This window comes from Anoplolepis gracilipes, chromosome 10 (genome assembly GCF_047496725.1).
Source record: "Anoplolepis gracilipes chromosome 10, ASM4749672v1, whole genome shotgun sequence".
NCBI classification, from domain to species: domain Eukaryota; kingdom Metazoa; phylum Arthropoda; class Insecta; order Hymenoptera; family Formicidae; genus Anoplolepis; species Anoplolepis gracilipes.
Genome location: NC_132979.1, coordinates 11,965,598 through 12,026,545, shown reverse-complemented (window position 1 = coordinate 12,026,545; position 60,948 = coordinate 11,965,598). Strand labels below are relative to the sequence as shown.

The following is a 60,948-nucleotide window of genomic DNA, read 5'->3' as shown; positions in this document are numbered from 1 at the left end:
ATGATAAAGTTAAATTAAGTATATTACTGTTATTACATTACATATACTATATTATTTACTTTTTAAATATAAAGTTTTTTGCTATTAATAATATTTTTTACGGTCTTTATTAATTCTTTTTTTATTAATTATTTCCTTGTATTGTATTAAATAATTTTTACATCCTTGTTATATATTTAAAGCTGTAAGAAAACGCATTGTTAAAAAGTACTTAACGAGTAACTGTGTTAAATGCTTTTTAATAATACATTTTCTTACAGCTCTAAATGTATAACAAAAAAATGTAAAAATTATTTAATATAATACAAGAAAATAATTAATAAATACTGTAAAAACTATTATTAATAATAAGAAAACTTTATATTTAAAAAATAAATAATATAGTATATATAATATAGTATATATAATAAAACAGTAATATATTTAATCGAGATATTGAGAAGCGAAAGCGTCGCGCGTCGCCCGTCGCTTTCGTGTCAGCTTGATAAGAAGGAGATAGAAAACGATATATCTGTCTTCTTCTACGATACGAAGCTAGCCGAAGCGCCGAGCTCACACGTACGCTGTTTTTGCTTGTGTTGTGCGTTGTTCTCGTCGGACTTCTGGCATCACTGATCTGATGGTGAGAGAGAGGAATGTCAACTGTTATAGGTAAAATATTCCGCCCCCCCCCCCCACCCTGTTTATCCATAATGTATAATTGCAATAAATAATTAGATTAATAATAATAAATATATATAAATTTTTTATACTAACCCCCTTGTAACGACGCGATAGGCGTTCGCAACGTGGTATAGAGAGAGACGGTGCTACAGACGTTTGCAGCGCGGTAGAGAGAGACGGTGTTATAGGCGTTTGCAACGCGATAGAGAAAGACGATGCTATAGGCGTTTGCAACGCGGTAGAGAGAGACGGTGAGATGTGGTGTAAGAAGGAAGAAGCTGTATGTGTAGTACAAGGAGTGCATGATGATAGGAAAAGGAGAGCATGATGGTAGGAAAAGGAGATATAGGTGCGAGAGAAAGATAGAGAGGAAGGAGGATAACGAGAAAAAAAGCGCGTATGGTGAGAAAAGGACACCGCTGTAGGCGTAGGACAAGGAGAGTATGATGAGTAAGGAAAGGAGAGAGCAAAGGAGGAGGCTGCAGTAAAAGAAATATAAATGTAACTTATTATATAATATATGGGACGAAAGATAGGATTTGTTAAAGAAGATGCAAAGCAATATATATATGTTTAATATATATAATTTTTATTCAACGTGTCTGCATACGTATAATGTTTGTGTCTGTTTGTGTATGTGTTAAAATTATTATAATATAAAAATATAAAAAAGAATTAAAATTATAATAGAAAATTAAAAAAAATTAAAATAATGATCTAATGTAGGGTAGCAGCTCTGAAACAGAAAAAACATAATTTTATTAACATCTTAAAAAATATTTTCTAAAATTATAAATACTCACAATCTATTCGGAGTCTCTCTCATCTGACAGCCTGGAGTCCTCCTGCGGAGTTTCGGGGAGCCACGGTTCCTCTGTTTCCCACATCTCATACGGTAGCTCACCAAAGAGTTTTCGCAAACAAAGACGATCCTCGTTAAACTGAGGAGTCACCTCCTCGCACCTCCGGTTCTCGGGAGTGTCACCCATGCGTAACAATAATAGTTTGTTTGGTTTTTACACATAAGTCCTCGGTGTATGTGCGACACTTACACAATAATAATAATAGTTTTTTTTTGTAGTATTCACACAAGTCTTAAGTCATGCAAATCGGACACATATTGCAAAGTAATATTTGAAATAATGGAGTTCGACACTCGCTACAAAATAATCCGAGTATTAATGCGTAAATATTAATCGAATGTTCCCGCACAGCACAAATCTCATCAAAAAGGTACGCCATTCTTATAAAACACGATTTGCAGAAGTATGTGCCATCTGCAGTTGCATAACAAAAATATATGCAGCACATTCTTGTTAGTTCATTATACGAATTAATATCCGCTAAGTCCAAATCACGATTGATTCTGTCTTCGAAAACACTTTCATCACTTTCATAGTCACTGTCAGCTAAGCGTTGTACTTCAACGTCCAAATCACCCTCTTCGTCAGAATTGTTCATATTAATATCACCATTATTTTCGATAACATCGAAACCGATATTTCCAATATTGGCGTTATTGTCATCATCATCACTAGATAGTTCTAAAAGCGGCACTTCAATGTCCGAGTCTTCTTCATCGGAAATTATCATAAAATAATCATCACCATTATTTTCATCCATATTCGGAAGACACACGCGCAACGCATAGATTTACTCACGACACGAGCACAATTCATAGATTTCCTCGCGACACGAGCACGTAATAAGCTTCTTCTTAGAGCGTATAGGAAAAAACTAACCACGCGCCACGCGCATTTATCTCAAATATATACACGAGATCCCATATCTCATCTCTCTCTAAATAGAGTATCTCTTTCTAAACAGACTATGCATATGATCCTATGAGAGGTAAACGTCTTTGTTTGACTGAGACTAAGAGAGCGCCAGGTGGAGGAGGAGGAGGAAGAGTCGTAGAATAAAATAGTGTGAAGAGAAACATTAATGTTAATAATAATTTTTTTTATTTTTTTTTTGTTACAAGTATCATAAAGTATATCATTTATAGCACACGCCAACAATTCGCAATCTACGAGTGATCCGCTATCGAACGCGTCACTCTCGCGAATCGCTTTCACAGCATCATTTACATCAGTAATATTGTTACGTTGCAAGACGTTACAAAATTGTTTAAATTTTTCATTCATGAAATGTGTATTTTGACACAACCATGAATGCATATGATCGATACAATCCTCAAAATCGAATAAATGTAATAATGTTTGAGGTTGCATATACAAAGACTTATTAGATAATGTTAATTTAATAATTCTCGATCCGTTTAATGCGATCATTTGGATAGATAGATCACAGATCCATAATGGTTGACTTTCAGTCGATTGTACATGTCGTTCAATGTCTGTACGTTTCTGCATCAATGAGTGCCAGAGTACGATAGGCAATACTAATCGATTACCTCGGTTGTCACCAAGTATCAATTTAACATACGACATAGCTCCAACGCTTATTCCAATCTCCAGATATTTGTAAGATGTCGGGGTTAAGATATACCTTCTTCCAAGTATGCAAACCGCACGACGAGATGAAACGCTATATAAAATATTAAAATATATTAAAAAATAATATTTAGAAAATAATTGAAACTTACATTTTCTTTGATTGAATTTCACCGTTTTCAATTGGAATGTAAAAATTCATCTTGTTGGTTTCTTTAGTGGAGTACATTTTTTGCACAACCTTATGTACGGACAACTGATGCGATACTAAACTATTCAAAGTACTGCGAGCAATTTGTAATATCGCAAAACGTAATGAGGAGGGGAGTATTTCTGACGTAATTTCGCAAGCGCCAATGTAAGGCTGCTAAAAATCATTAAAAATTGTCCCCACGTGCTTTCTCGAGCGCCGTGTGTGGCTGCTGTATGATGAAATCGATTCAAATATTCGGTTACAAATGTATACGACAAAGCGTGAGATATAAATTTTTGCTAAATGAAAACATATACAGAACGCCGACAGTACAGATGTTTGCGTGAAAGAATAACGTTTCGCATAGTAGGTGGGCATTATCATGTATATTTAATTTGACTATAAATATAAATAAATATAATCCTATGCGTACAGGATGTCATATTATATTACATTTGCTCTGCATCCAAGATGTGCAAGATATTGGACATTTCGCGTGGATCAAGAATTTATCCCGGTTCGTGAATTCGCAACTCAATAAACACAATGGGCAAAAATATATCTGCGATCGGTATGTATATTTAATATTATTGATTTTCCTTCAAAATAAACTTATAATTATTATTTCTATTTTATAGATGTTAAACTATATATATAATTATTATTATTTCTATTTTATAGATGTCTACATTATTTTTATTCGAATGAGAAACTACAGTCACATACTGTAGACTGCGAGAAGATGAATGACTGTGCTATCCGATTACCGAGCGATAAGGATAAGTGGCTCGTTTTTAACAACTATAACAGGAAGGAGCAGGTTCCTTTCGTCGTGTATGTCGACCTGAAATGTGTTTTGACAAAGACGGACAAAGAAGAAGCAGAAAAAAATCTATACCAGTGTTACGTCCAGGCCCGTAAAAAGGATGGGTCAGAGGAAGGGCGTAACAGGAACTGTTCCGATGTCAAAAATCTTATCGACGAGTGACTCGGTCGAGCGAGCTCCAGGTTGGCAAACAGGTAAACGACGGGTGTCGTTATTACTCTGTTATGCGAACGCTCTCTCGTTGGTTCCTTTTTGGTAAGAGAATCGAATCTCTTTTACGCGGGACGGGACCAAGTGTGATCTTTCGCGTGGAGAGAGTGAGGGAGTTAAATAAATTACCGATCATTTAAAATTTAAATTGACATTTATTCAATTAATTCCTTACGATACATATAATCTTATTGATATCGGCCTTAAAATTATTTGTATGAATGTGTGTGTGTGTGTGTGTGTGTGGATCGCGGGTGTTACATAAGTAAGGAGGTCATCAACCAGAAAGGAAGAGGAACGAGTGCGATTCTAAAGATTTTATTCTGGTTGGTATTCGTTACAATAGTTTATATAAAAAAAAAAAAAAAAAAAAAAATAATAAAGATTTGCGAAAAGTGTAATGTGTGTTACGGCGCGATGTCGACGTTTTCGAAGACGCTATCTATAAGGTTGAGGAGAGCGGAATCGGACATGGATGCAAGCTTCGATTCTAAAGAGGGGAGCGCGAAGGTGTCAGGATCTGCTGGAGAGTACTCCAAAGAGAAGTCGGGTAATTCTATCGTGTGGTTCGACGAATTATCCGAGAGGATTACGGACGAGGAATCGGAAAAGGTTGGGGGAGACGACGGCGGTGAATCATCGGCTATATCGATGACCGAAGGTGAAAGGGTTACGGGGGAATATGATGGGGAAGGAAAATCTATTTCAGGGTAACTATGGGTAGATGGGAAAAGCGTCTTCAATGGGGTGGAACAGCGCGAGTACTGCAGGGAAGAAAGGGAAGAATTAAAACTGTTGGTTTTGCTCACGATCGTGTCGTCCGATCTATGGTCTCGGTTAGCTCGCGAGAATCGGCGGGTCGGCGCGATTTTAGGCACTTTAATAAAAGAACAGGGTTGAATAAAAGGAAAAAAAAAACGACGGTAAAAGAGAGAAGGAAAATAGACTTACTACTTAGGCAGATTTGTTGCGTTTTTAGCTGCTGGTCAGGTTGTGGCCCAGTTGTGGCTCTTGCTCGGCGGGTGGTCGTTGTTGGGCACTGACTCTAATAGTTTTCAAGACTTAATCAGAACTCCCGATATGTGAAACGAATTCCTTGGGTCAGCGAACGACCGAAATAACTGTGCCGAATGAATCTAATGCTGTACTATCGACTGATTTGAATTTTTGTGTGTCTGTAATGCGCGAGTCTTCCCTTTTTATATTAAATCTTGAGGGCATGTTAACAATTTTGGGCGGCAGTATTTTTGAGATTTTGACGTGTAAAAAGCTGTCGTTCGGTGAGATCCTTCTCCTCCTTATTTTTGATTGTTGCTGATTGGTGGGCTCTGTACGGCCTCTTAGGAAATTTGGAGATTCTTCATTTGGTTATCTCCTGGGATTATGCAGCTGTTTTTATCCATTTATTTGTTTAGGGGATCTCGCTATCGATCCTTTTCGGTCGTTTCTTTTGACATCGTTTTCAATGTTTAAAATATTTTTTGTCGCGCGATCCTTTTTATGATTAGTCGGGTGATTATTGCTTCATCTTTATAGGAGGTGAAGACGTGGAGCCGACAGTGCGTAGCGGCATTATTTATTTCTTTCTTAAGATTATGCAGCTGTTTGTCTGTTTCGTTGTTTTAGAGGATTTCGTTATTGATCCCTTTCGGTATTTGTTTAGATATCGTTTTTAGTAGATCTAAACATTATTTGATAATAACGGTTCTTTTCTATTGCGCGACCCGTTTTTTTGTGACCGATCGGACGATTATTGTTTCATTTCGTAGGAGGAAAAACGTGGGCCCACAGGACGTAACACCAGCATCATCAAGTATTTAGTATCGCTTATTATGCACATTGTTCGTACGACAAATCGTTATCCGCATATCATTCATGTCGAGATAATAATTGTGTTGCATGGTTTGCTGAAGGATTGAAAAATTTAGCAACGCGCGTGAAAACATTTTTATCTACAAATCTTCCCATGGTAAATTTGACGCGTGAAGAATTGGAAAAGTTTTAGCGCTACTCAATGTCATATATGTGAGAAATCATTCGTGGAAGACGATACGCGCGTACACGATCATTGCCACCTCACTGGGTACAGAGGTCCCGCACATTCAGATTGCAATATAAATTATAAGGAATCTTTTTATATTCCAATTATTTTCCACAATTTGTCCGGTTACGATTCACATTTTATAATCGAGAAAATAGTCACAGCGTTTGAAGGAAGAATCAATCTACTTCTGATAACTAAAAAACCATATGTTTCATTTACGAAAAATGTTAAACTTACGGAAGACAAATCACGAAATCACATTAAATTACGTTTCATCGATTCTTTTAAATTTCTCACAACAAGTCTCAACAATTTAGCATCTTTTCTTAGTAAAGATAAATTAAAAATTTTACAATCTGAATATCAAAATTTACGTGTAGAAGACTTTGATTTGTTAACGCGAAAAGGTGTCTTTCCGTACGAATATATCGATTGTGTAGATAAATTGTACGATACATGTTTACCTCCGCGCGAATTTTTTTACAATTCCTTGACCGATGACACAGTATCCGAGAGCGATTACGCGCACGCCGAGACTGTTTGGAAGCGATTCTCCATTAGAACGCTAGGCGAATATAGCAATCTATATGTAAAAATTGATGTCTTGTTAGTAGCCGATATTTTTGAAAATTTTCGTGACAATTGTATCAAGAGTTACGGGCTCGACCCTGCGCATTACTATACTCTTCCCGGATACACGTGGGATGCCATGTTGAAGCATACAAACATTAAGTTTGAATTGCTGACATCGATATGGTAATGTTTATAGAACGAGGTATACTCGGTGGTTTGAGTCAATGTTCCAACAGATACGCGCATGCTAATAACAAGTGCATGCAGTCATACGACGCATTGAAACCTTCATCGTATTTAATGTATTTCGATGTAAATAATTTATACGGATGGGCAATGTGTCAACCTTTGCCTTACGCTAGTTTTCAATGGGTCGACAATATATCCAATTTTGATTTATCATCGATCCGATTCGTCTACAGGCTATATCCTCGAAGTCGATCTCGAGTACCTGCAACATCTTCACGACGCACATACTGACTTACCGTTTTGTCCGACACGTGACAAGCCACCCGGCAAGAGAGAGAACAAGTTGCTCGCAACCTTATACGATAAGAAACGATGCGTAATACACTACCGCAATCTGCAGCAATGTACGCGACACGGTCTTCGCGTTACAAAAATTCATCGCATATTACAATTTGCGCAATCTCCATGGTTACGTACATATATTGAACTAAACACACAATTTAGAACAATGGCGAAAAATGATTTTGAAAAGAATTTATACAAATTAATGAATAATGCAGTTTTCGGCAAAACGATGGAAAATGTGCGCAATCGCGTAGATGTTAAACTTAGAACAAAATGGGACGAGAGGTACGGCGCAGAGGCAATGATCGCGAAACCAAATTTTCATAGCAGGAGCATTTTTTCGGAAAATTTAATCACTGTGGAATTGCGTAACCTCTCATAGGATCATATGCGATAGTCTATTTAGAAAGAGATACTCTATTTAGAAAGAGATGAGATATGGGATCTTGTGTTATATATTTGAGATAAATGCGCGTGGCGCTAGTTTTTTCTCTACGCTCTAAGAAAAAGCTTATTACGTGCTCCTGTCGCGAGTAAGTCTATACATTGTGCTCGTGTCGCGAGTAAATCTGTACATTGTGCTTGTGTCTTCCAAATATGGATGAAAATAACGGAGGTGATTATTTAATGATCATTTCTGACGAAGAAGAATCGGACAATGAAGTACCACTCTTAGAAGACAGTGAAGATGAAAATGATGACAATATTGTGAATAACGGTTTAGGTGATATTGAAAATAATGGTGATGATAATATGAACGATTCTGACGAAGAGGGATCGGACATTGAAGTACCACCCTTAGAAGACGGTGATTATAATAGTAATGAAAGTGATTTTTCGGAAAGAATCGATCGTGATAGACTTAGCGGAAATTAATTCGTACAATGAACTAAAAAGAATGTGTTGTATATATTTTTATTATGCAACTGCAGATGGTACTCGATTCTGCGCATCATGTTTTATGAGAGTGGTGGAACTATTTGAAGAGATTCGTGCTGTGCGAGTACACGCAATTAATATTTATTCATTAATTCTCGGACTATTTTGTAGTGAGTGTCGAAATCCGTTATATCAAATATTACCTTGTAATATGTGTCCGGTTTGTATAACATAAGACTTATGTGTGAAAACAACAAAAACTATTATTGTGTAAGTGTAGCGTGGATGAATTGTACATGCACATACATCGAGGACTTATGTGTGAAAACAACAAAAACTATTATTGTGTAAGTGTAGCGTGGATGAATTGTACACGCACATACACCGAGATGTTTTTGAAAAGGATGTACCGGCGTCACGAGAGAGATTTATACGCATGGGTGCGTGATGATCTTTGGGGCGATACTCCCGAGAATTGGAGGTGCGAGGAGGTGACTCCTCAATTTAACGAGGATCGTCTTTGTTTGCGGAAACTCTTTGGTGAGCTACTGTATGAGATGTGGGAAACATAGGAACCGTGGCTCCCCGAAACTCCGCAGGAGGACTCCAGGCCGTCAGATGAGAGAGACTCCGAATAGATTGTGAGTATTTATAATTTTTATCATTTTAGAAAATATTTTTTAAGATGTTAATAAAATTATGTTTTTTCTGTTTCAGAGCTGCTACCCTACACTAGATCATTATTTTGAGGTAAGCGGTTCCCCCGCTTACCTCACCCCCCTCAGATCCCTGAGTTAGATCTCTCTTTATTTTCTTACTTACTGACTACGATTAATGCTACTTGGCCCGTTGCCTCAGCGAGAATGAATCGTCCGCCCTGCTTTGTTCGTTCATCGCAAGAATTCTCTTATCGCTTTGCTTTGTCTGTCGATTGAAAGAATTTCCTTATCGCTATAGTGTGTCACTCGCTGTGAACCACCTTATGCCTATACGACACCTCCCTGCGTTTTTAAGAATCGTTTATAGTTTTCTTATTTTGTCAAAACGATTTTTGTCCATGATTGGGATGGCTGATGCACAAGCTACACTTTGTGCTTTATCGCCTATATGATTAGCATTTTCTCCGAAACTGCAATTATTATAACAATTTCCGCACATCATTCTAATAGTTTGAATTAATAGTTTAAAGAATCCTACCTTTGCTAAAAATACAAAAGTAAGTTCTCCTATTGCTACATATAGCCTATATAGTTTAGGTATTGCATTAATTTTTCCTTTCATATTTTTTGTCTTTGTTGCATTATCTTATCTGCTATATTTTCTATTTCATCTAATGATTTTCCTATTCCTTATAAGTTATTATTTAATTTTACACTTAATAGATTTTTTGGAATATCAGATTCAGTCAACGTTATGTTTGGCAGATGATTTTCGTATCAAATATGTCAACTGTTTTCTTTGATTAGATTATTAGGTCTTAGTGTCGCTGAGTTGGATATTCCAATACAATCTGGCGTTAAATCAATTATTACATTTCCTTTTAATTTCGGACGCCTTGTTTTATTATCTGTACATAATATGTTAATTTGTTCTTCTTTAGGAATAATGCCTATCCACTTGTTTCTCGTGTCAGATTGTATCCAATACGATTCTTTAATAATAGCATATTTACTTTTACATTCTTCACTTGAACGCTTGGTAAGTATATTTAGTAGACAATCATTATCTTGTCTTATTGAATAATCTGGTTTATTTCTTTTTATTAATTTTATGTCTCTTAATTTTCTTTCTTTTCCTAGCTCTAGTTCTGTTACGGGAATAAAGTACATTTGCATCTCATCTAACAATATAAATCTATTCTTGGTATCAATTATTGATTGAAATAGCCATGAACAGGTAAAGTTATTATTCGTTTTACGTTTAATTTTGCTTCTTCTAACAATGGAATTTTCATTTCTATTATTATTCTTTTTCCATTTAGGATTGCATTTATTTTGCAAATATCAATTAATGTTAAATAATTTTTTTCTTCTAGTTTTACCGGAAAATTCTTTACATGTTCATGTGTTCTGAGTATTTCAAACAATCTTTTAGGCGTTAAAATATAAGATTTAATCATGCCATGTTTGGCATGTTAAGCAATTTTTCTTTTTGTTTTGGGAATGCTTGACGTGTTTGTTTGTCTCTCGAGTCTTTTGAAGGTATTGATTCCACTTGTTCTTTTAGATAGGTAGTAAACTCGTCTTGTATGTCGTCTTCCGAAACATCCCCATAAAATTTCAAGTACTCATCTAATTCTCTGTAAAAGTCTTCAATAGCGTTAACATTCATTCTGGAAAGAGCATCAGCGTTAGTGTTGATTTTTCCTGGTTTGTAGATAATTTCATAGTCATACTCTAAAAGTTTCAGTCTCCATCGCATTAGTCGAGAGTTCGGATCTTTTACATTCATTAGCGATATTAATGGTCGATGATCTGTCACGATTGTAAATTTTCGTCCAAAAATATATATATATATGCATGTTCATTTTGGTTTTTTAAACGGTTTACAACGTTCAATGGAAATTTTGATGAATCTTTAGATACATCTACTTTCTATTAAATTATTAATTAATTGTGATGACATGTCATTAACAAAAAGTTTTGGTAGCCAGTTTTGGCCTATTTTAGCATCAATATATACGGATATTCGTATAGAACCTTTTCTCATTGGTGTATATTATCGTTTGTCGAAGCCGAAAAATACGAATAATTATTATATATATATATATATATATATATATATATGTATATATATATATGTATATGTGTATATATATATATATATATACGAATAATTATTATATATATATATATATACATATATATATATATATATATGTACATATACATATGTTTACATATTTACATATATACAAATTTACTTCCACATTTTTATAGAATTATTATAAAATAGAGAAATTTTATTAATTTAGGATTATATTATATAAACTTTTTATCATTGTTATTCTCTTAAAAATAAAATTTGTTTGATTAGTTCATGGTGTTTTCGAACAGGGTTTTAAAATTTCTTCTTGATAAAACTTTGAATAAGAATATGTATGATATAGTATAGTCGTAGAAAATTTAAATAAATAATTTAAATTTCCTACGACTATATCTATTGTTGGGTATCGCGAGAAAACGTACATAGAGCGCGGAGTGATGTCATGCGTGGCATGATGTCGTGCATTAGTAATACACGGACAATGCAAGGAGAGCACCGTGACCGTGACGTGGCGCGAGAGATCAGTACTTTGCTAAGCCCTGTGCAAGACGGTCGAGTAAGAATTACCCTGCGAGTTATCAGTGGACATCGTTCGCATATAATATATCGACCAGACGAACTAAGATAAAGACCCAACACCTATCTTACTGGATCAATGGATAGCAACAGTTAATAAAAAAATTAGACATCAACTTTATCAAGTTGCATTTGTCAATTTCATTTTAATAATACAGATTTTTCTAACTCTTCAAAAATAAAAGGATTAAAAACAGATATTATACCTACTGAAAATTTACATAATTAAAGTTTTGATAAATAAAAAATAAATAACTAGTATCAAGGCTCTCTGTGTAAATAAGAATAAATTGAATAACAATAAAGGCAGTAGAAAGCAAATTATATATCGTATAAACGGAGTTAGGTAGCAATTGAGAATATTAGAACTGTAAATATAAAAGAATATTTAATGTAGTGACAAATTTAATATATTAACAATGAACGAAATCTACGCATGTATAGTGAATTAGTATGGTTTCAAATTTATAAAATCGCAAAAACATATAACATATAAGTATATAAAATCGAACAACGTTTCGAGCTCGTTTTGAGTCTTCCTCAGCGTACATTAATAAATATAACTAATAATTAAAAAATCGATCGCAATATAAAATTTGTTAAGACTATAATTGAACCTTAAATAAGTGGAACAATAGCAGCATTTGACCGTCTTCAGAGAAGGTTTGCAAGATATATTTACAGTTCTAATATTCTCAATTACTACCTAACTCCGTTTATACGATATATAATTTGCTCTCTATTGCCTTTATTGTTATTCAATTTATTCTGATAAATAAAAAGTTTTAAATACATGAATAAAGATACATGTAAATACATGAATTATAAATAAATATATATATATTGTATATATATATATATGTATTGTATATATATATATATATATATATATATATATACACACCTTTGCATTATATGAAAATCCCTATGAAAGTCACTAATGCTGATGCACCATACAATACAACTAGATAAAAAAATAATAAAAAATACATTATATAAAATTCAGAGGATTGTTTAATAATTATGTATTTTATTCATATAGATATAATGTATGAATGTAATATATGAATGTAATATTATTGTTAAGAAATCAACTTTGGTCAAAGAAAAGTAGTATTATGTCTTTTTTTATTTTAGACCTAACAGAATCTTTTATAATAATGTAAATCTATAGATACATTATAAAAAACAAACATAAAGTATCGTAAATTGGAAGAAGAAAATGCAAAATTGAAAGAAATAGTCAGTACTTTAACACAAAGTTATGAAAAACAATTAAACAATCAAGCAGATATGTTCAAAACTTTAATAAAAAAAAAAAAAGATATTTGGAAAAAAAAGCTTATGTTGAAAGAAAAAAAAATTATTAAATTATTAAGTAGACAAACAAACCAAAAGCAAATAAAAATTGATAATCTTATATGTTAATTAAAAAATTCGAAAATAATAAGTACTGAAACATATGAGATGTTAAATTCAGATTTAGGTAATGTATCTTCTCAAATATTATTTGTTAAATTATGCTGTGAATTATTGGCAACAAAACAGAAGAAATATCGTTATAAGGATAAACAATACATTTGCTAAAAAAATTATTAATTGGCCAAACTTTTAATGTAGATAAGTTTTTGGTGATAAAAATTTTTAATTCGGATGATTTATATGGATAGGAGTACAAGTCTAAATATTCAAGAAATTGCTTTCCAATAATATAAATTTGACCTGTTGTTGTAACAACTATATTATGTATTTGAATGACTACATCTCCATTTGCAAAGCTACAATAACAATCTGCATTATTATACGAGTAAATTCTTAATGTTATATTATTAAAGTAAATTTTTTTTTCGATCGGGACATTGGAGCTAAATGATCGATATGCAATTTAGCGAATGGCACGTCGCCTTTTGATATGTTCCTTCGCGCATTGTTACGTGCTGAACGCGACGTAATGAATAAAGAGATACAGTTATCTGGTTACAAGATTTTATTTAGCGCAATATTACAAGTCGAAGATGTTTTCTCTAAGACTGCCGACTTAGAACTACTCAATAATTGTAAAACTACCTATAAGATACAAGAAAGGCCTTTTGTGGGAGTTGAACAAAATTTCGGAACCCGTAGAAATAACGACTAATGATAAAATATGTTTTAATCTTGAAATTGATGATTGGAGCGTGTTTCGGGGGGTAAGAAAAAAAAAAAAAAGGTAAAAAGTAAATATATATATTATCTCATGAATCTTCAGTAGATATATATAGAGAGTTCTAATCCAGGGATATGAGGGGGGTGAGGTAAGCGGGGGGGACGAGGCGAGGTACCTCGTCACCCCCCGCACTGACGGGGGAGGGGGAGGGGGGTAGTCCCCCTCAATCGCGGGGGAAGGGGCAAATGTCCCCCTAGACTGAGGGGGAAGGGGGAGGTACCAAATGCCCCACCCCCCAGATTAAGGGGGGAGGGTGGTACCAAACATCCCCTGATTGAGAGGGGGATGGGGGAGGGGGAGGGGGGGCATACATATGGTTCCGCACGTGGAGGGAGTGTCCTCTCCGAAAGACTGCGGAGGTCTGACGGTGAGAGAGAGGAATGTCAACTGTTATAGATAAAATAATCACCCCACTCTGTTTATTCATAATGTATATTTGCAATAATAGACGTTCGCAAGGCGGTAGAGGGAGACGGTGCGATAGCGTTCGCAAGGCGGTAGAGGGAGACGGTGCGATAGAGAGGGAGACGGTGCGATAGACGTTCGCAACGTGGTAGAGGGAGACGATGCGATAGACGTTCGCAACGTGGTAGAGGGAGACGGTGCGATAGACGTTCGCAACGTGGTAGAGGGAGACGATGCGATAGACGTTCGCAACGTGGTAGAGGGAGACGATGCGATAGACGTTCGCAACGTGGTAGAGGGAGACGATGCGATAGACGTTCTATATAGCGTAGGACAAGGAGAGTATGACGTGGTGTGAGAAGGAAAGCGCTGTATGTGTATGACAAGGGAGTGCATGATGATAGGAAAAGGAGGGCATGATGGTAAGAAAAGGAGAGCATGATGGTAGGAAAAGGAGATATAGGTGCGAGAGAAAAGAATAGAGATGAAGAAGGATAGCGAGAAGGAGAGCGTGTTATGGGGTGCGAGAGAAAGAATAGAGAGGAAGGAGGATAGCGGAGGCGCGATAAGACGGAGGCTAAGGCGTACGCGAGAAAAAGATATTTTTTGTATGTTACGTTTTTTTTTTCTAATATTAAATGTTATCTTATTATCTAATTATATCTAATACATAGGAAGAAGGATGGGATAGATGATGAAGGTGGAAATAAGTAATATATATATATATATAAGTTTAACATAAATTTTTATTTAAAAAGTGTGTATGTGTATACATATAAAGTGTGTGTGTGTGTGTGTGTGCGTTTGTGCATGTATTAAAATTATTATAATATAAAAAGAATTAAAATTGTAATAGAAAATTGAAAAAAATTAAAATATAAAAAGAATTAAAATTATAGTATAAAATTTTAAAAAATTAAAATAATGATCTAGGGTAGCAGCTCTGAAACAGAAAAAACATTTTTTATTAGTACTTTAAAAATATTTTCTAAAATGATAAAAATTATAAATACTTACAATCTATTCGGAGTCTCTCTCTCTCTCTCTCTCATCTGACGACCTGGAGTCCTCCTGCAGAGTTTCGGGGAGCCACGGTTCCTCTGTCTCCCACACCTCATACGGAAGCTCACCAAAGAGTTTCCGCAAACAAAGACGATCCTCGTTAAACTGAGGAGTCACCTCCTCGCGCCTCCGGTTCTCGGGAGTGTCACCCATGCGTAACAATAATAGTTTGTTTTGATTTTTTACACATAAGTCCTCGGTGTATGTGCTACACTTACACAATAATAATAAAAGTTTTTAGAAGTATTTACACAAGTCTTAATTCATGCAAATTGGACACATATTGCATGGTAAAATTTGAAATAATGGAGTTCGACACTCACTACAAAATAAACCGAGTATTAATGCGTACATATTAATCGAGTGTTCACGCACAGCACAAATCTCGTCAAAAAGATACGCCATTCTTATAAAACACGATGTGCAGAAGTATGTGCCATCTGCAGCTGCATAACAAAAATATATGCAGCACATTCGTGTTAGTTCATTATAAGAATTAATATCTGCTAAGTTCAATGCACGATCGATTCTATCTTCGAAAACACTTTCAGCACTTTCATAGTCACTGTCAGCTAAGTGCTGCACTTCATCGTCTAAATCACCCTCTTCGTCAGAAATGTTCATATCAATATCACCATTATTTTCAATAATATCCAAACCAATATTTCCAATATTGGCGTTATTGTCATCATCGTCATCACTAAAAAGTTCTAAAAGCGGCACTTCAATGTCTGAGTCTTCTTCATCGGAATTTATTATAAAATAATTATCACCATTATCTTCTTCCATATTCGGAAGACACGAGCACAATTCATATATTTCCTCGCGACACGAGCACAATTCATATATTTCCTCGCGACACGAGAGTATAGGAAAAACTAACCACGCGTCACGCACATTTATCTCAAATATATACACGAGATCCCATATCTCATCTCTCTCTAAATAGAGTATCTCTTTTTAAATAGACTATGCATATGATCCTATGAGAGGTAAACGTCTTTGTTTGACTGAGACTAAGAGAGCGCGAGGAGGAGGAGGAGGAGGCGTAGAATAAAATAGTGTGAAGAGAAACATTAATGTTAATAATAATTTTTTATTTTTTATTTGTTACAAGTATCATAAAGTATATCATTTATAGCACACGCCAACAATTCGCAATCTACGAGTGATCCGCTATCGAACGCGTCACTCTCGCGAATCGCTTTCACAGCATCATTTACATCAGTAATATTGTTTCGTTGCAAGACGTTACAAAATTGTTTAAATTTTTCATTCACGAAATGTGTATTTTGACACAACCATGAATGCATATGATCGATGCAATCTTCAAAATCGAATAAATGTAATAATGTTTGAGGTTGCATATACAAAGACTTATTAGATAATGTTAATTTAACAATTCTCGATCCGTTTAATGCGATCATTTGGATAGATAGATCACAGATCCATAATGGTTGACTTTCAGTCGATTGTACATGTCGTTCAATGTCTGCACGTTTCTGCATCAATGAGTGCCAGAGTACGATAGGCAATACTAATCGATTACCTCGGTTGTCACCAAGTATCAATTCGACATACGACATAGCTCCAACGCTTATTCCAATCTCCAAATATTTGTAAGATGTCGGGGTTAGGATATACCTTCTTCCAAGTATGCAAACCGCACGACGAGATGAAACGCTATATAAAATATTAAAATATATTAAAAAATAATATTTAGAAAATAATTTTTAGGAAATAATATTTAGAAAATAATTGAAACTTACATGTTCTTTGATTGAATTTCACCGTTCTCAATCGGAATGTAAAAATTCATCTTGCTGGTTTCTTTTGTGGAGCACATTTTTTTTTTAGCACAACCTTATGCACGGACAACTGATGCGATACTAAACTATTGAAAGTACTGCGATCAATCAGTAATATCGCAAAACGTAATGAGGAGGGGAGTATTTGTGACGTAATTTTGCAAGCGCCAATGTAAGGCTGCTAGAAATTATTAAAAATCGCGTCCCCACGTGCTTTCTCGAGCGCCGTGTGTGGCCGCCGTATGATGAAATCTAATCAAATGTATACGACGCTAGAAATATTCGGTTACAAATGTATAGGACAAAGCGTGAGATAAAATTTTTGGCTAAATGATAACATAAACAGACCGTCGACAGTACGGATATTTGCGCTAAAGAATAACGCGCCGCACAGTGGGTGGGCATTATCATGTATATTTAATTTGATTGTAAATAATAAATATAATCCTATGCGGAGAGGATGTCATATTATATTACATTACCACGAAAATATGCGTGAGATAAAGAGACGTGATAATATAGAAATGACGGATGTTTATACGAAAGAATAACGTTTTCGCAATCTGAAAAGAATATAACGATTAGATATAAATCAGAACAGAGAGTCACATCTCGCCATTATTGTCGAAGCTTGCACGAGTGTACCTTATATGTAAAAAAATGGAGCAGGTTTTAACGCAACAATCCACCTTGATAAATTCGGTGGAGGAGTACTTTGCATGGGAGGTGCGATGCGATGATTATATCAAGTCGTTGGAAGAGCAGAGTCGAATTAAACGACCGCGAATATCGATCGGATATCGACAATTGTTGATCGCAAAGATCGCGCGACTCGAAGGACTGAAAAATGCGTTGCGCAAACGTTTCGTACACGCGGGTGCCGGACACAGCGCGCATCAAGCTGCACTATTTTGGCGAGAAATTGATACAGCGTTCGAGAACCGTATATCGACTGGTGCGATAATCAATAGCAATTATATCGAACCTCGCCAGTTTCTCGAAGACGCGAGTGATATCGTGCTCGAACATGTGCGAGACGCTATCGAAACACACTGTAGTGTGAAAGTGAATACTATGTTTAACGGTGAGTTTGTGGCGGGTGAAAAGCACAACGATAAAAGTGTAAGTACAAAAAACTGTGAACTATTTCGTACATCTGATTTACGCGAATGGTACGAGCAACGTGTTATCGAGCCCACTTTAGCATCTCTCGAAGAATTTCAAGAACGTGATAGTGGGTGGGCATTATCGCGTATACATAATTTGACTGTAAATATAAATAAATATAATCCTATGCGTGCGGGATGTCATATTATATTACCGCGAAAGATAATGATGAAGCGAGCGATAGTTAACGTGCGATCCAAAGACAATGCATGTTTCGCATGGGCAGTGACTGCTGCTATGTATCCCGCTGAAAGAAGGGTTGAACGAGAATTATCGTACCCGCGTTACACGGATGTGCTAAATCTTCGAGACATTGAGTTTCCAGTGACTCTTAATCAAATTAAAAAGTTTGAAATTAACAACAATATTTCAATCAATGTGTATACCATCGAAAACGAAAATATTGTTCCTATTCGTCTTTCGGAGCAAAAGAGGGACAAGCACGCCAATTTGCTCTACATTCAAGATGCGCAAGATATCGGACATTTCGCGTGGATCAAGAATTTATCGCGACTCGTGAGTTCGCAACTCAATAAACACAATGGACAAAAATATATCTGCGATCGGTATGTATATTTAATATTATTGATTTTTTTCAAAATAAATATATAATTATTATTTCTATTTTTATAAATGTTAAAATATATATATAATTATTATTTCTTTTTTATAGATGTCTACATTATTTTTATTCGAATGAGAAACTACAGTCACATACTGTAGACTGCGGGAAGATGAACGACTGCGCTATCCGATTACCGAGCGATAAGGATAAGTGGCTCGCTTTTAACAACTATAACAGGAAGGAGCAGGTTCCTTTCGTCGTGTATGCCGACCTGGAATGTGTTTTGAGAAAGACGTACAAAGAAGAAGAAGCAGAAAAAAATTTATACCAGCATCATCAAGTGTTTAGTATCGCTTATTATGTACATTGCTCGTACGATAATTCGTTGTCCGCGTATCATTCTCGTCGCGAAGCCAATTGCGTCGCATGGTTTGCTGAAGAATTAAAAAATTTAGCAACGAGCGTGAAAACAATTTTATCTACAAATCTTCCCATGATAAATTTGACGCGTGAAGAATTGGAAAAGTTTAACAGCGCTACTCAATGTCACATATGTGAGAAACCATTCGTGGAAGACGATACGCGCGTACACGATCATTGCCACCTCACTGGGCGGTACAGAGGTCCCGCGCATTCAAATTGCAATCTAAATTATAAGGAATCCTTTTATATTCCAATTATTTTCCACAATTTATCCGGTTATGATTCACATTTTATAATCGAGGAAATAGCCACAGCGTTCGAAGGAAGAATCGATCTACTTCCGATAACTAAAGAAAAATACGTTTCATTTACGAAAGATGTTAAACTTACGGAAGACAATTGGCGAAATCACATTAAATTACGTTTCATCGATTCTTTTAAATTTCTCACAACAAGTCTCAACAAATTAGCATCTTTTCTCAGTAAAGATAAATTAAAAATTTTACAATCTGAATATCAAAATTTGCGGGTAGAAGACTTTGATCTGTTAACGCGTAAAGGCGTCTTTCCGTACGAATATATCGATTGTGTAGATAAATTGCACGATACATGTTTACCTCCGCGCGAATTATTTTACAGTTCCTTGACAGGTAACACAGTATCTGAGAGCGATTACGCGCACGCTGAGATTGTGTGGAAGCGATTCTCCCATTCGAACGCTAGGCGAATATAGCGATCTGTATTTAAAAATCGATGTTTTGTTGTTAGCAGATGTTTTTGAAAATTTTCGTGACAATTGTATCAAGAGTTACGGGCTCGACCCTGCGCATTATTATACTCTGCCCGGATACACGTGGGATGCCATGTTGAAGCATACAAATATTAAGTTTGAATTGCTCACTGACATCGATATGGTAATGTTTATAGAACGAGGTATACGCGGTGGTTTGAGTCAATGTTCCAACAGATACGCGCATGCTAATAACAAGTACATGCAGTCATACGACCCATTGAAACCGTCATCGTATCTAATGTATTTCGATGTAAATAATTTATACGGATGGGCAATGTGTCAACCTTTGCCTTACGCTAGTTTTCAATGGGTCGACAATATATGCAATTTTGATCTATCATCGATCGCGTCCGATTCGCCTACAGGCTATATCCTCGAAGTCGATCTCGAGTACCCGCGACATCTTCACGACGCGCATACTGACTTACCGTTTTGTCCGACGCGTGACAAACCACCCGGCAAGAGAGAGAACAAGTTGCTCGCGACCTTATACGATAAGAAACGATACGTAATACACTACCGCAATCTGCAGCAATGTACGCGACACGGTCTTCGCGTTACAAAAATTCATCGCATATTACAATTCGCGCAATCTCCATGGTTACGTACATATATTGAATTAAACACGCAATTTAGAACAATGGCTAAAAATGATTTTGAAAAGAATTTATACAAATTAATGAATAATGCAGTTTTCGGCAAAACGATGGAAAATGTGCGCAATCGCGTAGATGTAAAACTTATAACAAAATGGGACGATAGGTACGGCGCAGAGGCGATGATCGCGAAACCAAATTTTCATAGCAGGAGCATTTTTTCGGAAAATTTAATCGCTGTGGAATTGCGTAGACTCGAGGTGAAGTTTTACAAACCAATCTATGTAGGTATGTGTATACTTGATGTATCCAAGATGTGTTTGTACGAATTTCATCACGATTACATGATTCCAATGTATAGAGAAAAATGTAAAGTCATGTACACCGACACGGATAGTCTCATATATCACATTGAGTGCGAAGACGTGTACGAGAATATGAAGCGCGACATCGACAAGTTCGACACGAGCGACTATGCGATAGACAATGCGTACGGTATACCGCTCGTGAATAAAAAGGTACCGGGTCTGATGAAGGATGAAAACAACGGTATGATAATGACAGAATTTGTCGGGCTTAGAGCAAAAATGTACGCGCTAAAAATAGATGGTAAAAAGGATACGAAAAAGGTAAAAGGTGTCAAGAATAGCGTCGTCGCGAAAACGATAACATTTGACGATTACATGCAATGTTTGAACGAAGGAATTGAAATGACGCGACAGCAATCGACTATAAGATCAAAAATGCATAAAGTATATACCATGCGGCAGAAAAAAATTGCTCTAAGTCCACACGATGATAAACGGTATATAATACCTAAAAGTATCGATACGCTACCATGGGGGCATTACAGAATACCGTTGTAAAAAAGAAAAAAAGTGTATATATTTGAATATTATATATATTTATATATGTAAACTTTATATAATATTTGTTATATTTTTACAATACATTATTTTTATGAATCCAAGAATTCCGTGAACTATCGAATCCCAACCATTTCACAAAAACTTCATCCCCTCTCTTCCTCAATATCTTTTCCACAAGATATATATCGGGATTAGCAACGCGTTGCAGTTCGTATTCGTAAAATCCACCGAATTTGTTGATAGGCATTTTTTTTTCAGACGCTTCGTAAAGTGTCACGCGACGCTGATCGACTGATTAGTTTTGTCGATACATCATTCAATTTATAATTTGAATCGATGTTTCAATCGATGTTGATCAATGTTCGTTACATGTTTGTTTAATGTTTATTTGATTGTGTCGTGATTCAATAATCGTTTTATTATAATTATCCGTATGAATGCTGTGTGGAGCGACAGTTGTCTTTTTTATTACTGATTTTTATTATTTCTTTCTTTGCCTATTCTTTATAAAACGTATATAGTTGGATCTAAATTCATTCTGCTAAAGATGCTGAAAAATACTGATGTAGATGAGACGTGATACTCGAGTTAGAAGAAAATGAGAGTTTTTTCTTGTCCATCTCTGTAGTATTATATCGTATTATATTTCAGTACGTGATGCAGTTGCATCTGGTATTACATTTCGATTCACGATATTAAAATAATTAACGTCTTTTAAACAGTACAAATAGTTGATTTTTGTTTATTATAATTGATCATGATACATTTTATGTTGATCGACGTTCGTTTGGTGTACGATAGTGGTTCAAACATAGTTGGATCGATGTTCATCGCGGTTCGATAGATGTTTGTTTGATGTTTATTTGATGTATGATTGTGGTTCGAACATGGTTGGATCGATGTTTGATGTATGATTGTGGTTCGAACATGGTTGGATCGATGTTTCAATTGATGTTGATCAATTGAAACATCGATCCAACCATGTTCGAACCACAATCATACATCAAATAAACATCAAACAAACATCTATCGAACCGCGATGAACATCGATCCAACTATGTTTGAACCACTATCGTACACCAAACGAACGTCGATCAACATAAAATGTATCATGATCAATTATAATAAACAAAAATCAACTATTTGTACTGTTTAAAAGACGTTAATTATTTTAATATCGTGAATCGAAATGTAATACCAGATGCAACTGCATCACGTACTGAAATATAATACGATATAATACTACAGAGATGGACAAGAAAAAACTCTCATTTTCTTCTAACTCGAGTATCACGTCTCATCTACATCAGTATTTTTCAGCATCTTTAGCAGAATGAATTTAGATCCAACTATATACGTTTTATAAAGAATAGGCAAAGAAAGAAATAATAAAAATCAGTAATAAAAAAGACAACTGTCGCTCCACACAGCATTCATACGGATAATTATAATAAAACGATTATTGAATCACGACACAATCAAATAAACATTAAACAAACATGTAACGAACATTGATCAACATCGATTGAAACATCGATTCAAATTATAAATTGAATGATGTATCGACAAAACTAATCAGTCGATCAGCGTCGCGTGACACTTTACGAAGCGTCTGAAAAAAAAATGCCTATCAACAAATTCGGTGGATTTTACGAATACGAACTGCAACGCGTTGCTAATCCCGATATATATCTTGTGGAAAAGATATTGAGGAAGAGAGGGGATGAAGTTTTTGTGAAATGGTTGGGATTCGATAGTTCACGGAATTCTTGGATTCATAAAAATAATGTATTGTAAAAATATAACAAATATTATATAAAGTTTACATATATAAATATATATAATATTCAAATATATACACTTTTTTTCTTTTTTACAACGGTATTCTGTAATGCCCCCATGGTAGCGTATCGATACTTTTAGGTATTATATACCGTTTATCATCGTGTGGACTTAGAGCAATTTTTTTCTGCCGCATGGTATATACTTTATGCATTTTTGATCTTATAGTCGATTGCTGTCGCGTCATTTCAATTCCTTCGTTCAAACATTGCATGTAATCGTCAAATGTTATCGTTTTCGCGACGACGCTATTCTTGACACCTTTTACCTTTTTCGTATCCTTTTTACCATCTATTTTTAGCGCGTACATTTTTGCTCTAAGCCCGACAAATTCTGTCATTATCATACCGTTGTTTTCATCCTTCATCAGACCCGGTACCTTTTTATTCACGAGCGGTATACCGTACGCATTGTCTATCGCATAGTCGCTCGTGTCGAACTTGTCGATGTCGCGCTTCATATTCTCGTACACGTCTTCGCACTCAATGTGATATATGAGACTATCCGTGTCGGTGTACATGACTTTACATTTTTCTCTATACATTGGAATCATGTAATCGTGATGAAATTCGTACAAACACATCTTGGATACATCAAGTATACACATACCTACATAGATTGGTTTGTAAAACTTCACCTCGAGTCTACGCAATTCCACAGCGATTAAATTTTCCGAAAAAATGCTCCTGCTATGAAAATTTGGTTTCGCGATCATCGCCTCTGCGCCGTACCTATCGTCCCATTTTGTTATAAGTTTTACATCTACGCGATTGCGCACATTTTCCATCGTTTTGCCGAAAACTGCATTATTCATTAATTTGTATAAATTCTTTTCAAAATCATTTTTAGCCATTGTTCTAAATTGCGTGTTTAATTCAATATATGTACGTAACCATGGAGATTGCGCGAATTGTAATATGCGATGAATTTTTGTAACGCGAAGACCGTGTCGCGTACATTGCTGCAGATTGCGGTAGTGTATTACGTATCGTTTCTTATCGTATAAGGTCGCGAGCAACTTGTTCTCTCTCTTGCCGGGTGGTTTGTCACGCGTCGGACAAAACGGTAAGTCAGTATGCGCGTCGTGAAGATGTCGCGGGTACTCGAGATCGACTTCGAGGATATAGCCTGTAGGCGAATCGGACGCGATCGATGATAGATCAAAATTGCATATATTGTCGACCCATTGAAAACTAGCGTAAGGCAAAGGTTGACACATTGCCCATCCGTATAAATTATTTACATCGAAATACATTAGATACGATGACGGTTTCAATGGGTCGTATGACTGCATGTACTTGTTATTAGCATGCGCGTATCTGTTGGAACATTGACTCAAACCACCGCGTATACCTCGTTCTATAAACATTACCATATCGATGTCAGTGAGCAATTCAAACTTAATATTTGTATGCTTCAACATGGCATCCCACGTGTATCCGGGCAGAGTATAATAATGCGCAGGGTCGAGCCCGTAACTCTTGATACAATTGTCACGAAAATTTTCAAAAACATCTGCTAACAACAAAACATCGATTTTTAAATACAGATCGCTATATTCGCCTAGCGTTCGAATGGAGAATCGCTTCCACACAATCTCAGCGTGCGCGTAATCGCTCTCAGATACTGTGTTACCTGTCAAGGAACTGTAAAATAATTCGCGCGGAGGTAAACATGTATCGTGCAATTTATCTACACAATCGATATATTCGTACGGAAAGACGCCTTTACGCGTTAACAGATCAAAGTCTTCTACCCGCAAATTTTGATATTCAGATTGTAAAATTTTTAATTTATCTTTACTGAGAAAAGATGCTAATTTGTTGAGACTTGTTGTGAGAAATTTAAAAGAATCGATGAAACGTAATTTAATGTGATTTCGCCAATTGTCTTCCGTAAGTTTAACATCTTTCGTAAATGAAACGTATTTTTCTTTAGTTATCGGAAGTAGATCGATTCTTCCTTCGAACGCTGTGGCTATTTCCTCGATTATAAAATGTGAATCATAACCGGATAAATTGTGGAAAATAATTGGAATATAAAAGGATTCCTTATAATTTAGATTGCAATTTGAATGCGCGGGACCTCTGTACCGCCCAGTGAGGTGGCAATGATCGTGTACGCGCGTATCGTCTTCCACGAATGGTTTCTCACATATGTGACATTGAGTAGCGCTGTTAAACTTTTCCAATTCTTCACGCGTCAAATTTATCATGGGAAGATTTGTAGATAAAATTGTTTTCACGCTCGTTGCTAAATTTTTTAATTCTTCAGCAAACCATGCGACGCAATTGGCTTCGCGACGAGAATGATACGCGGACAACGAATTATCGTACGAGCAATGTACATAATAAGCGATACTAAACACTTGATGATGCTGGTATAAATTTTTTTCTGCTTCTTCTTCTTTGTACGTCTTTCTCAAAACACATTCCAGGTCGGCATACACGACGAAAGGAACCTGCTCCTTCCTGTTATAGTTGTTAAAAGCGAGCCACTTATCCTTATCGCTCGGTAATCGGATAGCGCAGTCGTTCATCTTCCCGCAGTCTACAGTATGTGACTGTAGTTTCTCATTCGAATAAAAATAATGTAGACATCTATAAAAAAGAAATAATAATTATATATATATTTTAACATTTATAAAAATAGAAATAATAATTATATATTTATTTTGAAAAAAATCAATAATATTAAATATACATACCGATCGCAGATATATTTTTGTCCATTGTGTTTATTGAGTTGCGAACTCACGAGTCGCGATAAATTCTTGATCCACGCGAAATGTCCGATATCTTGCGCATCTTGAATGTAGAGCAAATTGGCGTGCTTGTCCCTCTTTTGCTCCGAAAGACGAATAGGAACAATATTTTCGTTTTCGATGGTATACACATTGATTGAAATATTGTTGTTAATTTCAAACTTTTTAATTTGATTAAGAGTCACTGGAAACTCAATGTCTCGAAGATTTAGCACATCCGTGTAACGCGGGTACGATAATTCTCGTTCAACCCTTCTTTCAGCGGGATACATAGCAGCAGTCACTGCCCATGCGAAACATGCATTGTCTTTGGATCGCACGTTAACTATCGCTCGCTTCATCATTATCTTTCGCGGTAATATAATATGACATCCCGCACGCATAGGATTATATTTATTTATATTTACAGTCAAATTATGTATACGCGATAATGCCCACCCACTATCACGTTCTTGAAATTCTTCGAGAGATGCTAAAGTGGGCTCGATAACACGTTGCTCGTACCATTCGCGTAAATCAGATGTACGAAATAGTTCACAGTTTTTTGTACTTACACTTTTATCGTTGTGCTTTTCACCCGCCACAAACTCACCGTTAAACATAGTATTCACTTTCACACTACAGTGTGTTTCGATAGCGTCTCGCACATGTTCGAGCACGATATCACTCGCGTCTTCGAGAAACTGGCGAGGTTCGATATAATTGCTATTGATTATCGCACCAGTCGATATACGGTTCTCGAACGCTGTATCAATTTCTCGCCAAAATAGTGCAGCTTGATGCGCGCTGTGTCCGGCACCCGCGTGTACGAAACGTTTGCGCAACGCATTTTTCAGTCCTTCGAGTCGCGCGATCTTTGCGATCAACAATTGTCGATATCCGATCGATATTCGCGGTCGTTTAATTCGACTCTGCTCTTCCAACGACTTGATATAATCATCGCATCGCACCTCCCATGCAAAGTACTCCTCCACCGAATTTATCAAGGTGGATTGTTGCGTTAAAACCTGCTCCATTTTTTTACATATAAGGTACACTCGTGCAAGCTTCGACAATAATGGCGAGATGTGACTCTCTGTTCTGATTTATATCTAATCGTTATATTCTTTTCAGATTGCGAAAACGTTATTCTTTCGTATAAACATCCGTCATTTCTATATTATCACGTCTCTTTATCTCACGCATATTTTCGTGGTAATGTAATATAATATGACATCCTCTCCGCATAGGATTATATTTATTATTTACAATCAAATTAAATATACATGATAATGCCCACCCACTGTGCGGCGCGTTATTCTTTAGCGCAAATATCCGTACTGTCGACGGTCTGTTTATGTTATCATTTAGCCAAAAATTTTATCTCACGCTTTGTCCTATACATTTGTAACCGAATATTTCTAGCGTCGTATACATTTGATTAGATTTCATCATACGGCGGCCACACACGGCGCTCGAGAAAGCACGTGGGGACGCGATTTTTAATAATTTCTAGCAGCCTTACATTGGCGCTTGCAAAATTACGTCACAAATACTCCCCTCCTCATTACGTTTTGCGATATTACTGATTGATCGCAGTACTTTCAATAGTTTAGTATCGCATCAGTTGTCCGTGCATAAGGTTGTGCTAAAAAAAAAATGTGCTCCACAAAAGAAACCAGCAAGATGAATTTTTACATTCCGATTGAGAACGGTGAAATTCAATCAAAGAACATGTAAGTTTCAATTATTTTCTAAATATTATTTCCTAAAAATTATTTTCTAAATATTATTTTTTAATATATTTTAATATTTTATATAGCGTTTCATCTCGTCGTGCGGTTTGCATACTTGGAAGAAGGTATATCCTAACCCCGACATCTTACAAATATTTGGAGATTGGAATAAGCGTTGGAGCTATGTCGTATGTCGAATTGATACTTGGTGACAACCGAGGTAATCGATTAGTATTGCCTATCGTACTCTGGCACTCATTGATGCAGAAACGTGCAGACATTGAACGACATGTACAATCGACTGAAAGTCAACCATTATGGATCTGTGATCTATCTATCCAAATGATCGCATTAAACGGATCGAGAATTGTTAAATTAACATTATCTAATAAGTCTTTGTATATGCAACCTCAAACATTATTACATTTATTCGATTTTGAAGATTGCATCGATCATATGCATTCATGGTTGTGTCAAAATACACATTTCGTGAATGAAAAATTTAAACAATTTTGTAACGTCTTGCAACGAAACAATATTACTGATGTAAATGATGCTGTGAAAGCGATTCGCGAGAGTGACGCGTTCGATAGCGGATCACTCGTAGATTGCGAATTGTTGGCGTGTGCTATAAATGATATACTTTATGATACTTGTAACAAATAAAAAATAAAAAATTATTATTAACATTAATGTTTCTCTTCACACTATTTTATTCTACGCCTCCTCCTCCTCCTCCTCGCGCTCTCTTAGTCTCAGTCAAACAAAGACGTTTACCTCTCATAGGATCATATGCATAGTCTATTTAAAAAGAGATACTCTATTTAGAGAGAGATGAGATATGGGATCTCGTGTATATATTTGAGATAAATGTGCGTGACGCGTGGTTAGTTTTTCCTATACTCTCGTGTCGCGAGGAAATATATGAATTGTGCTCGTGTCGCGAGGAAATATATGAATTGTGCTCGTGTCTTCCGAATATGGAAGAAGATAATGGTGATAATTATTTTATAATAAATTCCGATGAAGAAGACTCAGACATTGAAGTGCCGCTTTTAGAACTTTTTAGTGATGACGATGATGACAATAACGCCAATATTGGAAATATTGGTTTGGATATTATTGAAAATAATGGTGATATTGATATGAACATTTCTGACGAAGAGGGTGATTTAGACGATGAAGTGCAGCACTTAGCTGACAGTGACTATGAAAGTGCTGAAAGTGTTTTCGAAGATAGAATCGATCGTGCATTGAACTTAGCAGATATTAATTCTTATAATGAACTAACACGAATGTGCTGCATATATTTTTGTTATGCAGCTGCAGATGGCACATACTTCTGCACATCGTGTTTTATAAGAATGGCGTATCTTTTTGACGAGATTTGTGCTGTGCGTGAACACTCGATTAATATGTACGCATTAATACTCGGTTTATTTTGTAGTGAGTGTCGAACTCCATTATTTCAAATTTTACCATGCAATATGTGTCCAATTTGCATGAATTAAGACTTGTGTAAATACTTCTAAAAACTTTTATTATTATTGTGTAAGTGTAGCACATACACCGAGGACTTATGTGTAAAAAATCAAAACAAACTATTATTGTTACGCATGGGTGACACTCCCGAGAACCGGAGGCGCGAGGAGGTGACTCCTCAGTTTAACGAGGATCGTCTTTGTTTGCGGAAACTCTTTGGTGAGCTTCCGTATGAGGTGTGGGAGACAGAGGAACCGTGGCTCCCCGAAACTCTGCAGGAGGACTCCAGGTCGTCAGATGAGAGAGAGAGAGAGAGAGACTCCGAATAGATTGTAAGTATTTATAATTTTTATCATTTTAGAAAATATTTTTAAAGTACTAATAAAAAATGTTTTTTCTGTTTCAGAGCTGCTACCCTAGATCATTATTTTAATTTTTTAAAATTTTATACTATAATTTTAATTCTTTTTATATTTTAATTTTTTTCAATTTTCTATTACAATTTTAATTCTTTTTATATTATAATAATTTTAATACATGCACAAACGCACACACACACACACACACACTTTATATGTATACACATACACACTTTTTAAATAAAAATTTATGTTAAACTTATATATATATATATATTACTTATTTCCACCTTCATCATCTATCCCATCCTTCTTCCTATGTATTAGATATAATTAGATAATAAGATAACATTTAATATTAGAAAAAAAAAACGTAACATACAAAAAATATCTTTTTCTCGCGTACGCCTTAGCCTCCGTCTTATCGCGCCTCCGCTATCCTCCTTCCTCTCTATTCTTTCTCTCGCACCCCATAACACGCTCTCCTTCTCGCTATCCTTCTTCATCTCTATTCTTTTCTCTCGCACCTATATCTCCTTTTCCTACCATCATGCTCTCCTTTTCTTACCATCATGCCCTCCTTTTCCTATCATCATGCACTCCCTTGTCATACACATACAGCGCTTTCCTTCTCACACCACGTCATACTCTCCTTGTCCTACGCTATATAGAACGTCTATCGCATCGTCTCCCTCTACCACGTTGCGAACGTCTATCGCATCGTCTCCCTCTACCACGTTGCGAACGTCTATCGCATCGTCTCCCTCTACCACGTTGCGAACGTCTATCGCACCGTCTCCCTCTACCACGTTGCGAACGTCTATCGCATCGTCTCCCTCTACCACGTTGCGAACGTCTATCGCACCGTCTCCCTCTACCACGTTGCGAACGCTATCGCACCGTCTCCCTCTACCGCCTTGCGAACGCTATCGCACCGTCTCCCTCTACCGCCTTGCGAACGTCTATTATTGCAAATATACATTATGAATAAACAGAGTGGGGTGATTATTTTATCTATAACAGTTGACATTCCTCTCTCTCACCGTCAGACCTCCGCAGTCTTTCGGAGAGGACACTCCCTCCACGTGCGGAACCATATGTATGCCCCCCCGCCCCCCCCCCCATCCCCCTCTCAATCAGGGGATGTTTGGTACCACCCTCCCCCCTTAATCTGGGGGGTGGGGCATTTGGTACCTCCCCCTTCCCCCGCAGTCTAGGGGGACATTTGCCCCGTCCCCCGCGATTGAGGGGGACTACCCCCCTCCCCCTCCCCCGTCAGTGCGGGGGGTGACGAGGTACCTCGCCTCGTCCCCCCCGCTTACCTCACCCCCCTCATATCCCTGGATTAGAACTCTCTATATATATCTACTATCTTCCTAACGGTTCATGGGTCGGAAAATTGAGGGAAATAAAAAAGATAAGGTTTATTGGTTTTAATTTAGGCGTTATTTGTTGTAAGTTGTATGGTTTAGGTTAGTTGTATGGTTAACGGAAATCATAAATGTTTAGGAATGCGAGTTGCGGCACGTAACAGCATTCCAGAGTTCGGCGTAAACGCGATACACTTCAAGCAATTTTTAATATGTTTTTCGACTTTTGATCTCATTTCGGGGAACCAATAACTATTTAGGATATTTTTTACGTTTTTTTCGGTGCCGACGTGGCTCATTTTGTTATGATATTTATAGATAATACTCGATTCTAATGCGGTCGGGAATAAAATTTTATTTTGATGCTTCTGATAAATGAGTCCGTTCCTCATTTCAAACAATTTACTTTCCGTATGTTGAAGATCTTCCCGAATTTTTGAAATTATAGGGTCATTGTTCTAACATAGCGCAAGATTCCTATAAAAGGAGTTGTCTTCGAGGACTAATATTTGGCGGCTTGGCGTGTCTACGTGTAGCACGCGGGAACTTGATCCATGCTCTAAAGTATAATCAAAATTTTGCATTTCTAGCACCCATCAAGCTATGCGCAGATTAGTTTCTTTCTTGTTTAGCGTTAGAGTCAATGCTTGATAATCAGTGATTATTTTGAATTTGAGCCCGAGCAGATACGTTCGAAATCGGCGAAGCGCGTAAATTATCGCCAGTTTCTAGTTCGTAACTGTAATATTTAGATTCAATGTCAGTTATTTGTTTGGAAAAATAAAACACGGGATGTAAATTTCGATCTGCTTTTTTTTGCGTTAAAATCGCGCCAAATCCTAATGTACTTACATCACAATGTAGCTCGGTTTCGTGTTGTGGAGAATATATTCTCAAAATGGGAGCGTTTATTAGTTTGGTTTTTAAGCGTTTTGAAAACTTGCCGTTCCGTTTCTCCAAACCGAAATTCTACGTTTTTTTTAATGGTATCATGTAGAGGCTTAGCTATAAACTGAAAAATTTTCTACGAACTTTCCGAAATAAGAACACAGCCCTAAGAAACTTTGTATGTCTCGAATGTTTTGGGGGGACAAGAAATCTTTTAACTGCTTCGATCTCTTGATTCGTTGGACGGATACCTTCGTTAGTTATGGTGTAACCTAAATAATCTAGTTTTGTTTGAAAAAATCAGCACTTATCCAAATGTAATTTTAAGACATTAGCGACAAGCAGCTTAAAAACTTTACTTACAAGGGAACGGTCGGAAGTGTCCCTCACTGATTTTAATGAGCTTTGGATATGTTGTAGAACATTAAAAAATATTAGACTCATATTTTTTTTTGCTGCGTATCTCAACGTTTAGGAGTTGAAACAACCCTTCGAAGAATAACGAATTTTTCCTTTTTAGCGAATATCTTTGAAAATATATGACATATGAAAAAATATTTTATACAAAAATTTTATGGTATTTTATACTCTTTACAATAGTATAATTTTAATTTTTAAAAATGTAAAATTTTTTAATTTACCCTATGCACAAGCTTGTGCGTTGCCGTGTATTAGGCTATCACACACAAATTACATAAGTTACATATTATAGACAGAGATCTAGTTTCCACCGAGTGCTTAACCTGGTTTCAATTCGGAGCGAAACGAGATTGAAATCGGTAGAAACTCATCTATCATAATTGCACTTAGTACGCTCTTACTTTGGTAAATATGCATAAAAGGTTACACATCATCGATTTTATTTCTACTTAGATATATTGTAGGGGGAGGTGGTCTGAGTAATTTCCCGCAAAAAGTAAGTGGAGAACGACATTGGTTTAGGAGATATAACTAATTAAAGTTTCATAATTTTAATGCTGTTCCTTAGGTTTTATACAACCAGTTTGTTTACGTCCTACTGATCTATTTGACATCGAAAAAATTTTTATTTACATTAAAACTCATCCTTCATTATTATATACAAAAGTAACGTTGTGCAATGCTTGATTGAATACTTTTAAATCTAAAATTATATATATATATACATATGAATATATATATATTTTTTAAGATTTCAATAAGGATCTCCTGGATAATACAATTTTATTAGTGTCTTTATTGACTTATTTATATAAAAATTGTAAATTGTATATGAAAATCAGACCGATTGAATGTGGTCTAATTAAAGACTAATAATAGTCACGATATCCAATCCATTTCACTCTATCAGGATTTTTTCTGGGAGTGTATCATTGTTATATGTCCAGAATTAGCTTAAAATAGAAAAACAGGAAACCCATGCTTCCTGTTAAACCTTGTCGTTCAACACTTATGTCAAGAATACTGTGTACTGGTCCTAGGTCTACTATTTTAAATGTTGACTTTAGCTTAGATTTTATAGCTTCTAATTTTTCAATTTTCTTCGATGCTTATATCAGATCATCGACATAGATTAACATGATTCGATCGACCTTCACCAAATATATACAGACATAGATCGGCCGATGTACGTTTGTTTCCGTTATTTGTTATATATCTTATATTTCCGTTTCCAATTGGTCCTTCGAAGAAATCTTCTCTATCGAACATTAATTATAAATTAGGCCTCAAAAGAATTCACAGAGCTAAATAACTATTGATTGGTCTCGAATGTGATTCGATTATAGTTAATTGAGAAGAAAATATTAAACCTGTTTTCTCAATAAGGTTTTTAAATTCTTTTTCTCATTCCTATTCGACTTTCTAATACAATAACATCATTTTGAAACCAAATTCACTTCAACACCTAAAGTTCTTACCGGCACAGTTTTCTAATTTCTTTATTTAAATCAAACGTGAAGCAATTAATTCTATACTATATATCTTTTGAGCAATAAATTAGCTTTTATAATAAACAATAAATTTGCTTTTTCTCTTCAGATTTTTTATTATGATTCTCCTTTAAATTTTCTTTTCCGTTATTTTGTTTTTCTTTAATATTTTGTTATTCCACATTTGATGTTTATATTTCATTTGAGGTATTTTTCTTTAACGTACTATTTTCAATTTCTCTTTTCCTTATTTGTTCGCTGCATCTCTGTAAAAAATTAAAAAAATTTTTAAATTATTTTATACACTTTAATTTATAAATTTAACTTTTAAAAGCGACTTTGTGTTTCGGTCACGATTCTAAAGCGGACTGACTTAGATTTCTCCTCGCAAATCTCTAGCATTGATAGTGAAAAATAATATATAGTTATATAATTATATATTTTAGCATATATAATTCCAGTAATATCAAGTTGTTAAATTAATTTTAAATAAAACTAAACGAAATTGTACTGAGAAAACATTTCCGGAACCTACATTTTAATGCCGGTTCCGAACAGCCTTGATAGAAGAAGTTTGTGGCAAGATACTCTCGGTGGGTTGCCATTGCCTTCCGAGAGGTGATGATCAAATAAAATCGAACAAATTCGATGTTTCTGATCGGATTTGAACTCGGGATCTTAGGCACAGAGAGCAGACGCACAACTCACCGTGCCAGAATCGCGCATATACCTCTTTTAATGATATAAAATTATTTACATACGTATATGTATGTACCTATTTGTTTAAGTATGTATACATAATATATTATATTAATTCAAATTATATGAATTAAATAATGCAAACATTAATATATGAACTTAATATTCCAACGTTTTAAATCGAAACATATTCATCACGAAATATGTCATCTTTAAGTGACAGAGTCCGTAGCGGAGAAATTTTTATGAAACAAGTCGGTGGGTGCTGGAACTGTCTCCCTTAGATGACAAAGTCCGCACTGGCGATGTTTTTATGAAGCAAGCTGGTGGGTGCTGGGATTGTCATCTTTGGATAGCAGAGTCCGCACCGGCGATGTTTTTATGAAACAAGTTGGTGGGTGCTGGGCCTGTCATCTTTAAGTGATAGAGTCCGTATCGGAAAAATTTTTATGAAACAAGTCGGTAGGTGCTGGGACTGTCTCCCTTAGATGACAAAGTCCGCACTGGCGATGTTTTTATGAAACAAGCTGGTGGGTGCTGGGATTGTCTCCCTTAGATGACAAAGTCCGCACTGGCGATGTTTTTACGAAGCAAGCTGGTAGATGCTGGGATTGTCATCTTTAAGTGACAAAGAGCGTATCGGAGAAATTTTTATGAAACAGGTCGGTGGCTGCTGGGACTGTCTCCCTTAGATGACAAAGTCCGCACTGGCGATGTTTTTATGAAGCAAGCTGGTGGGTGCTGGGATTGTCACCTTTGGATAGCAGAGTCCGCACCGGCGATGTTTTTATGAAACAAGTTGGTGGGTGCTGGGCCTGTCATCTTTAAGTGATAGAGTCCGTATCGGAGAAATTTTTATGAAACAAGTCGGTAGGTGCTGGGACTGTCTCCCTTAGATGACAAAGTCCGCACTGGCGATGTTTTTATGAAACAAGCTGGTGGGTGCTGGGATTGTCTCCCTTAGATGACAAAGTCCGCACTGGCGATGTTTTTACGAAGCAAGCTGGTAGATGCTGGGATTGTCATCTTTAAGTGACAAAGACCGTATCGGAGAAATTTTTATGAAACAGGTCGGTGGCTGCTGGGACTGTCTCCCTTAGATGATAAAGTCCGCACTGGCGACGTTTTTATGAAATAAGCTTGTGAGTGCTGGGATTGTCACCTTTGGATAGCAGAGTCCGCATCGGCGATGTTTTCATGAAATAAGCAGATGGGTGCTGGGACTGTCATCTTTAAGTAACAGAGTCCGTATCGGAGAAATTTTTATGAAACAAGTCGGTGGGTGCTGGGATTGTCATCTTTGGATAGCAGAGTCCGCACCGGCAATGTTTTTATAAAACAACTAGATAGGTGTTGAGATTATCACTCTTGAGTGACAAAGTCCGCACCGGCGATGTTTTTATAAAACAAATAGGTGGGTGTTGTAATTATCATCTTTAAGTAACAGAGTCCGTATCGGAGAAATTTTTATGAAACAAGTCGGTGGGTGCTGGGACTGTTTCCCTTACATGACAAAGTCCGCACTGGTGATGTTTTTATGAAACAAATTGGTGGGTGCTGGGATTGTCATCTTTGGATAGCAGAGTCCGTATCGGCGATGTTTTTATAAAATAACTAGATGGTTGTTGAGATTATCACACTTAAGTGACAAAGTCCGCACCGGCGATGTTTTTATAGAACAAGTAGATGAGTATTGAAATTATTACCCTTAAGTGACAAAGTCTGCACCGGCGATATTTCTATAAAACAAATAGGTGGGTGTTGTAATTATCATCTTTAAGTGGCAGAGTCCGTACCAATGTTTTTATAAAATAAACTTTATATATACAGGGTGTCCCAGAATTCGCGGACACGGAATTCACAACGTGATTGTCCGTGCCAAAAGTGGCAACTTTTTCCTCAGCAAAAATGTCGAGAAAAGTTATCATTTTTTGCTAGTTTTCAAATTTTGCTATTATATAGCTCTGTAACTAAGTCTTAAATAAAAATTTTAGTAAAGTAAATTTTACCTAAAATTAACTGCAGAATATAATTATGTTAATCTTTTAATTCTACAAAGTTTGGTTTGCGAAAAATCCGTCTTTTTCAATTTCTTATAACTGGAAAATTATTGATCCCTCGATATTTTTGCTGAAGAAAAAATTGCTTCTTTTGACATGGATAATCATGTTGTGTATTCCGTGTTCGTGAATTCTGGGACATCTTGTATATGGCTTATTAATAAATTTAAAAACTTTACGATCACTGAACGTAGTGTCACTACCTCTTCTGTACTTGTCAACATTTTTTATATACTATACATATACTATTGGCTATTTTTTTAAATTCTATAATTTTATCAAAATATTTATTCTTTAATTGCGAGATCTCAAAATATATCGCCAATTAGCATTTTGTAAATATGTTTCGATTTGAAACGTTGGAATATTAAGTTCATATATTAAGGTTTGCATCAATTAATTCATATAATTTGAATTAATATAATATATTATGTATACATACTAAAACAAATAGGTACATACATATACGTATGTAAATAATTTTATATCATTAAAAGAGGTATATTTTCATCATTATATAGGTATACTTGAATATTGTTATTTGCTTTCTTATTTACGCTTATTTTTTTACTATTATTTTTTATCACTATTGCTTTAATACAATTTTTAGGAATATTAATAAGTAATATAATAAATCTGAATTAATTTTAAATAATACTAAACGAAATGTCTTTTCACAGTACAGTTTCTTTAGTTTTTTTAGTTTTATTTAAAATTAATTCAAGGACTTAATATTTCTGCGAATTGTATGTGCTAAAATATATAAATATAATTCTTATATAACTATACTGTAATTATTTTAATAACAATTACATAACAATAAAATAATTTATATTACAATTATAACAATTAACATTTCAACAATTTATATAACTGTTATAATCTTTGGGTTAGTATATGTTATATTTATATATAACTTATATAACTTATATACTACACGTTATATTTATCATATACCTACAATATCCGTTGAGTGCGAAATTACAACTAACGCAGATGTAACATGTAATATAAGAGATTGTAATATATCTGTAAAAGGTAAGTGAACGAACGAATGTGTGCGTATGAGAGAGAGAGAGAGAGAGAGAGAGAGAGAGAGAGAGAGAGAGAGAGAGAGAGAATTGTGTGTGTATAACAGGAGACCGTGCGTAATCATCGCATGTATTTGATCGAAAGAAGGGCCCCGTAATCACAGTGTCGCATGGTGAGTTGCGCCGCCCCTGTCTACCTTCCGTACTTGTCCCGTGATTCGTTAACTATTTTCTTTTATAATTTAAAAACTAAGCTTCGGACAAAATTTTCATAAAGGAAAAATCGTCTCAGAATAAACTCAGGAATATGTCCTTGCAAGTACACCTGGGTTGTTCTGAATCACCTTGTATATCCATGGTATGAGAAAACATTCCGCATTTCCTGATTATTCGATCGATTTCAACTTTGCATTGTATTACTTGTACAAATTCGAATTCATTGATTTGTAGTAAATGAAGATATATTTGATCTTGACTAACTTTTTGTAATGGAATGTCACATTCGCCGATAGTTAATAGCGATAAAGTAGTTAAATTTGTTGCAGGAAATCCACAATTGTAGCCTATAATTCCGTGTGTTTGATAAAATTTGATCATTAACATTGTTATTACTACGATAATCCTCTTAATTCTGGAATTCATCTGAAAGTGCATATAATTAATTAATATTTGGTCTAATGTATGAAGTTCGTAAACGGTTTGGATGTACAATTAGACTATTTTTCTTTATTCTAATTTTTATGTTATTCTTATTTAAGATTTTTAAAACTTCGTGAGGTCCAGTATATTGATTTTCGAATTTACCTGGTTCCTCCCAGAATATGAAATTGATCCTGACTGTCCGTTATTAATTTTATTACGCTGTCCTTTTCGGTTTTGGTCAAATGTTTTAATCTTAGTGATTCTTTAATTTCAGTGAGTCGATCTCTGGTCTTTTCTTCAGAGATTATTAACCATTTTTCAACTCCGTTTAGTTAAGTTTCTCTTTGTTTTGGTTTGCGCTTGGCCTTTGAGTTTTCTATAATTTTTTTAGATTGATTCAATAAGAAAGAAGAAACTTTCGAAGACGGTTTATTTTTGCATTTAATATTTAAAGGGCTATTAACATTATTTATGTTATATCTTTGAGCCCTTTTTAAGAGTTCTTCAATAGTAACGTGAGAGTTTTTTGATGTGTTATCATTCTTATTTGTAGATGATCCAACCTGAGGAAATTTGAGGTCCGAAAAGGATAAAGGACTCTCTTCCTTACTTGAATTAGAATTTGTTGCATTACGTAGTAAAGTTTGGTAACTTCCCTTCTCATAATCGACAGAGCTAAGGTTTTCTGTCGAGATTTGGAAACTTCCCTTTGAAACCCTAAAATCATCCCCTTCTTAGGAGGTTTGGTAATGGAATAAAAATGAAATATTGACAATCCGTTAATTTACTGGATATATGCAGAATCGAACATTCACTTAATTGCAACATACATCTATGATTGTAAATGCAACCTGATTTTAGAGACTAAAGATATAAAAACACATTTCCTTTATTTAGTAATTAATAAGATAAATCTTTACTTGTACAATTATGTTGAAGGAATAATCTGTATTTTAAAACAAAAAATGCATTTTTCGAAAGCAAATGCATTTAAATGTTCAAAAAATAGTTAATATTCATTCGAATATTCCTTTTAAGAATAAACTTATAGCGCTTAGTAATTCTGCACAACCATATCTCCCGACGAAATGTCTAATACCTGACATAAAAGAATTTCAATCCTAAGTTATTAATATTAATTTTTGAATGAAGTAACGATAACTACAAACAGCATCATTCTAAACATCCTATAGTCGGTTCCCATTGACGAGTGCAAGAAGTACAACCATCACTACATATATCATCTCCGTGAGCTATCAGACATGTTTGAACAATAATCTTGACAAATTCATCAAATTCTACGTAGAAACGTATGAACGGTATTACGAAATACAAAATTTAATAACTCCGTCCACAACGTACACTTCGAAATTTGCATTAACTGCAAATATAAATTATGGGTAAACAGAGGAGGGATAAATCTACCTATAAAAGTTGACAATTCTCTCTCTTACCACCAGACCTCCGGAATCTGCCGGAGAGGACACTTCTTCCACTACCCTCCACCTGCAAAACCATCTCTACCCCCCTTCCCCCTCCACCCGCGGACACTTCGATACCTCTCCCCCCTCCACCCGCGGACACATCGGTACCGCGGGCGGTTCCCACCGTTAACCTCATCCCCCTCAGATCCCGGAGTTAGAACTCTCTGTAGCTATACACAGCATGCACACATGCATGTATATATACGACATACACACGTATACACATATGCGTGCGTTTATATATATACGTACACAAATCGAACATAAAAGTCACCGCGGACTATGCGGCGTATAACAAGAGTATCCGTAGTCATTGTGATCCAAAATTGTATAGATCTCTTGTCTCTTATGGCGACTCGTTTAATGTAACGTGCGCCAATAACGGACCAATTTTATGGGCGAATCAGCGAGCAAGGATCACGACTGTACCGGAAGATTTCTCTTCACATGAGCATTCTCGTCCGCGACACAGAACAGTTAACATATTCTTAAGCGAGCGAGTCATACGAGTGATATTAATTAGAAAGAGTGATATTAATTGAATAAAGAAATACTTATTAGACCAAAAACGAAGACGCAGTGTGTGAATTTCCTTCATACGCATACTAGTATTACGGAACGAATGATATTACAAAATACAAAATTTAACTCTGTTCACAACATACATTTTGAAATTTGCATTAAGCAATTTCTATACCGACAAGTTATCAATGAACTTGCAATTTGGCGAGGATATAATACTAAAAACTAACCCTACCAAGCCTAATACGCCGGAAAATGTAACGGTTCAAATTCTAACGCCTACTTTGGCGATAGTCTATTGGATGCCACCCGAGAACATAAACTGCATGGAAGTGAATTACGAAGTACATTGGCTATCAATCTCTTTTACAAATGGCACACAAAAAGGAATTACTCTAGATAAATACGACATTATCAATAAATTTGAACGTACGGCAGATGGCAAGTTTTTCATGACAAGGCGTCAGCTGATGGCAGAGCAGGAATACTTGGTATATGTACGAGTGTATCCAGTTAATTTTAGTCATTTCTTCAATGACAGTTTGAAGAAAAGTGTTTACATGTATCTGGAACCGAATAATTTGATCTTGAGCGGGTCCAGTATAAATAGTATAAATAACTCGTGGAATCTCAGCGATATCACCTATTACACATTAAAGTACAAACAAGTTGGAACACAAGTATGGCAAATCGCAAACAATACCGAGACATATAATTATACAGTAGAATACTATATAGAAAATTTGCTTTCGGGAACGCTATATAAATTTTGTTTGATCCTGAGATATTGCAATTACGAGGAAGAATTTATGTCGCCTCTTGATGGAGAATTTACTTTTGAAACTCATGGCAAAGGAGATGAGTATATTATGATATCATGCATTTACTTTTTAGAAACATTTTAATAAATTTTTTAAATTAAATAATAAAGTTTATAAATAAGTAAAAATATGTTTGTAAAACAAAGAACTTTAAATTGTAATTTTGTGTAACAAAGGTGATATTCCAAATGCTCCTGGGATGCCTACTCTAATGAAACTTCAAAATTTCATGTACCAGTTAAATTGGGAACCTGCGCGAGTTCAGGTTTCACACATAAATGTGTATTGATTGGAAGGTTTAATTATCGAAATAATTACAAAAATTAATTACAAAAAAAGCAATCAGACTGATAAAAACAAAAATTGGAGTTTATATTATAATGGAACAAAAAATTACTGATTACAAAAGACATGAATCAGAAATATCAATTTCGCATGCGGGCTGAAAACGCTTATGATTTTGGAGAATGGAGTAAATTAAGTAAAGTCATTGATTTAACAGAATCTATTCAAACATCTATTATGCAATATAATCTGCTAATAATATCGACGATCGTTAGTCTTGTCATTGCTATATTTTATACTTGTTACATGTATTATTGTAAGTATACTTGATAAATTTCAGATTTTAATTGCAAATTATTTTAGATTTATATATGCATAGAGAGTCCTGTAAAATTAGTTTACTTATTGAAAATAATTTTAATTTTTTAATATATAATATTAATACTAAGTATATTATAAATTTAAGAAATTAAACAGTAGGCTTATACTACCATAGTATGGATATTCATTGATTTATTATTTTAAATATATGCTTATCTTAGACATTGTCTTATCTTATTGTCAATCTCACATTGTTTCTAGTGGTATTGTAAATACAAATGTATAACATCATCTATAGTTTGTTAACCAATTTTCGAGACAACATGAAATTTAGCAAAAGAATTTGACAAACATCAAATTCAAAAATTCATGCACTCTACGATTGACTTAAAGAAGAAACAAAAACGGTCTACAAAAAACAGCACGACATTGGCGAACGATGTAACATTTTCGACATTACTTTGGGTTTTGTTTTATGTAAGTTTGACTAAGAATTGTAATTTTTAATCTAATTTATTATTAGCTGAAAAGACAAAAGTAATTGTCAAAACGTCCCATTATTTTTTATTATGTACTTGACCAAGTTATTTAAAATAATAAATCAAAAACACTCATATTATACTCGTATAAGCCTATTGTTTAATTACATAAATTTGTTTCAACAAATCGAGTTTATTAATAATTGTTAAATTGGTTATTATTTATAAATATATTATAATGCTATCTAATAGCATACCTAAAATAGAAAGAAAATAACAACAAATCGCCTTCAACAATGACCAATATAGAATTAGCACGTCTATACAAAATGCCTTTCGGAAACGTAGTTAATGCGTTGTATACTCCTAGAATACAACATAATTGGAACTTTGCACTGACTCTAGTTGAAGAACAGCAAATTTTTCTAACAAAGTTTGTAGGCAGCGGTGCGTTTGGAAAGGTAAAGCGTAATTTTTTATTACTTAAATATATCCTTGAGAATATTTGTTAATTTCTTAATCGGATAATTTTGAGATAAAGGCACATTTTTTAAATAAAAATAATACACAAATCCAAATTGTTTATAATTAATTAATAATTTTAACTATAAAAGTTAAATAATTTAAACTTATTTTTAACATGCATTTCATCAATTTGTATTAATTATGAAATATTTCGCAGATATTTGAAGGAACCATCAAAAATTTGGAAGGGTCAGATAAGAAGCCTATCGCCATAAAGATGCTACGAAAAAATGCTTCGTCACAACAGACAACGGAATTTTTTCGAGAAGTCAAACTTATGAGCCACTTTCGCCACACAAATGTTCTAAGATTGTTGGGCATCTGTATAGATGTGGATTCACTATGGCTCATTTTAGAATTAATGGAAACTGACTTACTGAAATATTTGAGAGAGAGCCGGACATTGCTTCTGTTAGACTCGCACGTTTTGCGACTACAAGATTTACTCGCTATTTGCGAAGATGTTGCGCGAAGAGGTTGTTTTTATTTAGAAAAACTGCATTTTGTACATAGAGATCTCGCATGTCGAAATTGCTTAATATCTTTAAGAAATCGTGAAATTCGTATTGTGAAAATCGGTGATTTCGGCCTAGCCAGAGATATTTACAAGAATCAGTATTACCGCATGGTAAAAATATAATTATTTAATAAATAAAAATAGATAAGATATTATAATTATATTTGTATATAAAATAAAATAAATCTTTGTTTTCTATTTTTACATTATAATAACATTATACATTTCTAATATAATAAGCGGATTAGAATATAAAAAACCTATTTCTTTTGTATATAGGATTGCATATAAAGAAAGAAAGATATACTACATATAATTCTTGCTTTACAAATATGTAGATAATTTCAGCAGAAGATATATTGCGCTAAAATTCTGTTTTAGAGAGGAGAAGGTTTGCTTCCTATTCGCTGGATGACACCAGAATCTTTGGTGGATGGAATATTTACTTCACAGAGCGATGTTTGGGCATTCGGAGTGCTAATGTGGGAAATTATGTCATTGGATGAACAGTCTTAGCCTGCCAAAAATAATGACCAAGTATTAGCGTATGTGTGTTCGGGAGGCAAGTTGCCGCAACCTCTCAACTGTCCACCGACATTGTATGAGTTGATGCAGCATTGCTGGAATGTGGCGAACGATAGACCAAATTTTGAATTTTGTCTCAACAATATTGTATCTCTGAGAAATATAAATTGTAATTCTTTTATATGCATATTATTGCATAGTAATACATTTTTGCAAATCGATAATGTGTGTAATCGATTAAAGATATTGCAAAATAATAAAATTATTGTTTTCACTTTTGTTATATTTTATAATACATTTATCAATATATTAAATTATTTATTAATTACTATGTGATTTTGTTAATTATTTTTAGATTATATTAATTTTAATAATATATATTAGTACAATAACGATTGCGTATACCCGATTTTACACTATTTGCATTTTATTCTGTTATATTTTTTCCATATCTATTAACAACGTTGGATAATATTCAAAGTTAGATGCTATAATTGATTTATACCATACACTTGATAAACATCGATATAAAGTTACCTATTCTATGTAGAAGACTTATTTTTTTCCTATTCTTTTCTTTAATATATAATCACAATGGTCTTTAAATCGGAGTTTATCATTGATAATTATACCTAGTATAATTATTTCATTATAAGTTAAGTATTTCATTATTTTTATTTATTCTATCTCAGTTCCATACAAACCTTTCAACACAATATTTCTTTTCAGTTCTCTCTTTATATTTTTGACTATCATATATTTCGTTTTTCCTGCATTCATGTTTAACTTATGTATATTCATCCATTTTTCTACTCTGATAAATGTCATGTTTATTTTATTCTCTATCTCCGTACTTTATTTTTTAGTTACTTTATAATATATTAATGTATCTTCTGTGAACATTTTTATACAACATTCTTCTGGACAGACTTTAATTATATTATTTATATATACAATAAATAATAAAACTGTTTAATAGAGATCTCTGTGGCACTCCATATTTAATGGTAATCAATTTACATTATTTATTGTTGAAACAAACCTGCTGTGTTCTATTATTTAGATATGAGCTTATTCTGAAAGCGTTCCTCTAATTTGTATCGATACAATTTCTCTATTAATCTTTCTCTGTTAATTGTTTCAAATGCTCGTGTAAGAGTCAAAAATTATTCTCACCATTTTTTCTTCACTATCAATTTCCATTCGTCAATAATGATTTGAATCGCTCTTTCGCAAATTCTATCTTTTAAAGATTGATGTTCTGTTATAATATCATTAAATTCGAGATACATTTTAATTTTTTACTCTTAATTCTTTCTTAATTTTACTACTGCATTCTCAAAATTGATAGCATATTAATAGACTTATGTTCGCTTGCTTTTTCTATTATTCATTTCGGTATTATTGTGGATGTTTTACAACTCTTTAAACAGCGATTCTCAAGGAATTATTTATTAGATTAACAAACTCCTCCTTTATTACGGAAAATACTACTTTAAGTATATTAATAGTTATTCTCTCTTTACTAGCTAGTCTTTCTACTTTTCTTTTTGGCTGTTCTACAACAATTTCTTTTAAAACCCTTTAATTTAATCATTTCAAAGTTTTCTATAATTTCATTATTTGACACGTCTTCTCTCAATCAAAGAGAGAGATAGAGAATTGACTGTGTATCTGTGTGATTAATTTTTGTTTATTATTAGTTTTTTGAATTTCTATTGACAATGTCTTGTAAAAATGATCGTAAATTATATTGAGTTTCTTACAAATTATAATAACTTGTAAGAATTTTTTAGACGGTTGGAAGCAGATGAGCGAGGAATTAAATTACGTGTGTGGTTTGAAAAGTTTCTGACAAACAAAACACTACTTTTCGGGGCAATATAAAATTTATTCTTCAATCTAATCTATTTTTAACAGGATACACTTACTCCAACGTTCCTAGACTTTTCATACTTTCAATAAAAAGACTTCAAAATTCAGATGAAAATTTCTTCTTGGGCCATTTTTTCAAATTCGGAAACAAGAAGAAATCGCACGCACAATATTATGTTATGTTCAGTTTTGAGTTAATTTTTGTTGACATATTATGCCAATTCTTAAAATTTACCGTTTTTATGTCAAATATTGTTTAATTTATGTAGCATTTTTAATGCAAATTTAATGCAAAGATTGCTCGTTTTTTGCTGCATTTCTACAGACATTAATTGAGATAGCAAACCATATTTTACTGCTGCTGGAATTTTGTCAATATGTGTGTAAGTACTTATCTTATTGACATATATATAAGTAGATATATAAAAGGAGTTTTAATCCAGGGATCTGAGAGGGGTGAGGTAAGCACCTTGATAAATTCGGTGGAGGAGTAATTTGCGTGGGATGCGATGAATATATCAAGTCGTTGGAAGAGCAGAGTCGAATTAAACGACCGCGAATATCAATCGGATATCAACAATTGCGGCAGTAAAAGAAATATAAATGTATAAAAATTCCAAATTTATTCAAAAATAAAAAAATTTAATTACAAAATATAGAAAATAATACTTAAAGTATAGTTTAATGTAAATATCTGTTGATTGAACCTTCATGATGATGATTCGACCACCAATTGAATATTTTAAATACATTTTGTAAAGCGCAATTTTTTACATGTTTATCGCAGAGTAGCATTTAATTTAACTAAAGGAGGAACATCTTCATAGTCGTTATCCAATGTCTCGATAATAAGGCCGATTCTCGCATCATCTGCCTTTAAATTTGCCAACCATTCTCGTTTTTCATGCCCTTCAACATACACTCGAGAAGCTGCATCTGGGGGGACATTTGGTCTCTCCCCCCGGTCAGTACGGGGGACGAGGTACCTCGCCTTGTCCCCCCCGCTTACCTCACCCCCCTCAGATCCCTGGATTAGAACTCTCTTATTCTATCTACTGACATTCCTCTCTCTCACCATCAGACCCCCGCAATCAGTCGAAGAGGATACTTCCTCTATCTGCGGAGGGATATGTACCCCCTCCCTTCCCCTTTTCCCCCCAATCTGAGGGAAATTTGGTACCTCTCCTCCCCTCAGATCCCTGGATTAGAACTTCCTTTATATATATATATATATATATATATATATATATATATATATATATTTATATGTATATATATATATAATAAATGTATTTACATATGTGTGTATATTAATAAACGAATAAAGCAAACCGTGAGCCAGTCAGCACGCTAATCAGAACAACTTTTGCGCCTCTCGTATCTAGAGGCTTTATAAAGATAATCACGGGATCGGAAAGAAGTTTGTACTGGAGAACATTTTTACAAATTACTAAAGATTAATTACGCGTGCATTGCTGTTCTTGATACAATCAAATATATTATACGCATTACTTTATATTAAGTTTAATTAAGAAAAGTACACTAATTTATTTGATTTATCAGCAGTTTTATAATTTAATCATAAAAATTATTATAAAAATCATTATATGTATTTTTTATTAGAAGAAATTTTAAAAACATAAATATATTTATCATAATCAAAAATAAACACTCTCAATTTATATACACACAGACATGCACACAAATTTGACATGTTACACAAAATATATCAAGAGATAGAAATATCAATTTGATTAATCTATCATAGATCAGAAGATCGTATGAAGCATTCATAGTTACTGGTCACTACAGTCGAGAATTACGTTGAAGGCGATCGAGTACAAACATCTATAAGAGGAGAAAATTATTATGTTAAAAACATTATATGTTTATTTTTATTGAAAGTGTTAATCCTAACGCGAGTGACTATTGTAATTTTGGGAAATCTGGAAAACGATGTATTTTCGGTAAGTCTCCAGAAAAGTATTTTCATACTTTGATCTAACTTTATGCCGATTATAGACTTTTTCACGAAACTTTTACACTAAATGTTATACATGTCATATAATAGATTACTTGTTTTAAATTGTTTTAACGACTGTACTTTTAATATATAATTAAAGAGTTTTAATTTGTTAATTTTATGTCACACATTTAAAAATCCATGTTACATAATACAAAATTAAACTCAATTGAGACAGTATGTTAAGATTTTAATGTAAAAATTAAAATTTTTAAATATAAACTTGTAATATAAATTTTTATAGTAAAACATTTATTAATTTTTATTAGAAATTAATTATTTTATTTTGATTCTCGTCTACATTGATAAACATACATGATACTTTTGCACGTGCATGATTTTTGTATAAATTATACAATTCATTAATTTTTTATTTTTTTACATATCTATTTAAATTTATTAACTTTTATACAAAACTTATACTAAATTATTTTTTTATTTAACGATATTTTAATGTAAAAAATCAAATTGTTTGAGTTGAAATAAATTGTATCTATGCGTAACAAAATAACTATTAAATTCAAAATCGTTAGAGTGGAATTTTAAATTGGTTTTCAACTAATAGTCAAATCAATATGCGCAGTAGGTGTCATTCGTTATATATGTGTTTTATTTATATTTTATTCTTTACTTATAATTGCTTATTTTTTTCAATAAAGATAATGCAAAACATTATATATAATATTTATTTTATAACATATTTTTAAATACACAACGTGAATACAAAGAATGAACAAATTTAAGTAAAGCGAAATAATAGTTTTAAAGTTTCAAGTAGTTAATTTAAAATTTGAACAAATTTAAGGCGATTTCATCTGAGAAATAAATTTCTAACCAATATATTTTTATAAAGCGATTCGATGGGCGCTTATAAACTATACAATATATATTTTTCAACAGAATATTTCAACCTTCGAAATCAATGATCATTACATGTTATCAAACATCTCCACTGATTACGTAACTACATATATTAAATTAAAATGGTAAGAGTTTATTTGCAGATATATCTACACACAAGCCTAAAATCTACTAATAAATTATAATACAGTGTACTCGACAAAAATGATTTTTACTAGACATCAAATTCATTTTCTACAAGTTTACATATATTCTGTCATGCATTTCCTTAGACGAAGTGAACTTATTTTGTACGTGCATATTGCCAAACTTTTAAAATAATAATTTTGATGTCTAACGAGGCAATTGTTTTGATCAGTAAGGTAGGACGGTACGGTATCCCCTTAATCTCATTATTTTGGTAGCTACGTCGTTTTAAAGCAGTCACAAATTTTACATTTTTAAATTTTCCTATAATCAGTATCAATAACCATTAAAATTTTGGGAAATGATAAATGCACTGTAATCATCTTAATGGAAAATAGTTTACTAAAAATATAATTAAATTTTATTGATAATATTTCTCTCTAATGACTCCGTTTCATTATCATTTTATTAATATCTCAATATTTCAGCAATTTTTTGTTTAAAAATAACAGTTTTCAATTTAATTCAATGGACATAATGTCTAATAATAATGTCTAATAAGCTTTTCTTCGTTTTTGTTTAGTTACTAATAGAGTGGGTTTCTAACTCTTAAAAACATAAAAAAGCACCATTTTTACATTATTTAATTATTTTAAAAATCAATACTGTAACTATTAATTAATGTTCATCATACTTTATAGTTTATGTTATTATGTTTTTCTTTATTTAGAGAAATACTTGTTATCTGAACTTACTTATTATATGAGATACTATTTTTTTATTTATAAATCAAGAAATTCTCCTACTTTATCTTTTTACAGTTATTGAAATCAGAATTCTTACATGTAATTATAATATATTATATACGATTTTGAAATTTCCATAAAGATTTAATTATATGTGTACTCTTGATTTTTTATAATATAATTACATGAAATTTAAAAATCTGCAGACATATTTCCAAACAAGCCAACATTTCTCAGGGGATTCGTGGAATTTGGTAATAAATTAAACGAGAAAGACAACATTTCTGTGCCATTCAGGTAAGAAATCTAAATACATATACATATGTATATATACATAAAAGAATAATTCGGTTGTTTAATTTTGTTAGAAATTTACTAAAAAATAAAAAGAAACATTTTTCCTTTATGGAACCAACCTGAATTTACAAACGGAGAGATACAAATGTATAGGATCCAGTTTATCGAGAACTTAAAGACAATTATACATGTCGCCAATATTTCAGCTGCACAACATATATTGCAATACAAAGCATACAATTTAAGACTTGATAAAATGTACTACTTTAAAGTACAAGCGCATAATGACGCTGATGCCTTACACGATTTTCATCAATGTGTCCACCACGCATCAGAATCCGGTACCTCTATTATTGATCATATCACGAGATAATACGCTGAAAGTATTGGATGTAGATTTGCGGATCAGTTTTCTGCTTAAAGAACACAGCGGCAGATAAGTCGCTTACTGGAATGTAAGATTTATTGGATCAATGATAAGTGGGAGCTAATGACATGCGATTTTGATATAAGTGCAATAGAAATAAAGTGTAATTATACAAAAATAACTGATCTCGATCAATCTGTGAGTAAACTCTGCATCGATTGGGTGGCAAGAAATCTTTGTTGGTTACAATATGATAATTTCGAACAATCACAAATTATGAAACTAGACTTAATATTGTGGCAAACTAGAATAGTCAAATACGATAATATTCTACAGAGAAATGTGGATATTTCACGGTTAAATATATAGCCATTTGCAGGATAAATTAAATTTTATTTAGCTAATAAAATTATTAACCTTTTTCTTTCAATTATAGACATCGTTCTTATTAAACATTATATTCACTAACATTAACGTGTACAACTAATAGTCAAAAAGTAACAGAAAACAAGCATATTTAACTGGTAGTTCATGATAATTTTGTAAACGTATTAAAGATTTGTTTTATAATTTCTCAATAATTTGATATGATTTTTATTTAAGATTATAAGTTTTTGAATGATAAATTGACATAAAATTGCAAAAATTATAAATAATCGCCTGGTTTCTGTGCATGCGTGTGTGATATACAGATAAAATAATATGTATTTTATAATTAGAGAATATTACTTTTTCCCAGATATATTTATTGGATGGAATATATTTCGTTTAAACATATATTTGGTTTGCCTTACTTTGAAATAATGCAATCGGATTTTAAGGGGAAAAATATAAAATATTTTTTTTGACAAATAATCTATGTCCCTGCTTAAAATACGAAAGCAAATTAAAACAATTAAACTTCGTGCAGGTTGATTACACGAATGTTGACAAGCCACTAATGTACGGGATAATTAATGACTATTTAAAGGTCTATTAATCGTAATAGACATCTATGATTGTCGGTGTAATCTGTTTTTAAAAAATGAAAACAATGAAAAATATTTCAGATATCACGATTGACAAGCTAAACCTTTACTTTGACGCCATAGATCGAGAAATACATATTTTGGAAAAAAAGTATGCATTCCTTAGAAACAAAGAAAACACAATAAAATATGTTCAAACATTAGATAACTTGGATTATGATGTGAATCAGGTTATAGCTTTGAGTGTGCTGCCTGAGATGCAACTATAGAGTGCTTCTTTCAAAGTTTCGATTGCGTATCAGTGAGCTGTCTTTTCTCGCTGCACGCTTATACTCACAAGAATTGGGATTTTTTTTTAAATTACTTTTCTAATAATTATTGCGAAATTTCGGAAATTGCTTAATTTTCGGTTTGACTCTCAGGAGAATCATAAGATGAGTTATCCATAATAATGATTAAAATTGTTTTCCAAGTCAAAATTAATACAAAAATGCTTTTATTAGATGATTTTATATTTTCACTTCGAGAGGACAATGTTCCTATTTTAATAGCTCACAGTACCACTTATGGGCAGTACTTATGGAGTACGCACAGAAGATTTTATAATAATTTTTAGTATAATTTTAAATCATATTTTACTATTTTTTGTATTATTGGTGAATTGTTAGTGGATCATCATGACTTTATAAAATATTTTACAATACAACATGGTAAAAAACTAATATCTACCGAACATGTTATCATTTGTCATAGTAAAAATTCGTATGCAAAGTTGTAAAATGTTATATTACTAAACCTCAATTTTTATAATTGAGGAAGATATGTAAACCGAATACTTATGTTTTTCTTTTTTTATTTTTTTTATAGCACTTTCTTTTATTCACAACACTTCTATCACGAATCTACAATCAAGTGATAAAAAAAGCTTTGAGCCAAAGAGTTTCTGAAACTTACAGATCTTGTCGAGTAACAATTAAACGCGACAACCAAAGCTAAAAATATACACGATCCCGTCGCAAATTTATTGTCAATCAAAAATATAAAACGTTTTGCGTATCACATGTATGTGGTTCTCGATTGCATGCGTCTAGTCCGCATCTTATTTTTCTCCATCCTTGATCATAAAGAAAATACATCCACAATCGAAAACTATGTATATTATATCATATGTGTGTGGGATATGGGGGACAGAAAGATGTTATAAAATAAGAAAAGGATTTATTATATAAAGGATATAGAGTATAATATAATGGTGTACGCACAGAATGACGGTTGAATACAGACTGCCCTGAGAGATTGCACTGATTCATCGTGCAATATCTCTCTCCCAATATCTTAATCTGTTATAAACAATGCTAGATACTCGCACCGTATGATCTAGCCGCTAATGACGTAACGGTGAACCGATACTTTTCTGTTATAAACAATGCTAGATACTCGTGTCGTATGATCTAGCCGCTATCGCCTGTAACGTCGCACGCGCGCACATAAAACTTATCTTCTAATAACAGTGCTCTGAGGAATGCAGTATGTTAAATAATGCGTTTTTAATCCTACATGTGCGACATATATGTGTATGCAGTTTTCGGCTGTGTTTTTACATTTTCTCCATTTTAATTTTAATTCTAAATTTTGTTTAAATTCAATTTCAAATAATTTTAATTTTAATTTTGTCTAAAACTAGACATTTCCGCAGCTTGTAGTTTCAATTAGATTCAATTAGTATAACATATTTTTTAAATTTCATCAAAATCGGAATAGTATAATAAAGTTTTACCAAAAATTTTTTAAAAGTTAAAAAAAGAGTAAGCTAAGGTAATATACTCAAATAGCATTCTAAATGTTATTGTTATATAACAAGAAATAAATATTTAAGTTTTATTTTATTTATTTCATTTTAAAAATTATCAGGTTTTTATGAGTCAACCTTTATAATGAGATTAATATAGTGTTAAACAAACATAAATTGTTTGTTTAGTAAGTAAAAAAAAATGGTTCTAATTCATTTTTTCCATATTTGAGTGAGAAAGAAACTTTGAAGTGTAAAAAGGATAGATAAGCATCTAAAGATTATGATGTGAGAGAGAAATATGGTCACAAATTTTTGTAAGAAAGTTTGTTTTTGTTTTAGGAGAAACGTATTAAAATTTTAGCAGAAGTTTATAGAAAAAAATTATAATTTTGTTATAAGAAGAACGTCATAATACTATAGAAATAGTTAAGTATAAGAAAAGTTATATAAAAATAATATTTATATTTTATGTGTTAAGTTATATTATTAATAAAATATTAAAAAAGTAAAATTAATTAATAAATTATATTTACTTAATTAAAATACATATTAAAGATTCTTACACTAATTGCAATAATAATTATAATATTAATTTCTAACAATTTGCATTATCTATTATCGCATGTTATAAAAAAGTATAATTAACAATTTTACATTAAATATTAAATTACTTATCACACAACAGACTTTTGCAAAAGTAAAACTTTAACTGCACAAAAAAAAAAAAAAAAAAAATTGCTCGGTTTTATACGTGGGACAAACGGGGGGGAAACTAAAAACAAGAATTGCGGAACACAAATTTAATATATTAAACAATAAAAATAATTCGGTTATTACTTTTTGATTGGGAAGATATGAAAATTTTAGATAGAGAAAATTTTTATAACAAAAGATTGATCTTAGAGATGATATACATAAAAAAACAAATAAACAGCATAAATTTGCTAACAGACACAGAACGTTTAAACTCTACATATCTAAACATTATAAACAAATTGCCGAAAATCTAAACAACATAAAATTTTGTTATTATTCATGATTTTAAAGATATAATTGTCGACTCTTTTACCATTATCATAAGATCAATCTATCGATAAACATCGTTATAGTTAAGAAAATTTGGAACAATTATGTAAGTTACAATTCAACACAATGTTCCTTCTAAAAAATTTTTTTCTGTTATTAACTAATGAAATTGTGAGTTGATTTTTAATTATTTCAATACAGGTCTCCAACTTATTATTTTATTTTAAATTTGATGAGTCAACCTATGTGTCTTTTCTTGGTCTACTAACCAAAGGAAAAACACATCATCTCAACAATTTCTTATCTTATTAACAATATCTTCATATTTAATTTTAAGCGTTTGACTAAATAATGATATTTAATTTTTCCTAAACTCGCGTATACCAATATATAACGATTTATTAGCGTCATTTAATGATAAGTTAAGATATAGTTATATGGCTTAAAAAAACCTGCGTTTTTTTCTCATCTGCTTTTGTATTTTTGCGTTAATGAAGATCATAAAATTGACCGAAATGTACGTTAGGATAATAGATTAAATTGTTACTCATTGTTAGAATAAAATTTTTGCGCACTAACTACAATGCTTGCTCGCCAATTTTCTAACTTAATTTTATATCTTATAAAGAGCTTATATATTATATTTAATTCATCTCATTTGGTTTAAATCTGTATTATCATAAATTATATAAATCAGGAATGACCGTTTATGGATTTATACGCACATGCACGGCGAAATATTATTAAAGACAATCAGCAATGAATAAATTTTTGTAAATATTAAGTGAGCCTCCAAAAGCCAAAAATAATTAAAGGACAATCACATTATCGATCATTCTGATACATTGGAAGTAATTATACGGGATTGGAATAAAGTTAGCTCTGGAAAATGGAATTTTTTTTAATAACTGTAAACATATAATTAGATATATAAGCTTACTATTTCAAAACATAGAAATTTATATGTCAAATATGTCTGTTTTCGATGCTAAATCTAGCAATTTCTTTACGCAACAAAGAATAAATAAAGTTTACTTAAAAAATTCTATAACTGTAATTTATAATTATAATTTATAATTATAATAAATAATATGTTATCCGTTTTTTATTATTCAATCATGTTTTTAATTGAATATTTTGACAAACTATTAAAAATTGATTATGCGTGTATTACTGTTCTTGATACAATATATTATACGATATGCTATAATACGCTATAGAATATAATACGCATTATTTTGTATTAAGTTGAATTAAGTTAAATTATATAAAATGCACTAATTATTGATTTATCAGCAGTTATATGTATAATTTGATCACAATAATTAATTACGAAAAATAGTCTTCAGAAATAACACATTAAAAAATAAACACTTAATTTATATATGTATACAAGCATAAACTATATATGTTACAAAGTATCTATTAAGAGGCGTGAAGAAATATTGAGTCAATTAATGTATCTGAATCATTGAGGAGATCGTATCAAACATTGATTGCTACTGGTCACTTTAGTCAAGAATCATGTCAAAGGCGATCGAGTACAAACATCTACAAGAAAAAAAAGATATTATGTTAAAAATGTTAAAAACATTATGTGTTTTATTAAAAGTGTTAATACTAACAAGATTGACAATCACGATTTCGGGAAATGTGGAGGATGCTTTAACTCCGACAAGTCCCCAGGAAAGTATTTTTATTCATTTTCTTTGATCTAACTTCATGCCAATGAGAAATTTTTACACAAAGAAAACTAAATATTATACATTGCAGATAACAGATTACTTGTTTTAATGACTGTATTTAGAATCAAAGAGTTTTAATGGTATTAAAAAATATATATAGAATTTGTTAGTTTTGTATTATACATTTAAAACTCAATGTTATATACAATAACAGTAGATAGGATAAGAGAGTTCTAATCCAATGATCTGAGGGGGGTGAGGTAAGCGGGGGGGACGAGGCGAGGTACCTCGCCCCCCGTACTGACTGGGGGGGAGACCAAATGTCCCCCCAGATTGAGGGGGAAGGGGGAGGTACTAAATGCCCCCCCCCAGATTGAAGGGGAAGGGTGGTACCAACCTCCCCCTGATTGAGGGGGAGGGGAGGGGGGAAGCATACATATGGTTCCGCACGTGGAGGGAGTGTCCTCTCCGACTGACTGCGGAGGTCTGATGGTGAGAGAGGAATGTCAACTCTTATAGATAAAATAATCACCCCACTCTGTTTATCCAATGTATATTTGCAATAAATAATTACGTTCGCAACGTGGTAGAGGGAGACGGTGCGATAGACGTTCGCAACACGGTAGAGGGAGAAGGTGCTATAGGCGTTCGCAACGCGTTAGAGGGAGACGGTGATATAGGCGTTCTATATAGCGTAGGACAAGGAGAGTATGACGTGGTGTGAGAAGGAAAGCGCTGTATGTGTATGACAAGGGAGTGCATGATGATAGGAAAAGGAGGGCATGATGGTAAGAAAAGGAGAGCATGATGGTAGGAAAAGGAGATATGGGTGCGAGAGAAAAGAATAGAGAGGAAGAAGGATAGCGAGAAGGAGAGCGTGTTATGGGGTGCGAGAGAAAGAACAGAGAGGAAGGAGGATAGCGGAGGCGCGATAAGACGGAGGCTAAGGCGTACACGAGAAAAAAGATAATTTTTACATGTTAAGTTTTTTTTTTATAGTATTAAATGTTATCTTATTATCTAATTATATCTAATACAGAGGAAGAAGGATGGGATAGATGATGAAGGTGGATAAGTAATAAATATATATAAGTTTAACATAAATTTTATTTAAAAAGTGTGTATGTGTATACATATAAAGTGTGTGTGTGTTTTAAAATTAAAAAAGAATAGAAATTGTAATAGAAAATTTAAAAAATTAAAATAGTTATATGTTTAAATATAAAAATATAAAAAAGAATTAAAATTATAGTAGAAAATTTAAAAAATTAAAAATCTGTAGGGGCGATGCGCCATGGGAACTCGTCATAGCTGCGTCTGTAACAGGAAAAAAAAACATTTTTATTAGTACTTTAAAAATATTTTCTAAAATGTGATAAAAATTATAAATACAATCTATTCGGAGTCTCTCTCATCTGACGACCTGGAGTCCTCCTGCAGAGTTTCGGGGAGCCACGGTTCCTCTGTCTCCCACACCTCATACGGAAGCTCACCAAAGAGTTTCCGCAAACAAAGACTATCCTCGTTAAACTGAGGAGTCACTTCCTCGCACCTCCGGTTCTCGGGAGTGTCACCCATGCGTAACAATAATAGTTTGTTTGGTTTTTACACATAAGTCCTCGGTGTATGTGCGACACTTACACAATAATAATAATAGTTTTTTTTTTGTAGTATTCACACAAGTCTTAAGTCATGCAAATCGGACACATATTGCAAAGTAATATTTGAAATAATGGAGTTCGACACTCGCTACAAAATAATCCGAGTATTAATGCGTAAATATTAATCGAATGTTCCCGCACAGCACAAATCTCATCAAAAAGGTACGCCATTCTTATAAAACACGATTTGCAGAAGTATGTGCCATCTGCAGTTGCATAACAAAAATATATGCAGCACATTCTTGTTAGTTCATTATACGAATTAATATCCGCTAAGTCCAAATCACGATTGATTCTGTCTTCGAAAACACTTTCATCACTTTCATAGTCACTGTCAGCTAAGCGTTGTACTTCAACGTCCAAATCACCCTCTTCGTCAGAATTGTTCATATTAATATCACCATTATTTTCGATAACATCGAAACCGATATTTCCAATATTGGCGTTATTGTCATCATCATCACTAGATAGTTCTAAAAGCGGCACTTCAATGTCCGAGTCTTCTTCATCGGAAATTATCATAAAATAATCATCACTATTATTTTCATCCATATTCGGAAGACACACGCGCAACGCATAGATTTACTCACGACACGAGCACAATTCATAGATTTCCTCGCGACACGAGCACGTAATAAGCTTCTTCTTAGAGCGTATAGGAAAAAACTAACCACGCGCCACGCGCATTTATCTCAAATATATACACGAGATCCCATATCTCATCTCTCTCTAAATAGAGTATCTCTTTCTAAACAGACTATGCATATGATCCTATGAGAGGTAAACGTCTTTGTTTGACTGAGACTAAGAGAGCGCCAGGTGGAGGAGGAGGAGGAAGAGTCGTAGAATAAAATAGTGTGAAGAGAAACATTAATGTTAATAATAATTTTTTTTATTTTTTTTTTGTTACAAGTATCATAAAGTATATCATTTATAGCACACGCCAACAATTCGCAATCTACGAGTGATCCGCTATCGAACGCGTCACTCTCGCGAATCGCTTTCACAGCATCATTTACATCAGTAATATTGTTACGTTGCAAGACGTTACAAAATTGTTTAAATTTTTCATTCATGAAATGTGTATTTTGACACAACCATGAATGCATATGATCGATACAATCCTCAAAATCGAATAAATGTAATAATGTTTGAGGTTGCATATACAAAGACTTATTAGATAATGTTAATTTAATAATTCTCGATCCGTTTAATGCGATCATTTGGATAGATAGATCACAGATCCATAATGGTTGACTTTCAGTCGATTGTACATGTCGTTCAATGTCTGTACGTTTCTGCATCAATGAGTGCCAGAGTACGATAGGCAATACTAATCGATTACCTCGGTTGTCACCAAGTATCAATTTGACATACGACATAGCTCCAACGCTTATTCCAATCTCCAGATATTTGTAAGATGTCGGGGTTAAGATATACCTTCTTCCAAGTATGCAAACCGCACGACGAGATGAAACGCTATATAAAATATTGAAATATATTAAAAAATAATATTTAGAAAATAATTTTTAGGAAATAATATTTAGAAAATAATTGAAACTTACATTTTCTTTGATTGAATTTCACCGTTCTCAATCAGAATGTAAAAATTCATCTTGCTGGTTTCTTTTGTGGAGCACATTTTTTTAGCACAACCTTATGCACGGACAACTGATGCGATACTAAACTATTGGAAGTACTGCGAGCAATTTGTAATATCGCAAAACGTAATGAGGAGGGGAGTATTTGTGACGTAATTTTGCAAGCGCCAATGTAAGGCTGCTAGAAATTATTAAAAATCGCGTTCCCACTTGCTTTCTCGAGCGCCGTGTGTGGCTGCCGTATGATGAAATCTAATCAAATGTATACGACGATTGAAATATTCGGTTACAAATGTATACGACAAAGCGTGAGATAAAATTTTTGGCTAAATGATAACATAAACAGACCGTCGACAGTACGAATGTTTGCGCTAAAGAATAACGTGTCGCATAGTGGGCATTATCATGTATATTTAATTTGATTATAAATAATAAATATAATCCTATGCGTAGAGGATGTCATATTATATTACATTACCACGAAATATGCGTGAGATAAAGAGACGTGATATTATAGAAATGACGGATGTTTATACGAAAGAATAACGTTTTCGCAACGTGAAAAGAATATAACGATTAGATATAAATCAGAACAGAGAGTCACATCTCGCCATTATTGTCGAAGCTTGCACGAGTGTACCTTATATGTAAAAAAAATGGAGCAGGTTTTAACGCATCAATCCACCTTGATAAATTCGGTGGAGGAGTACTTTGCGTGGGAGGTGCGATGCGATGATTATATCAAGTCGTTGGAAGAGCAGAGTCGAATTAAACGACCGCGAATATCGATCGGATATCGACAATTGTTGATCGCAAAGATCGCGCGACTCGAAGGACTGAAAAATGCGTTGCGCAAACGTTTCGTACACGTGGATGCCGGACACAGCGCGCATCAAGCTGCACTATTTTGGCGAGAAATTGATACAGCGTTCGAGAACCGTATATCGACTGGTGCGATAATCAATAGCAATTATATCGAACCTCGCCAATTTCTCGAAGACGCGAGTGATATCGTGCTCGAACATGTGCGAGACGCTATCAAAACACACTGCAGTGTGAAAGTGAATACTGTGTTTAACGGTGAGTTTGTAGCGGGTGAAAAGCACGACGATAAAAGTATAAGTATAATAAACTGTGAACTATTTCGTACATCTGATTTACGCGAATGATACGAGCAACGTGTTATCGAGCCCACTTTAGCATCTCTCGAAGAATTTCAAGAACGTGATAGTGGGTGGGCATTATCGCGTATACTTAATTTGACTGTAAATATAAATAAATATAATCCTATGCGTGCGGGATGTCATATTATATTACCGCGAAAGATAATGATGAAGCGAGCGATAGTTAACGTGCGATCCAAAGACAATGCATGTTTTGCATGGGCAGTGACTGCTGCTATGTATCCCGCTGAAAGAAGGTTGAACGAGAATTATCGTATCCGCGTTATACGGATGTGCTAAATCTTCGAGACATTGAGTTTCCAGTGACTCTTAATCAAATAAAAAGTTTGAAATTAACAACAATATTTCAATCAATGTGTATACCATCGAAAACGAAAATATTGTTCCTATTCGTCTTTCGGAGCAAAAGAGGGACAAGCACGCCAATTTGCTCTACATTCAAGATGCGCAAGATATCGGACATTTCGCGTGAATCAAGAATTTATCGCGACTCGTGAGTTCGCAACTCAATAAACACAATGGACAAAAATATATCTGCGATCGGTATGTATATTTAATATTATTGATTTTTTTTCAAAATAAATATATAATTATTATTTCTATTTTTTTATAAATGTTAAAATATATATATATATATATAATTATTATTTCTTTTTTATAGATGTCTACATTACTTTTATTCGAATGAGAAACTACAGTCACATACTGTAGACTGCGGGAAGATGAATGACTGCGCTATTCGATTACCGAGCGATAAAGATAAGTGGCTCGCTTTTAACAACTATAACAGGAAGGAGCAGGTTCCTTTCGTCGTGTATGCCGACCTGGAATGTGTTTTGAGAAAGACGGACAAAGAAGAAGAAGCAGAAAAAAATGTATAC

General features: G+C 33.6%; 6 protein-coding genes across 6 annotated transcripts in view; 4 read left to right on the top strand and 2 right to left on the bottom strand.

The window, feature by feature from the left end:
* The first annotated feature begins 17,641 nt into the window (after positions 1 to 17,641).
* Positions 17,642 to 19,988, top strand: LOC140670268 (uncharacterized). Its single transcript, XM_072900842.1, has one exon. It carries the CDS (start codon positions 17,862 to 17,864, stop codon positions 18,978 to 18,980), a length of 1,119 nt encoding a protein of 372 aa, XP_072756943.1. The 5' UTR covers positions 17,642 to 17,861; the 3' UTR covers positions 18,981 to 19,988.
* A 91-nt stretch (positions 19,989 to 20,079) lies between these two features.
* On the top strand, positions 20,080 to 22,502 carry LOC140670267 (uncharacterized). Its single transcript, XM_072900841.1, has one exon. It carries the CDS (start codon positions 20,220 to 20,222, stop codon positions 21,609 to 21,611), a length of 1,392 nt encoding a protein of 463 aa, XP_072756942.1. The 5' UTR covers positions 20,080 to 20,219; the 3' UTR covers positions 21,612 to 22,502.
* Positions 22,503 to 22,584: 82 nt separating this feature from the next.
* Positions 22,585 to 26,001, bottom strand: LOC140670231 (uncharacterized). The gene has a single exon (XM_072900804.1). It carries the CDS (start codon positions 25,993 to 25,995, stop codon positions 23,488 to 23,490), a length of 2,508 nt encoding a protein of 835 aa, XP_072756905.1. The 5' UTR covers positions 25,996 to 26,001; the 3' UTR covers positions 22,585 to 23,487.
* A 96-nt stretch (positions 26,002 to 26,097) lies between these two features.
* On the bottom strand, positions 26,098 to 27,419 carry LOC140670237 (uncharacterized). Its single transcript, XM_072900810.1, has one exon. It carries the CDS (start codon positions 27,234 to 27,236, stop codon positions 26,118 to 26,120), a length of 1,119 nt encoding a protein of 372 aa, XP_072756911.1. The 5' UTR covers positions 27,237 to 27,419; the 3' UTR covers positions 26,098 to 26,117.
* Positions 27,420 to 42,441: 15,022 nt separating this feature from the next.
* Positions 42,442 to 44,008, top strand: LOC140670244 (proto-oncogene tyrosine-protein kinase ROS-like). Its single transcript, XM_072900817.1, has 3 exons — positions 42,442 to 42,749; positions 42,971 to 43,289; positions 43,712 to 44,008. The coding sequence occupies exons 1-3, from the start codon at positions 42,585 to 42,587 to the stop codon at positions 43,834 to 43,836; spliced, it is 609 nt and encodes a 202-aa protein (XP_072756918.1). The 5' UTR covers positions 42,442 to 42,584; the 3' UTR covers positions 43,837 to 44,008.
* Positions 44,009 to 59,998: 15,990 nt separating this feature from the next.
* LOC140670233 (uncharacterized) overlaps positions 59,999 to 60,948 on the top strand; it is a 2,883-nt gene continuing 1,933 nt past the window's right edge. Inside the window, exon 1 of the mRNA XM_072900806.1 lies at positions 59,999 to 60,948. This exon is cut by the window's right edge and continues 1,933 nt beyond it. Coding sequence (XP_072756907.1) covers positions 60,790 to 60,948 — 159 coding nt within the window. The 5' untranslated portion in view covers positions 59,999 to 60,789.

Excerpts from the sequence above, each read along its gene's own strand:
- LOC140670268 (XM_072900842.1), top strand. The coding sequence starts at position 17,862 with ATGGAGCAGGTTTTAACGCAACAATCCACCTTGATAAATTCGGTGGAG.
- LOC140670267 (XM_072900841.1), top strand. The coding sequence starts at position 20,220 with ATGTTGAAGCATACAAATATTAAGTTTGAATTGCTCACTGACATCGAT.
- LOC140670231 (XM_072900804.1), bottom strand. The coding sequence starts at position 25,995 with ATGAACGACTGCGCTATCCGATTACCGAGCGATAAGGATAAGTGGCTC.
- LOC140670237 (XM_072900810.1), bottom strand. The coding sequence starts at position 27,236 with ATGGAGCAGGTTTTAACGCAACAATCCACCTTGATAAATTCGGTGGAG.
- LOC140670244 (XM_072900817.1), top strand. The coding sequence starts at position 42,585 with ATGACCAATATAGAATTAGCACGTCTATACAAAATGCCTTTCGGAAAC. Across the intron at positions 42,750-42,970 it reads GCAGCGGTGCGTTTGGAAAG|ATATTTGAAGGAACCATCAA; the intron begins GTAAAGCGTAAT and ends AATATTTCGCAG. Across the intron at positions 43,290-43,711 it reads CGAAGATGTTGCGCGAAGAG|AGAGGAGAAGGTTTGCTTCC; the intron begins GTTGTTTTTATT and ends ATTCTGTTTTAG.